Genomic DNA, 72,089 nt, shown 5'->3' on the forward strand with positions numbered 1-72,089 from the left:
GCATACAAAACGTCTACGTTTGTTCGTATTACAACCTTGAAGCTTCTTGTAACAGACGCAAGCATATTTTACGAGGTTGCTGCCGCTGGTGGAGGTGCGCTCCTTTCGAGTGATGATTCTCAGCTTTGAAAATGCCCATTGAATGTTGAAAATGAAAATTTGTTTCGGAATTATCCGAAAACACGGATCCACACGTGTATCCCATTGCTTAGATCATGATTCAATTCCGATTTCTTGTCCTGCCAATAGATGGCGCGAAATTCGCAGTCAGCGGAAGATCCAGCGTACCCGCTTTCTCCCGGAACGTGAACAGAACGGAGCGAACGGTTCAACCAACACCATGCAGGAGACGCTCGGAGGATTTCACGACAGACGGTCGCTTCGTCTGCGATGTTCTCTCGCTGACGACCACTAGACGATCGGGACTTTGTCTCGTCCGCCATGTCTCAGCGCTGAGGTGTCCCTCGCCGATCGGGGCCCCATACGCGAACTTCTCTAACCGCTACGTCATATTTCCTATCACTTCTCCTTCTGCCGCGCCTGTCGGCCTCCTACCACTTCCTTTTCTATTTCTTCCTACTCTTCTTTTTTCCATCCCCTACCCCTCAAGGCGCTGCGCTGTGCTCTCTATTGGGCTGCAGCAATTAGGCGTCATTTTCCTTTCTTTCGAACCACTACCGCTACCACACCAGGCGGCGTTCCTTCAACACGGCTCTCTGAGCGAGTGAGAACCGGCTGTCCCCTCTCCCCAAAAACCGTCGCTCACTTTTACTGAGCGCCAGACCACTTTTAGAAAGAGCTGCTCAAAACATCCGGCTCGCTCCTGAGCGACCCATCTCTACTCGCAATAGTACGCTGGCTTTCGTGCAGTAGACTTACTTGTAAAGGAAAATCTCTTTAACTCTGCCCCGTTAATTCGGAAGTCGGACAAAGGGAACGTGTTCTCTCGTCCAGTCGAGCACATGTATTGTTTAAAAGGACACTACAGGCAAATATTAAGTCCACGTTGATTGTTGACATAGCGGTCCAGAAACATCGTAATGCTACTTTTGTGCCAAGGAAGTGCTTATTTTGAAATAAGACCATGTTTTAGTGGTCCAAATCGCGTCAGCGCAGTTCAAATCACCCGCCTAAAAGCGGTCTTTCTGACGTCACTGCTGCCGTGCCCAACATTGCCCGCCTTTACTGCGCGGCGGCATGCACTGGCGGCGTGCCCCATTCCGGCATCCGGCAACATCACATGCATGCGGCATTTTGTCGAACTTCCTGACAGAGCGACTTTCACGAGCGTGCAAAACGCACGCGGCAGTACGCGATACCGAAACTATCGCCGAGACGCGACCGCGTGAGCGAAGCCAGGCGCCGAACGAAGCGCAGTGCGGCGAAAACGGAACCTTTGAACCACGCGCGCCGTTCCCCATCGCAACGCCGAAGAGGTTTTTCTTTCATGAATCAAGCAGAATTGAACAAGCAGCATTTTATTACGTATCTTGATGTAAGGGAGGTTCTTTTTTATTGCAGCTAGTTTGATTATTAGTGATAAGTTGCAGTCGGACGCTCTCACGTCATCCGGATCATTTCCAAAATGCCCCACTCGTGGCGCACGTCGTGTGATACATTTAGCTTAATTTCTCGCTAAGTGGGGCACTGCTGTTGGTAATATTGCTGTTTTCGACGTTGTCATACATTGAGCTTTCACTCGGGCATAAATTTTTATTTGCGTTTATTGTCCATTTATTGGCATCAAGCCCTATCATAGGCGTGCGCACGGGAGGGGGGGGGGGCAGGGGGTCTAGTCACCTTGGGCGAAATATCTGCCCCATACACTGAGCCCCCTAGTCACCTTAAAAAGGGGGCCGAAATCTCCCTCGTACATTGATTTAGTCGGAGGGGGGGTACTGCGATGAACCTCCGCAACCCCCTGATGGGGAGTCCTGCGCACGCCTATGAGCCCTATCGAGAAATCTCATATGACACATATCCAATATTCTCGTATGATTATGCGAGAAGGCCTATGATTCATATGTGTTTATAAGAGATTATTGGATACGAGGCATGTTTGCCATATCAGAATTTCCTATGGGGTAACTCTCATTAATTCGGTCATATTTGGCCGCAACGCGTTAAAGGGGCCCTGCAACACTTATTCAGCATGGTCAGAAAAGCTGTAGACCGGTAGTGGAGAGGCTCCTGAGTACGCGCGAGCCAAACATTATAGCGAAACACTCGGCCTGGAATTGACCATTATTCCTCAAAATCAGCTAGAAATCGTTCGCTCATCTTTCTACAAATGATGCCATATACTCAAATTAACGCGCCATATACCCATATTTACGACCATTGGCTGATTTGAGCATCGTGAGCTGCATAGGTTGGCCGCCGCTGGAGGCCGCCATGTGCCCGTGCGCTCGCTCGCTATGACGCTGAAGGTAAGCCACGCGATCGAAGAAAAATTGCCTGAGAAGAAATTACACCATCTTACACCATCTCCCACTAAAGGGAACCATGTGGGGATGCGCAGCAGTGCATGCGTCGACTTAAATTTCAGTTCATTCCGGGCACCTTGCCCAATGTTAACGCGTCCTTGCAAGTGCAGCACACCAAGAATTCATTTTAGTTGCTGTCAAGGAGGTTAAAAAAGCTGTTACTCATCCCAAACTCTTGATGGAGCGCGCCACCCGGGTTCATCGCGCGTCTGCAGAAACTCTTTCGCCGAAGCCATCACGTGATTGCTGAAAGAGTGTAAGGGGGAGAGGCCACATCGTCTTACCCAGCCGCTTACACAGGCCCGAGCACGCTAGCGCGTGCCAGCACTCATGGTTTTGTCTGCCCTAAAGTCCTCTGCGGTCGAAGAACATGAGGAAGAAGACTTCTCCTTGGCGGGAGCGATGGCTATGCTAGATGGTGGAAAGCGGACGGTCGCCAATGGAACTACGGACAAAGCCCAGCGCCAAAGCTGCTTCGCATCTAAATTATTATGAAATGTGCCCACGGTTATGACGCACGCGTGACGTAACTTCCTTCCCCCGTGCCATCCCTCCCTGCTTAGCTTCCAGCGCGCTCGTCGGGACGAGAGAGAGCAATTACAGCGTGCGACAAATATCTGCAACTCGGCCCGTACTTGACGGGTTCTAAACATTTTTGCGGTGGTCGATTCGTGAGGGCAATACACTCTTTTATTGAAGCCATTCGATGGCTACTTGGAAAAGTGTTGCAGGGCCCCTTTAATTTTGACGATCACCCGGGCGCGCCAAGCGCGAGGCGCCGCAGAAGTGTGAGACGAAGCAGCAAAAACGGCGTTTGCGAGCAAGTGAAACGGCTGCGGTCTTTCGGAGGAGTGGGGTTGCCATATATAATTCTGCCTTAGCGAGCCAGGTTAATCAGCTGCAGATGGGGTGCGTAGAAGTTTTGTTGCGAATCTGGACTTAGGCCGCTTGTGTGCCTTCATAACTGCGTGGACACTATGGTCGCGTCTTTAGCGGCGACCGTTTCGTCCTCAGCGGATGCCACACTGAGTCGCTTCGTTTTTACTTCGAGCAGTGCGCGCGCAAAGTCACAATGCGCAAACATAGCGGAAGCTGATGAAAGTGAAGGACCTCAACCGCGGTCCGCATGCTGGCACAAAACTCGTTTGCTACACTGCGATGGACGAACGATGAGCTGCCGGCCATTTTTCCGGCGAAAAAATTATCCGCACGTGCGCGTGGCGGTGTTAGTGGCGGCGGTGCGCAACAAGGGATTGGTTCAGAGCACGTTTCGGCGTAAGACACGGGGGTCTTGAGCCACGGACCACGGTCACATTGTGAACGAAGTCGTCGCGAATGACGAAAATTGCTGCTTTTACACCGCTTGTAGGCAAAATAGGAACTAGAATTACTTATTCATAAAAATGCAAGTGCATTGATGTCACAGACACGTGTTCATTGTTTTCTTGATATATTTGATAATTCGGCATTCACTGAAATCGGACACTTTGTTCCTATCCCGGGAAATCCGAATTAACAAGCTTATACTGTAGTACTTCAAATATTTCGTCTTTTCTTCGAAACACACGCTGATTTCAGTGGAGGCGGAGTGTTGAACCTTGCTCTCCACCCCATTTTTATAAGCGTGAACGAACATTTTATAGGCGCATTTTAGTGCTCTACCATAGCATTGTATTTACATAAAGATATATAAATCGTTCACCCTTTGTGATAACCAGAAATAACGCTCCAATTTTTTCAGGAAAATAAGGGGCACAAAGATCACCCTGGCGTTATCTTTTAAAGATTACGGTCGGATAAGCTGATTTGCCGGGCTGCATGAACACTAGCGTGTGAAGCAGGGCTTTCGTATCTACGGCAATAACGCAATCAGCAGCCATTTGCACTAGCACACTACAGGCCAGGGCCATGTGTTGTGAGGAGTCTTAAAACATAGCCATAAAGGGCGCCTTCGAACGCAACGTTCCCCACAAGTGTGCGTAAGTTCTTTTCGCTTGTCTCACGTACACTTTTCGCACGTTCATGAAGTAATGAAGTAGTTGCGCATCCCATGTCGCAGGCCTTTCAAACATCATTGGCTAATAAATAGGTACCGTCTATATGAACATCCCCTTCAAATCTTCAGAAGCTACGTCACAATCGGCAGCAGTTTTAGGCTTTGTTTATTTCTTCGCTGTCCAACCTCCTTCATAGAGTAGATTTTAAAAACATCTTTGGTGGCCTCAACCCTGAGGCCGGTCAGTGTTCCCAATATATTAAGTTAATAGTGGCACTCGAACAGGGGCGTAGCCAAGGGGGGGGTTGGGGGGGTTCAACCCCCCCCCCCCCCGAAATTTTTCAAGTTTGCTTGCGTATATAGGCACGCACACATACAAACGCATGCATGAACATACATAAAGTATGCTTGAACCCCCCCCCCCCCCCCGAAAAAAATTTCTGGCTACACCCCTGCACTCGAAGTAGTGATTGCCAACTGTGTGATAATTCGCCAGTGAGGAGTTAGTGATGCGTTTTCCTTGGCAGTCGTTTTGAGCTGACAGGTACGAAACCTTATTTCATCCCGGCCGCAGCGGTCGCATTTAGAGTGAGGCGAAGGTGTAGGGTACGATGTGTAGTGCACGTTCAAGAGCCCCGTTCCCGAAGGGCCCGAAATTGCGGAACCGTTATGTACCACGTGTTTGATAATGACACCGTGGTTTTCGCCAAGCAGGTTAATAAAAAATTCTTGGTTCTCGCACGTGAAGGCCCAGAAATTACCACCTCCTTACTTTGGTGCCGTGTTGTAGTTTTCATATTTACAGTATTTCGGTATCCGTGACAGCGGATAAGTCTTTTAAAGAAAAGGGAGCTCCTGAAGACACACTTGCCTTGCATTAGGAAATGTTATCTTAAACGATGCGATGCAATGAAATTAATACTTTATTCTCTACCACGTATATGGTGGATACACGTTATGTAAGCTAGACAGGTAGATACTAACTGCAAATTGCACCACAGCATGCACTGTGGCTTTCTAGTAGGCATACATCAGCCTAGCATATGAACAGTTCGCACCATGTGCGATCCATAGGTGCCAGATATGGTCAACATTCAGCTGTCCCATTGTGGAGTAATTAGCTACCACTGTTAAGGTGAAAGCCTTCAATTTCTCATACTCGCGGTACCCGTCCCTTCGTGCCCAGGCATGGTGCCAGCTGTGGCATCTCCCCCTGACACTCTCTCAGCAATCACGTGGTGGCACAGAGACGCATAGCAAAAGTTGCGCGTTGCTCCTTCCAAGGCGCTTTGCGCAACTGTTGCGCAACGCGGCGGCGGCGTCCAGCGGCGGCGTCCATACGTCAGCGCGCAACAGACAAGAATTGTGGATTCCCCTGATACCATGGCAAGTCAGTCGAATGGCCACAGGCTTTCGCCGCACACACTTAGGAATTTACGAAGCGTCGTTCCACTTTTTACCAATCCTATACTAAACAAACAAGCGGCTGAAGCTTACATATTTCGTGAATACCTTGACATTCGGTGTTCATAGACAGCCGCTTCAAGCTCTACCATAGCACGTCCATGTACTCATCTCTAAATCGTTCACCGTATTTTCTTGAACATAAGGACTTTTTACTTGCATCGTATAGAACATACAGTGTGCTCACCTACGCACACTGTAATCATTATAACTTCAGTGTTCGGGCTTCGGCTTCCGTCTGCTTAGCGCAATGTATGTATAGCGCGCGCTGCGCATGCGCGGTTGCCAAGCCTGCTCCTTCGGTTCATATCCGTTGTTCGGAGATTTAAGTGCATGACAAACAACGCGTGTTGTCATTCAAGTAAATTAAATGGTCGTTACAGGCAACAATCGTTGATGAACTGCAAGTCTTCAGCAGCTGTTGTGTAAGCGAATCGTAAGTACTTGGTATTTAAACAAGAAATAAAAAGGTTGAGAGCACGAGTCAAAAGGAGATGCACGACGGTGATATAAAATGTTCGTAGGTTGTGGGGAGTTGTATTTTTTCAACATATTATTCCTACCTTCATAAATCGACATTTGCTGACTCGCTCACGGTCACCTGAAAGAAATGCTGAACATAATTAGGGTAATCATACTAACGTAGAGAAATACAAAGCTTTCGCATCGAAAGTCGTAATAAGATGAATTTACAATAAAACAGTGTAAATAACACTCAACAGTCGACTCTTGATAGGGCATGGTGCGATCACTGTTCTAAAGAGACTCACAGGGTCTTTTATGAATTTGCCTAAGATGACTTGAAGTCGAAAGCCACCTTCTTTTTCTTCATTCGATGTACTGTTCGTTCCCCACCCCCCTCCGAATGCTTTCTGGGCGTAAAGTGGTTTTGCACTGCTTACGTGATCGGAGACATTGCAAGTTTTCTACAGAGCACCTGATTTTGCATTGCCTCCGTGATCAGCGTACCGATCGCGGAGGCTATGCAAAGTGACGATGTCATGTGGTGACGTCATCATGTGACGTGCGTTATGACGTACACATTTCGTCCGTCTCTGATGTCATGATGACGTCATAAGATGACGTCATCATGAGATAATTTTTGGCATCACTCGTGTTGGCGCCGCCGACGCGGGACGCCGACGGTGAATTTTTGCGTTCGATGAGGAATGTAAGGCTTTCACCTTAAAATATTCAATCTTGTTACAGCGCGGTAATGAATAGCAATAACCAGCCAAAGGGGCCAAAATAATGGTGCGAAAGAGCTCTCTCGCTCATCTTCCTGGACACATTCGCCGATTTTTGCTGCTCTTTAGCAAGCTGTACAATCGGTGCCAAGTAAAACACGAACAGCGGAACGCGTTACCCAAGCATTAGGAACTTTATAGTGAGCGCCGTCCTGTCAGCACGATTGACAGGCCTCCACACCCGATTAGGCAGACCTGCACGATCGAAAGCATGAATGAGGCTCACGAGCGGCAAACCGCGTGAGCGTATATATCTCTAATTGAAAGGGGGCGAACTGTACCACGCGCACATCTGCTGGCGTTTCATTGGGAACCGAGAGTACGCGTAACAAGTTTTAATGTGCATCCAACTCGCCCACTCTACGCTAGTTGTCCTCTATAACCCGCTTGTCCATGAAGTTATCAATGCCTTTTTGTCGGCAAACATTTTGTGTGCAAAGGTCCAGATGACTACAATTGGGAGTGGAGTGTGAATTTTCGTTCATCTCAAGTCAGTTTACACTAGGCTAACTTTTGCAAATAAGCCGTAAAATTGATGGCGCTTCGCTTCAAAATCAGCGTAGACTCTAACTCGCTTGGCGGGATGTTCGCGCTTTCATGTAAGTATATTTCAACGCCATCCAGCCTAGGGAATGAAGATACAATCTCGTGGGCACGATCCTGACCGCGGTGGTTGTGGGTATGCAGAAGATACGTTAAATGCTAACGTTTATCAACCTCCTGTAATGATAGAAGCCATTTAAAGAACTATCATTAGAAGAACATACGGCTAGTAGTCGAGGAACGCCGTGCGAGGCGAGCGAACTATAACGAATATGCTGCTGTTTTAACCGGAGCCTAGCAGTCGACAAAAGCCGACTCCCCGTCTTTGCATCAAAGGAACGCCGTTCGCAGCTCCGCCATCGGTGGTGCACAAAGCGACTCCCCTCCTTGGCTTCATTATCGGTTGGTTTTCATTAAGGACGGGAAGGCAGCGCGCAAGGGCGCGACACCTGCCAATATGGCGAGCATCGACAACTTCGTCGTTGAGCATGGGTCCTAATGTCGCAGCGCGTCTCTGTCACGTGGTAATATGGAATTTTACTCGAAATTACCGTGCCTAGTGTGCTGCCTTACCAGCACGCGTGGCGTGGAACTGCACGGCTGTAACCATTACGCCACGTACGCACGGGCACGACGAGACATAGACACGTGTCGGCCCCTCTCGCACCGAAGATTGACGCAGTGCCTCGCCCCACGATAATAACCCCGAATTTCGACCGCGTATTACTTCAAATGCGAAAGCATTATATGTTCCATAAGCCCTGCCATATGACCGACTGACGTCATGTGACCAACTGACAATGCCACGTATCAATGTCAATTAAAACCCAACTTACTCACCTCATTTCTATATCGGCCCAGCAAATCAACCTGTCCATCAAGTAAGACGAATAATCATAACTGTTCGGATTTTAGGATCCGAAACTACGATGTGGTTGTCAGATACCGTAGTGGAGGGCTCCGCAAATTGCGAGCATCTGGTGTTCTTTAACGTACATCAAAATCTAAGTACACGGGCCTCAAGATTGTCGACTCCATCTAAATGCGGCCGCGACGGTCGGGATTCGATGCCGCGACCTTCGGGTCAGCAGTCGAGTGCCATTACAACTAGACCACCGTGGCGAATACGTAAGACGAAAAACTGTAAAGAAAATGTCATTTCACACGAAATAAATTCGAATGAAAAAAAAGCACACCATCTCCCGCTAAAGGGGACCATGAGATTACTACGCTCGCACATACGTCGTGATATGCGATGTCGTAACCGTATGACCTCATCATGGCGTCATAGTCTGCAAAAGCACTTGATGTAACTATGACACCACATGATGACATTATCACATTAAATGGCCGTTTGATCAAAGGTGGGCCGATCACTGAGGCAGTATTGATCCGGCCTCGCCAGACTAAAAAAGCTTTCGGCCCAAAACGTGGTTTTCCTCCGCCTTCACGAAGACTGGCCCCTCACGTGGTTTTGCACTGCATCCGTGATCGCCCCATCTTTGACCGAGCTGCGCTGTTATTTAATGACGGCCTACTGTGACATTGCGTGACGTGATGCCCGAAATTTTGTTGATCTGTGACATCAGCACAAGATGATGATGTTCTACTTTCTGCACCCTCGTGTTGTCCCCGACGCCGCGGGACGCCGACGGTAGATTTTCGCGTTTGATGAGGCATTTATGGCTTTTGCCCTAAACAAAGATGGCTTTCGCGCTCGAGCCTCAAGGCTATCAGTTTGTAGCAACGTTTTTATTAAGTTTGCTGTCGCTCACCATGTGTACACGTGTGTTAAAACAAAGCTGATGACGATTTCAGAACACTTTGTGTGGTACCAGGAACGTGAGGCGCAGTTGCCACTGTCGATGGAGCCAGGTATACATCAAGGAGGTTTAAAAAAAATTCTGGAGTGGAAGCTCTCGCAACGCCTTGCCAGCAAAAGTGAAGCCAGCTTTTGCCCACCAAAGAGCTAAGAAACATGCTCTTTTCTGGTGGTGCCCACTCAGATATCAAATGGCTTTGATCTGTTAGTGTAAATACTACATTAATTATGAAATAAAAGAACGTTGTTGCCGACAAAAGTAACCCGCCGAGAGGAGTATTGGCGATTGATCTTCAATAAAATTTGCCATGACTTTGAGGCTTATTTGCAAAAACTAGTAACACAACGACACACTTGGAGCAGTATCTGACCCCTAAAAGTTGCCATATTAAACTCGGCTGGCGTGCGAGGAAAACGCTGGCTTTCGTTCGCCAAACGCCGATGGTTCATCGTGCCCCTACTAAGATGGCGGGTGCAGCCGCCATCTTGTGGTGGGTACGGCTTCACTCTTGCGCAATAGTCGCCACTCCAGCAATTTTTTGTTTAACCTCCTTGGTATACATCGGCGCACCTAGCCTAAGTCAACATGAATAGCCACCGTGCCTGATCTGGCTATATGGCACAATTCTTCTGCGGGTCCAAATAAAAATTACTCATTAAAGAGACAGCAAAAAGTACTTCGAAAAATAAATTAAGTTTCCATTTGATCATTTAATTAAACTACTGCTATGGCCACAATGCTACTAATAAAAAAATACCTGGAGTGGTCCCGTTGAAATATTTTCTACGAATTCTTCACCGAGCAAGCGGCGCACGTTCAACAAACACAAGCACTCTAAAAAAGCTGTTATTCATAGCAATGATTGATTGAATGAATGAATTGAAACCAGTTATAATGTATACACGTGCGGTGGCCGAAAATTGTGTTATATGCTCTCAAGCGTAGGTGTGCGCACGGCGGAGGTGGGAGGGGAGGGGAGGCGGCTGCACCCCCCCTCCCCTATTTATCGAAAGGCGGCCGCAAATTCTCCCGCTACTTGTACTCTCTCGGACATTTCACGTCATTTTTCATGTGCAAGGTTACGGCCACGCACGTTTTTACGATAAGAGCGGCCGACTACCCGTGATCTTGCCTTCAAACAGTTTACTTGTCACATTTATCTCAGAAAAGCTGGGAACCAATGCCAGGCCGTTATCAGAAGCACGTCATTGCTTCGTTTTCATTTCTATAAGCATCGGGCAGCTTGTATGCTATCGTACTCGACTAACCAAAAGGTGTGTGTGTGGTGGGGACGGGGGGGTCTCTTTGTGAGACTGGGCTTCTCCTAATGTAGAACACTGCACACGTGTATGCTCCCAAGTGAGTCGTGACAGGGGCAGACCAAGCCTAAAGTATGCTATGCCGCAATACGCTTCGGAAGCCGCATGTACATAAGAGTGGTGCCATCGATATTGTCCTCGAGGGCATAGCATAGCGCCATCTGCCGGAATGTCTCCGTGACGTAAAAATCAACGTCACGTGACACCGGCTGGTACATCTATGGCTGAACGGCTGAATATCTATGGTTCAGTCCGTTCATGTACTGCCGTGTTCTTGTTGCGATTTCCAAGCGTTGTGTTAGCGTGCCTTAGCTGTAAGATAACCTGATGTGCATGTCTGAAGGTTTTCTGTGAACCAAAGGGCGGCATCGCCGCGTTGTCCACTCTCGTTGGTGCTTGTGCACGTGGCAATGTGGACGACAGATTTGAAGCGGCCACTCGAGTAAAACGTGCCCTATCATGAGATTTACTTTGTCAACTATACCTTGAACTATTGACATATCTGTACAAGTACACCTTGGAAACTAAAGGAGTGGCGGAACAGACTTTGAGGGAGTTTTCGCTTGTCCCACATGGCACTGCTTTATCTAGGGTGAAATAAGAATCTCTAGACAGAGAGTTATCCAGTGCCTCCTCATGGAGTACAGTACTACTCCTGCGGTAGAGTGAAGACACTCCTCCGCGGGAGTAAAATTATCGTATTAAAACAGATTTGGTTTTAAATAATCGACCGCAAAAAAATGGCACCTTCCCATGCGCTTACATCCATGCATTCACACAAGCAAAACGCTGAGAGCGCTCGCGACTAAAATACGTACATTGAACGAGATCCTTACCATTCTCTCACGGAAAGATGTGTACGCAGGTGTGGTTTCTGGGAGCCCTGGTAGTGTTTCAGTACACTGCTAGTCGAATCCTCTTTAGAATCCACGCCATTAGGCAGGCATTCCGTTCAAATTACGGCCGCTCCAAGTCAATTCGTTATGCGGCCCCGTAGGCGGCTCCCAGAATAGATACAAAAAAAAAAACCTTGGCATAGCTTATTTAGGATTTTAGGTGAAATGTTTTGGATTTTAGGTCAAAGTTTATTTACACACAAATAGCACATCAACATACAAATTACACACGACACTAAAATCGAACTCATGACCACAAGTACCCGCAGCAGGCACTATAACTACCACACTACGAGCCACCGAATGCTTGATTAGGTTGCCACCGGCTTTTATCGTTACACAGCGGTTTGCGAACAGTCTACGGAGCTTGCAACTTCTGTTGTTGTATCATCGGTGGGTGTTTCCGCATACACCACGTCAGTAAATAGTTCGCCCCGCGTCATTAACTCCCAAAGACCTCCGTAGACACCTTCGCGTCCGACTTGGCTTCCTCGTGTGTCGCGCCGCTAGAAAAATGATAGACGTGTGTGCTTTTGAGTACTCCAACATACATTGAGGATGTTTCGCTCTCTTAAAATTCACAAACACCAGCGTGACACGTATCTTCAGGTGGCGAAACTTACGTATGTGTATTCGATGTGCTGTTAAACAATATTGTTTAATTTAACTCGAGCTGCACGTGTCTGCAGTGGCAGCAGCGCGTTCTCAGGTGTGCGAAGACCGTCTCGTCTGCATATTCACGTTATATACGTAGATGTCAGAGGTGCAGGAATATTTTAAAGTGCACCTACAGAAACACGTGAATTTATTACGCGCGTACGTACTGTAGCGAGCTGCACGCAGAGGCAGCGGCGCCATCTGTCCACTTAGGCCGTCATTTCCCCAATAAGCATTTATACGCACTCTGGCACGAGGTACAGTGCTTCTCAGCAAGTCATAGTCAGCATTTAGTTGCTTTTATACTCGTAGACGAGCTACTCTCTGAATGAATAAGCGTTACTAATACAGTATCACGCCGTCGTTAAAGACAATGTCGAAGACGTGCATCAAGGTTACACACAATGCCTAATACTTCGCGAGTGAGCTGCTCTAATTCCTATTTCTATGAATTAGGGCAGCTTGGCACCGGTGGTGCGAAACCTGAAGAAACAGCGGACTTGGGCGGCATTCCTTAGCCTGCCAGCCAAGCCTAAATTAAAGATAGGCACATAAGCCCACATAAAACCACATATGCATATACAGAGGCAGTGAAGCTAAGGAAAGCCATGTTCAGCATCTATCTCTATTTCGTTCTATCTTTATATATCTGTTTTCTTTTATCTCTCCGTCTTTCTCTATTTCTTTGTATCTGTTTCTTTTTGTCTGTTTCTCCCTCGTTCTTTCCGTAATTTTTTCTTTCTCTCTTTCTTTCTATTTTTCTCTGTCTCTTTTTTCGTTCTCTCGGCCATAGGAATGCAATCATATGGTTCCGTAAATCCTTCTTCTACTACCGTGCCTAGATAGCCGATTGATTACGTAGCTCGCCTTCTAACTTGGTTAGGTTCTAATTGGACCTCGCCAAGAAATGTTGATTCCATTTATTTATTACCATTCTTCCTCTGCACTTCGCCGAGCATATTTTTCCTTTAACGCTCACTTCACCCCTCCTTCCCGGATGCTTGTCTGAGCACTCATCGTTTTGAACTACGGGTAAACAGCGCTACAACTGCACAAAGAAAGAAAGAACAGGACCAAGCGCTGACTGACAAAAACGAATTTTTTTGTTATTTCGCCTCAGCGGAATATATACTCTCGGCAAAAGAATACAATGAACAAAAAATATATGATGACAGCTCTCTTACTAGTACATGCGCCAAGATTGCATTCAATGGTCTAGATAATCATGCTCTTTCTTGAGAAGGTCTATGGAAGCCATGCTAACAGGTGACTCATTGCCTTGTGGATCACGTGGGCTTCATACATTTCCCGGGAATAGTGTATGACATACCACTATCTTGTGAAAATTCGTACACTGGACAAACGCGCCGTTGCCTAAACGATCGGTTGCGAAAGAATGTACGCACATTGAAGACAGGGACGGCCACCAGCCTTGCTTTACAATGAGGAAAATGTAGGTGCAAGCCACGCTTCGACCAAACAAAACACTAAAAAGAAACAAGAACCACTGCACCAGGTTCAAGCGCTGACCAGCGATGTCAGTAACTGTGATAGCGAGCGCAGTCATACCGTGTACTTTTTTTATTGGCGTTAGTTCGAGTGACTTTAACGACAGTCATGAAAGCTGCGTAAAGAGAGTCTTATTTCTGCATCAGCGCGGACGCTTTTTGTTCCTGCACAAAATGATTGCTGAAGTCAAGAGTTTGCAATTGAATCATACCAATTTCGATAGGGAAGTGTTCCTGTTTTACATATTTATATTATCGCAGAAAGGCTTTCGCGTTTAGTCTTTTCAATAAAAACGTCGCAGTTGTTTTCACACGCGCATGGCTACCTTTCGCTGCTTTCACCGCCCTTGGTTCAAGTTGGCTACTTGTTGGCTAGTTTTTTTTTTTCAATTTTCGTGTTGCTTTTTGTTTTTTCGGCCTGGAAACCCTGTGCTTCATTTTTACCGATTATCTCTGTGGGCTAAGCTGTCAAAACGTAAGGCGTCACGGCGAATGGTGCGATAATACAGCGCTGCCTCCTGCATTTTCTTTTACAGCGAAGATGGCTAAGCGAAGCGAAAATCTGTCTGTCCTCATTTTGCAAGAAACTTCTCCATTGGCTGTGCCGTCAGTGACGTCATTCACTCTGTCGCAGCCGTGCCGCCGACCTCGTGCGCAGCACTTTCAACTTACACCTTCAACATAGGTAGGCTACGGACACAGATTGTACAAACTCCCGAATAGCAGACAACTTTCGAAGAACAGCGCCGACAGCAGAACCGTGAGAGAACTCGCGTGTTCGTTCTGCCGATGCTACAGTCCGTGCACAAATACAGACCAGGGTGGCCAAGCGCGAGCAGCAACTGCGCACCGAGGACCCGGCAGCTTGCGAAGCCACTCTAAATCGGTAAGGGGAACGCAAGCGCCGGACTGGCAAGTCGCGTGAGATTTCCGTCTTACGGCCTTCGCTATCGAGTTGAAAGCAATGGCAGCGTATCTCCGCGGTTAGCGCCACTGCTCACCGCGAGGGCCGCAGCGACTCTGCTCTAGTAACTAGCCGTTGTTAAAGGCGTTCTTGCTTGCTGCTTGCCGAGAACATGGAGGGAAAAAAACGCGAGCACACGCTCGTGTTTACATTTCCATGAACCGCAGTCGCGAACGCAACGACTAGGGAGCCTACATGAACGACCGTTCTCTCTGGCAACGGCAGGGTCGCAGCGACCACACGGGGGTGCGGCGGGAGGCGGAAACAGACGCATTGCGAAGGCCGTAAAGGCCGAGACAGACGGTACGATTTTCCATCCGATGCTGCTCGGCGATGCGGCAGCCGGAATGGTGACGTTTCGTGACGTTTCATCGCATCGGATCGCCGCATCGCATGTCCGGCGTGTATCCGACAGGGCAGATATTTTCGCCGCCGCATCGGACTGTCGGAAGGCCGCAGCCAATGACAGCTCGGGAGACGTGTGTCGTCACGCCGCTGGTGGCGCCCTCTCCATGTCGCCGCTCCGGTCACTGCGGCGCGTGTCACATCGCCGCTCGCGGTGGCGTGGCAAACGTCGAGTACATTTTGTTTGTGACGTGAAATAATTCCTGATTGAATAAAGCGATGTTTGAAGTGTGCCATTTCTGCAAGAGAGTGCCCGTTTCCAAACCACTAGCGAAATCGGGAGCAGCGATGCAAGGCCATTTCGCAGGTTAACACAGCGACACCGTCGTCTCGGCGAGCCGGCTCGCTTCGCTTCCACCTTTGCTCTTCCCATCGATGACGTCAAGAAAGTTAATAGCGTATGCTAACCCGTTACATGCGAGTACAAAGCTTAATCGTGTTGGCAAAAACAGGCGCTCTATGACGAGCTAAGGTGTGATCGCGAGCGGCGTAAGCGACGGCCGGCGTCCGCCATGCTAGGCCTACCTCTCGGGATCGTGAGTGACGGCGAGCTGTTACGATGGGCTTGTCGTTCGCGAAGGCGTAGTGGTTGTTTTCAAATAGAACGAAGCGGGGCTGTGCAAAGTTGTTTGTTTTGTGCTTCATTACGAGGATACGAAGTCCTCCGAGTGTGCATGACGAGACACCGTATGTGGGCGGAGCGTACGGCCGATCGCTCGTTCGCCCCGTATGTGCTGAATCGTCGTACGCCGCATGCCGGACATCCGACGCCGCACGCCGGATCGGAGGCAAAATCGTACCGTCTCTTTCGCGCTTAAGACGGAACTCTCGTGCGCCATTCCAGTCCGGCCGTGACCGAGCTAACTCGAGAGATCGAACGCAAGCGACAACGGCGAGCCGAAGAGGCAGCGGTGCGGGCGGAGCAGCGTCAACATGGCAATGGCGGGAACGCGTTCGCCGGGGGATTAACCCATTGATAAATACCGGCGCTGCACATTTCAGCTTCGCTGGTTAACCATCAGTACGGAGCGCTTAGGTGATCATTTTGGAAAGATTTCTCGCTCACCCATCATCGTCTTGCCGCAATATAGTTGTTCTTTTGGTATTCCGAAATAGTAATGTGCTCTAAATTTACTAATACCAGAAAATCGTTTTCCTGTCTAGTGTCCCTTAAACATGGGAGAAGGTCACTGTAATAAAATGATACAGTAGGGAATTGCTGCACGTTCTATGTGCACAGGTAACGCATTTAGGAAGACTGCAAAAACTATGGTGTGCTAACCTGTTTTGTACTGGGGTAAAAGAAGCAAAGAAAGTTTTTACCATTGTACGTCTTATAAAAATAAATTTAACGCTAACAATTCAGACATTATGCCCATGTCTTGTTCGTGTTCGATGTTCACACACATTAGTGACTCCACTGGAAGTCCGAAACACAGGCTCCATACTTGCAGGCACTCGTGTGTAACATATTCATGCTTATATTTATGCTGAACACACATGCAATAATGGCGAGAAAGTGTTTCCGATGTGCGAGCTGTGCTGCCGGTGAGCGTCGGAGCTAAATATTTCTCGACAACGCAGTGCAATGGAACTGCGTGGCGGCACATTTCTGGCTTCATTACTGCCGAGGTACCCAGCATGGTGGTCTAGTGGATACTGTGCTCGACTGCAGACCCGATGGTCGCGGGTTGAAATCCCGGCTGTGGCGGCTGCATTTCGATGGAGGCTAAAACGCTTGAGGCCCCCGTGCTTAGATTGAGGTGCACGTTTAAGAACACCAGTTGGCCAAAATTTACGGAGCACTCCGCTCTCATAATGATATCGGGGTTCTGGGAAGTAAAACTCAAATAAATATTCATACATACATACATACATACATACATGCATGCATACATACATACATACATACATACATACATACATACATACATACATACATACATACATATATATATACATGCATACATACATACATACATACATACATACATACATACATACTCTTAGCGAGGATGACGAAATCATCGCAATAATATCGAATACTTCGGCTAGAACGGCGGGGCAAATAATATATGCGACAGAAAAAAGATGACCGTGAATCATAGCGTTTAACTCTTGACTGATTTTGATCGGAAGAAAATCTCCGCTTATCAGGTTGGGACACTTATGCGTAACGCGGGAAAAACAAACGAAGGAGCGAAGGAGACAGAGCGAAATAAAACTTGATTACATCAAGCCTCGATCATGCTCAATAACTTGAATTTGCTGTCGAGAAGGCTGATTGACGGATCGTGGGTCTTATGAGCACTGCCGTATAATAAAGAGCTCAATGCAAAGTTGCAAGGGCTCTTAGGGAGATAATAGGAAATAAAAGTAAACACGAACGAAATTACGGCAATGGTATACCAAATCGCCTGATCCGCAGAAAAAAAGCATCGCACATTCTACAAGTGAAGTGATAGACGAAGCTATTAAAAAAAATCCAGGGTAGGTAAATGGGGGCAAGCGAAATAAGGTGTGGGCGTGCTGGACGTGCTCCGATTTGTCCGACGTGGGATGCAAAATTCCTTTCAGGGAGAGGTCGAGTACAGAGAGAGAAACAAATTGAAAGAGAAATAGAGAGAGAGAAATGTATGAAAGACAGAAAAAGAAACACGGACAGAGAGAGAAAGATATAGAATGAAACAGCCAAATGAAAGAGGTGGAAAGAGAGGGAAGAAATAGATAGAGAAGTATGGAAAGAACTGGGAAGCGAGAAATAGAGAGAAGTATATAAAAAGGGAACAAAGAGAAAGAAAGAAAGAGCGAGAAAGAGAAATAAATGGATAGAGAAAGATAGAAATAGAAAGAAACAGAGACAAAGAGGAGGTAGAAGAAAGAGAGAGAAGGAGAAAAAGAGAAACAAAGAGGGGAAGAGAGAAAGGGAAAAAATAAAGAGAAGCAATTCAAGCCGTACAGCTCCGCACTTCCTTCAGGCCTAGCACCACGAATGAGAAGCTGGCTTGCTTTCTTTCTTTCTTTCTTTCTTTCTTTCTTTCTTTCTTTCTTTCTTTCTTTCTTTCTTTCCTTCTTCCTTTCTTTCTTTCTTTCTTTCCTTCTTTCTTTCTTTCTCTCTTTCTTTCTTTCTTTCTTTCCTTCTTCCTTTCTTTCTTTCTTTCTTTCTTTCCTTCTTCCTTTCTTTCCTTCTTTCCTTCCTTTTTCCTTTCTTTCTTTCTTTCCTTTTTTCTTTCCTTCTTTTTTTCTTTCTTTCCTTCTTTCTTTCTTTCCTTCTTCCTTTCTTTCTTTCTTTCTTTCTTTCTTTCCTTCTTTCTTTCTTTCTCTCTTTCTTTCTTTCTTTCTTTCCTTCTTCCTTCCTTTCTTTCTTTCTTTCTTTATTTCTTTCTTTCTTTCTTTCTTTCTTTCTTTCTTTCTTTCTTTCTTTCTTTCTTTCTCTCTTCTTTCTTTCTTTCTTCTTCTTCTTTCTTCTTTCTTTCTTTCTTTCCTTCTTCCTTTCTTTCCTTCTTTCCTTCCTTTTTCCTTTCTTTCTTTCTTTCCTTTTTTCGTTGCTTCTTTCTTTCCTTCTTTTTTTCTTTCTTTCTTTCTTTCGCGGTGCGTAATGCTCCTTGCTAACGTAGGCGTTCCATTTTATTGTTGGTAGCGGACGTCGCCGTAATGCTATTTTCAAGCTGAATCGTCATGGCGTCTATCATGTTCTTTCCAGTGTTGGTCAGCCTCTGAAACGCCCCGACGAAAGGACCATCACGTACTCGTAGAAACGCGACATAGGAGTTCAATTTTTATCCGCGCAGGTTTGGCGTTTTTTGTTTATTTGCGCGTCCTAGTTTAACCTCCTTGGGCAGAACGCATTCCCATGTTTCACTTCAATTCACATTGGGTAAGCACGGGCGCGTGGCCTAGTGTTCAAAGCACTCGCTTTCAGACGTGGGAAACCTGGGTTTAGAACTCAAACCGGGAGAGAGAGAGAGAGAGAAATAAACGTTTATTTGTGAAACAGTGTTCCGAGCGATGCCGAGGTGCCAGCTGTGGATATGCACATATTTTTGGGTGAGGATGGTTTTTGGGAACACCGCGAGCTGCACATGTCCGTCACAACAAAAAAACGCTCCTTGCGGATTAACACCAGAACTGAGTGCCAGCTTCGGACACTAATGTACATGATTTTGCGTTAGCATAATTATTTTAACTAAATTAATTGGCCCTTTTCTGTGGTATATTTGTTGTAAATTTAAGGACGACCCTATTCGGTAGTGAACGTGCAGGGAATATAATATTGCCTTACCCCGTTTCACACATCAGGTGCAACGCTGTGGAAGCTATGCAAGAAGTTCGGTCAACGAGATGAATAACTCCGCATGTCTCCTGGTCGGTTTTGTCGTTGGAAACGCTCTCAAGAGCCCAGGCCGAGCCTGCGCGAGATGTGCCGTGACGGGCTGCAAATGAAATGCCAACAATCGAAAGCAACTACACTCTATGCCATTCAGCAGCACAGTAAGAAACGTAAAGCGCCGTTTGTTTATTTTTAAGCCAAAAAACATCAATTACTTTACTATACTCACCGTAAAAACGAAGAATAAGTAAGTATTCTGGGTAATAAATGCATGGAACTATTTCTTAACGCGTACGCATCTCCTGAAAGAAGCCTCGCTAGCATCCGAAGCGTTCGCTGATGTGTGGAACAGAGTATAGGGCTACAACGCCATAATTCGTTAACGGTCATTAATAGGCCACAACGTTGCCTCGCTGCAGATCGCCGGGCTTGCTCTGCTTTGGCGTTGTCGGGGCTTCGGCGTCGTCTGATAAATTGTCGACCAACGTTCGGTATTCGAACACTCGCATTCCGAACAACCACGTGGACGCCCTCGAAGATGACGTAATCAATGTTCCACTTTTCAGACAAGGCTTATTGCCGACAGCATACAGTAAGCACAAGGATGCGTTTCACGCATAAAATTTAAATGACATTTGAGAGGGCCACATCCTTGCCGAGTACTATACTGTCTGTGGCTTAACGTAGACGACTCTTCGAAAGAGTCACGAAGTGACAGATCTCCCCACACACTGGGACTGCCAATGAAGCCGAATATCTAAGGGGCCGCCAAGCTTAACTCATCCTTAAAAGCCGCCGTGCTTGATCTGGTTATTGTGCAAAATTCTGACGCCTTTCCAAATAACTTTACTCATAACCTACACTTTAAGAATGACTGCAAAAAATAACTTCAAATTTCCGTTTGATCACTTATCCAAACGACTTCAAGGTAGTGAAAATCTTTCGAATCCTGCCCTTTAAATCGCTGCCACGAGTGCATCACTAATCAATGGCCAGGTGCACCTAAAATATCCACTCAAAGGAATAATATAGCCAAAACAATGAATGAATGAATGAATGAATGAATGAATGAATGAATGAATGAATGAATGAATGAATGAATGAATGAATGGAAATCCAGCAAAGCAGACTCAATGTGGGAATCAGTTTCATGAGATCCAGTCAGGCGGTAGCCGCCTTTACCGGATTCCACCTTGAGCCAAGCATTACGAGGTGTTTCAACGTCTTCAAAAGTATCTTTACGGATATTGTTGGACTTACCAGGCACGCCGTGTACACTGGCTGCAAAGTGTAGGTCATGCTTCAAGAGAACGTCGACACTCACCTTAGAGCAGACACGTCTGTTCCATCGCCACGAACTGCACTCTGTGGGGCGATGACGTGCACATCATACGTATCAGTCGTAGGCGTATTGACGCTACGCTTCACTGTAGCTTGCGAAGTCAGATAAGTAATATTAGTTACATTGGTATAAAAGCAGATACCCGACACTGCCAGCCCAGTTGGAGTCGTCCTAACTTGGTGCTTGTATACTGTCTTTTCCCGCAACAGTTTCAAGCAATGGTGTGACTTCGTGCTAGAATATTTGAGTGCCATGAAGAATGCCTAGATTCGATTCCAGCTGCAGCTATGATGTTGATTATTTGCTTCCATCGTGATATTTAACCCATCGAGAACACCGCCGACCCGGGCATCGCATTTTTTGTGACACGGGCTCCATCACACTGTCGGGTTCACGTTTTCAAACTTTGGCTTTATATAGACTGAGAATCCCCTGTGGAGCCTACCCTTGCACCATGGGCCTCGATGAGCGAGTGTGTGTGACGCGTGACTAGTGTAAATTATTTCGCATTCAAAATCAAAGCCAGTTCTACCCCAGGTAAAGCAGTACAAGCTACGGATCATAGGTTCTCCCGTGTTTATCTCGTGTTTATCAGCTGTTTCCTGCTCTTTTCTGTTCTTTTCGTGACGTTATATGACAATTTATATCTTTTAGGATTCATTCCTCAAGATCATCTGATATGTGTTGCGATTATCACTTTTGTAGTCGATGCTCTCCTTTTTTTCCTTCTACTATTTACAGCGCTGTGCATCTAACTCCCGGCGCTGGCTTTCCCCCTCCGCTACTCTCTTCCGTACCCATGTGGCTGTTGCTTCGCTGCCACTTCGCTGTCACTTCGCTTAATCGGCAGGCGAATTAGCCTTTCGTCGACGCTGGCGTTCATGGGCAATCGCGCCCTGGCATTCCAAACGTGCAGCCTGCTCGGCTTATGTGTATCAATCGTGGTACCTGCGTGACGCAACCGAGACATGAGACTGCGTGACACCAACGTGAAACATGCGACAACGAGAAGGCGGTCCCTTAAAACAGTTCTCATGCATATACATGCGGTGGACGAGTCGTATGTTGTGCACCCCCAAATTACAAGGACAGACCATTGAAGGCTCAAAAATGTTGTATCGCTATGATGTTTCACTGCCCCAAGTGCTTGTAAATAGACCTTCTTAAAGCAATGCCAGGGCGCCCTGCAGCCGCGCAGAGCACTATGGGAAAACTGTGTACGTCTAGCGAGCCGGTAGTTCAGTCAACTGCTCGTTGGCGCCGTGGGAGCATGAATAGAAAAGAACACGCAGCCGCTTCTTTTACGGTTCTTAAATCGTAAATACTACACATATCCAAATGCACCTCCAGGTATGTATATCTACGCACGAAATGTCAAGAGATAACGCAGAGAATGTAGGTGATACCAAGCGGATGTATGTAGCAGTTAAGCGGCATGCGCGTCATCGCGTACCGATATCGTCAAGGCAGATTATCGTAGGGAATATGAGCTCGAACGCCGAATTCACATTCATTCAACGATTACTTGCTGTGTATGGATATGAATGTGACTGATGAAATGACAAGTGATACCGTTCCTCTTGACCCTTATGGGAATACCGCTAGAGGGACGTTGCAGAGAAAGAATACACAACGACGAAGTGCTAGTCTAGTGCGTGCCGTGGACAGTGCTCGCGCTGGACTCAGGGGTGTACGCTGCCGGCCATGGCAGGCGCGGTGATCTCCCACATTTGCGCCTGCAACGTGGGGCCCCGGCGCCGTTCCGGGTAGGACAGCGTTCGTGGGGGATACCGCGTCTCGTCAGCTGTTGCGTTGCCCGCGAATGCCCGCCGTCCGGACTGCAGCCATGAGAGCAGCCGTGAGAGCTGGTGAGCTCTGCCGGAGACCAAACGAACAAACTCCAGTGGCTGTGTCGGCTGTCCCACAGTTCGCACAGAAAATCCAGGACTTTTACCGACAAGCAAGCCAACGTCGCCACGCAGCAGAAGGCCGACGTAGTCATCTCGGCCAAGGAGAAGGGGGCCGGCGACACCAAGACTGAAAGGTATCCGCAGGAACGGAATTGAGCCGAGGTGAGCGAAGGCGATTACATGAAGGAGTTCAAAAGGCGGATCACAAAGACAAGGAGAACGCGTAATCCCAAGACAACGCGGAGAAGGAGAAGAAGATGAAGAATAAGCTAGAGGAAAGGGAGGAAGCCGAGAGCCAGAAGGAGGACTACGCTAAGAACAAAGACGAGTTAGAAGATGACGAGGTAGCTGCGCAGGGCGCATGTGAGGGGGAAGACACAAATGAAGGCGGAAGATGATGCTGCAGATCCCGCGTTCTTGTGCAGAGGACTATGACGAGGAAGAGGACGATCCCAAGGAAGAAGAAGACGAGAAGGACGAGACGATCGGCTAGGAGGAGAACGGCGCATCGATGGAAATGGTGTGGTCTACGACGAAGAACAAGACGGAGGAGGAGGATTCGAACGTGGGCTGTCGGGCGACGGGCTTCTGCTTCACCCTCCCATACCCTGCAACCCTGAGGCGGCTGGCTGGCCTTCCTGCTGGTTGGCGGCTGCACCTCACCGGCGACTTACTCAGTGCTCTTTCTGAGCGAAGACAGGGACCGCGACCGAGTGGTTGTCTAAGCCCACGTATGGTTTAGGACCTGCGGGATATTCTGGAAGACATCGAAAGGTTTAGGACCCGCAGGTGCCTGGAAGACCTCGATCCCGGAGCTGCGCTGCCTGGTCTGCTGCGCCTCTTCGCTTGGTGCACCAGCTCTCCAGGTTTTACCGCCGGTGGGGGCGTCGTCCTAGTCGGCTGCCGCGGACCGTCGCCATCGCTCCCTGGGGGGGCAGTATGGTAATACCGCTAGAGGGGCGTTGCAGAGAATGGATTCTTGACTACGCGACGAACGAGGCTGTGGATGGGCGGAGCTCAGCTATGAAGCTGTGCTGTAAAAAGGTGCAGACGATTTCAGGGCACTTCGTGCTCTTGTACGAATGCAGGAAATTTTAGTGGGTACTATTAAGAGCGCTTCACATGGTCTTAAATGTATGCGGTAAGGAACATTAAACGAAGATCGTCCACTACGTCTTTGGAAAAAAACGTGAACAGTATGGATTACCATATGTACTCTACTGTAGGAGAGCAGTATACCGCCCCTGTAGACGGGCTGGATAAGGCTAGGGGAGAGTTGTCTATGGAGCCAATATACAAAGGTACACATAGCTTGTCAACGCGAAAAGCCATCGTGGTCGATCTGATTGCATAGGTGGAAATCTGCTGCCTATTCAAAACGTTTTACTCATACCTAAACAATAAAAAGTACAACAAAAATATATTAAGGTCCAATTTTATCATTTAACCAAACTGTGGTGTCATGCGAAGCCAGTGTGACGTCACGCTGATAGCGCCGGTGCTTCATGGCTATATAAGCGCTGTGAACCGGGCGCTCAGGTTCTTTTGGTGCTCAGTATTCATGTAGTAATAAACCATCTTACTGTTCTCGTTCACGGCCACTCTGGCTCTGCTCGTCCCTCGAGGCTACAACAGACTGGCGACGAAGATGAGATCCGAATTCCACTGGGCTACAAGACACCATTAGCGGCGGTTCCGAAGCGCTGCGAAGATACAGGCAGGATGGCGACGTTGGGAAGGTTTGATCAGTTCATCGAGGACGGTGACGAAGATTTTCAGTCCTACGTGGAGCGGTTCGACCACTTCCTGAAGGCCTCCCAGGTGAGCGACGACCTGAAGGTGTCAGTGTTCATAACGGCAATAGGAAAGAAGGCCTATAAAACTCTGAAAACGTTGCTGGAGCCAGAAAAGCCAGAAAACAAGACGTACGCACAGTTAGTACAGACACTGAAAGAGCAGTACGTTCCCAAAACTTCCGTGATTGCCGAGCGTTTCAAATTCAATCGTTGTTTCCAACAAGATGGGCAAGCGGTGACAGCCTTCGCTGTAGAGCTGAAGCGGTTGGCGACATCCTGTGATTTCGGAACGTTTCTGGACGACGCTCTGCGCGACCGGTTTGTGGCAGGACTTTGTGACAAAGAAACACAAGCAGAGCTGCTAAAGACAAGCAAGCTGGCTTTTAAAGAGGCCTGCGATATCGCTAGGAGTATCGAGTTGGCCCGGAAAGAAAGCCAGGATTTTCAGCCCAAGTCGGCGCAAGGAATGATCAGCGCCCTTAACCGCAAAACAGATAGCGGGAAACGCCCACCACGCTGGAGAGAAGAAACTTCGGGGATGCCTGCTGGCACCAGGGGGGCGGAACCACTGCACTGTTTCCGATGCGGCTCAGAGCATGAAGCATCTATCTGCAAATTTCGCAAGTACCGTTGTCGGGTGTGTAAACGGGTTGGACACTTAGCGAAGATGTGTAGGGACAGAGGTAGAGACGCTGCGAACGTGATAGACGAGGAAAGTGACGCGGGTGAACATGTGCTGTACAATATCTATTCCTGTGAGGGGCGCACCAGACTCTACGAAATTTGCCTGAAGCTAGATCAGAAAAGTGTGCGCATGCAGATTGACACAGGGGCGTCTGTGTCAATTGTACCAGAGTCACTGTGCAAGAAATACTGGCCCAGCCTACCTTTAGAGCCATGCAGTCTTAAGCTAAAAACCTACGGAGGCACTCCGCTGACGGTAAAAGGGAAGCTAAACGTTTCCGTAGAGCACAATGGTCAGCACAAGCAACTTCCGCTAATTGTCGTGAAAACAAACGAGAGTACTAACACTATGCTGTTGGGGCGAGACTGGCTGTCAGCACTGAAGTTAGACTGGGCTAGTGTGCATGGGGTTTGCTTGGACAAAGTGGCGTTGTTGCTTGAAAAATATGCTAAGATTTTTGAGCCTACCTTGGGTCTAATTAAGAACAGGGCCATTAAGTTAGTGCTTAAAGAGAATAGCACACCCGTTTTTTGTAAAGCGCGGTCGGTACCTTTTGCAGTTAAAGAAGCAGTGTCTTCGGAACTGCAGAACCTCGTGAAAACCGGAGTGTTAGTACCTGTTCAGCAGAGTGAATGGGCGACGCCACTAGTAGTGGTGCCTAAACCAAACAACCAGGTCAGGGTGTGTGGGGATTTCAAGGTGACACTAAACCCATGCCTAAGAACTGATCATTACCCCCTTCCCGTGATTGAGGATCTGTTTGTAAAGCTGGCCGGTTGCAAATATTTCACGGTGTTGGATTTGTCCACTGCATACCAGCAGCTGGAATTGCATCCCCAAGCGCAGTCGCTAGTCGTGATCAACACGCATTTGGGTTTATTCAAGTATACGCGCTTACCCTATGGCATAACGAGTGCACCTTCGATTTTCCAGGCAGTTATGGATGAGGAGTTGAAAGGACTTGATCGGGTAGCGTGCTATCTAGACGACGTGCTGATAGCAGGAGCTACCTTTGAGGAATGTTTCCACAAAGTGGAAATTGTGCTGTCCCGGTTTCTAGAAAGAGGCATTCGACTGAAAAAAGAGAAATGTAAGTTCTTTCAAACTTCTGTCTTGTATTTGGGGCACGTTCTGGACGAAAAGGGCATACGCCCGTCAGAGGAAAAAGTAAAAGCTATAACGGAGGCTCCTGCACCTGCGAATGAGGCACAGTTAAGAGCTTACTTAGGGTTGATAAACTATTATGCAAAGTTCGTTCCCCACGTGGCCACGAGACTCAGACCACTGTATGACGTGTTGAACCAAGAAAAAGGCTTCGAGTGGTCCCGTGAGGCAGAGCAAGTGTTCCAGCAAAGTAAAACGTGGTTGACGGAAGGAAACGTTTTGACATACTACGACCCAACGAAAGAGATAGGGCTGGTGTGTGACGCATCCATGTATGGCGTGGGCGCCATTCTGTTTCATAAGATCGATAAGGTGGAAAAACCTATTGCTTATGCGTCTAGGGCACTGAGCAAAGCAGAGAAAGGTTATGCTCACATTGAAAAAGAGGCTCTCGCCGTGGTCTTTGGGCTGAAGAAGTTCCACAAATACCTATTTGGGCGTAGTTTTGTCATTTATTCGGACCACCAGCCATTAGCCAGCCTTCTGGGGCACGGCAGACCAGTTCCAGTAATGTCTGCAGCGCGCATGCAACGATGGGCTTTGTTACTGGCGGCGTACAATTACAGATGGGTGTACCGTAAAGGCAGCAACATGGGAAACGCTGACGCGCTTTCGCGGTTGCCGTTGGCGAATGAGCGAGATGTCTCAGATTACGTACAATTTTTCTCTGTGGTCAATGAACTTCCACTGTCTGCTGACATAATCAGCAAGAAAACGAGTACTGATAGAGTGCTATCGAAAGTGTTGTGGTACACGAGAAATGGCTGGCCTGCGCATGTCACTGATAGTGAATTGGAACCGTACTTTGTTCGCCGGTATGAACTATCGGTAGATCAGCAGTGTGTTACGTGGGGAAATCGGGTAATTGTTCCGCACTGTTTGCGTAACCAAGTATTGGCACTTTGTCATGAAGGTCACCCCGGAGTTACGCGCATGAAAATGCTCGCGCGCAGCTATGTCTGGTGGCCTCAGTTAACCCAAGATATTGAAAATGTTGTTAAAAGTTGCTGTACTTGTCAGTTGACGCAGAACGCTTCACCTAAGGCCCCACTACAAACTTGGGGTTGGCCGAGCCGCAGATGGCAGCGAATCCACCTGGATTTTGCATTCGCAGACAACAAGTGGCTCCTCGTGCTGGTGGATGCCCACTCCAAGTGGGTGGAGGTGTTTGTGATGAATTCAACAACGACCGAGAAGACCGTCGAGAGGCTGCGTGGGGTGTTCGCATCGTATGGCCTTCCAGAGGAGGTTGTTACGGACAGCGGGCCTCAGTTCACGGCAAAGAGTTTCACAGAGTTCCTGCTTAAGAACGGAGTGCGGCACACCAGAACACCTCCCTACCACCCCGCATCCAATGGAAGCGCCGAGAGATGCGTCCAGACGGTGAAACGGGATCTTACGCGACAGCTTCTCGACGAAAGGTCATCGGGCCAGAGTAAGACCCTACAGCACCGCATAGATCTCTTTCTGTTCAGGTACCGGAACACGCAGACCACAACCACGGGGCAGACACCAGCAGAACTGTTTTTGTCGTGGTCGCCCCGCACTCGCCTGACTATGCTACAGCCAGACCTGGAGAGACGGATGGAAGAACGGTTCTCCAAAGTAAAGGCCCAAGTTGACGAAAGAAGAGGGTCGGAAAGAGCTTACAAAGAGGGGGAAAGCGTTCTGGTCCAAGGCCTTCGTCCAGGTGATCCCAAGTGGCTGATAGGTGTCATCGAAAGAAGGTGCAGTGCCGTTACGTACCTTGTGCGCGTAGGATCCGAAAACAGGTTCACGCATGTAGACAATTTACGTCCGCGCTACTTTGAGAGTGTCGAAGAAGGCCCCAGTGAGCGTCCCTGTTTCGTGCCCAGCTCAATTCCAGACCCTGGGTCCGAAGCCCCTCCTACGAGCCCCCGTCCCCTTCCGGTTCGTGAGCCTCCCAGGTCTGCTACCGCACCGCCAGAGCCACCCGGAGACTCAGCTCCCTCGGAACAACCAAATGCAAGTCCACATCAAGGCTCTGCCCCGGCAGCGTCCCCTCTGCGAATACCTGCGTCTCCTCTGGGTGCTCAGACTCTTCGACGCAGTGCTCGTACAAGAAAACCTCCCGATTGGTATAGGCCATAAACATTGTAGGAAGGAGTGTGGTGTCATGCGAAGCCAGTGTGACGTCACGCTGATAGCGCCGGTGCTTCATGGCTATATAAGCGCTGTGAACCGGGCGCTCAGGTTCTTTTGGTGCTCAGTATTCATGTAGTAATAAACCATCTTACTGTTTTCGTTCACGGCCACTCTGGCTCTGCTCGTCCCTCGAGGCTACAACACAAACGACTGCAAGATGAAGAGGATACTTAGAATGGCGCCGCTGAAATGTCTGCTAAGAATTCCGAGCAAGGGCCAGGCTCAACTCAAAGAAGCACTGAGAGGCCCGCTCGATCGAAAATGATGCGGTCTCTTGCGTCGCGCTGAAACACATTGGTACAAGTGGGAACGCTGCGTTGAGACTTTCGTCCACTCGGGCGCTAGGAAACGTACAGCCACGTGCTCATAGAACGAAAAAGGACACAAAGCGAGGATTGAGGCGTGCGCGATACGCTGAATCCCACCAAATGCTGCAGTTTTGTTTACCTACTGTTCTAAATCAATTATACAAAGAAAATGGTCTCAGTGTATCAAGTCTGTCGTTAAAAAAGCTACGCGACGTATTTATGTGGTTGCTTGTGCTGCCATGGGTTCATTTGTTTGTCTTTCTCTATGGCTTTAGCACTTCGCCTAATTTCTTCCCCTTGTTTTGATATGTTTTCACGATGACCTTGTTTGTTTATTCCGACCGTGGATGTTTACTGTTTTTCTGTTTTAGTTAGTCCATTCATTATGTATACCGTGGATTTGACCGCTGTGAAGCTGCCCAGTGTATGAGGTGGCCAGGTTCCCCTCAAGCTGGCTCAATACAGCTTTTTTGCCTGGTGATCCTCGCAACCTTGTTGTGAATAAACACAATTTAATTCAATATATGACCATGTTGAAGAGCCGCTGCGTTTCCTGGTATCCTTTACCGAAAAGAAAGGATGTGAACGTCGGTTACGACAAAATCTTGTATGGCACGGAATAGTATTAAAGGTGCAAATTATGAACTAAGAGATATTCGTTTTCGAAGAAAAGAACTCACAGGGCCTCTTATGCAAGACGACTGGAAGGCGCGACCGATCTTTTTTTTTCTTCTCAGTCGACGTATTGATCCTACCCTGCCACCCTCCGAAAGCTTTCTGCACCGAACGGGCTTTTTCACCGTACTGCTTCTGTGACCGGCCCAGAGTTGACCAAGCTACGATGTCATGTGATGACGCCATCATGTGACGTCACATCACGCGACGTCCTAATGAAGTCACGTTTTTTTATCTGTGACGTTATAATGACGTCATATGGTAACATCATCACGTGATGACTTTTTCATCACTTGGCCCCGACGCCGCGAGACACCGACGGTTAATTTCCGCGGTCGATGAGGCATCTCAGGCTTTCGCCTTAATACTGCTTGCAGGGTCGTATTCATCTCCTGGTCACCAATAATATTTTCGAACAGTACGAGGCTCCTCAAGCGAACCGGCAACACAATGGCACTCGTGTTTTCTTTAAACAAACTTGGTGCGATCCGTGAAGTGGCGCCATAGCAGCAAAAAACTCAACTAGGCAACTCCCGCCACTCTCGCGGCACGCCACAGGCCGCACGCTTTCTTGATTTTATCGAGGGGCCGTGGCACTTACTCGAAACAACACTGCCGCTTACTGAGTGGCCGTGGCTATGAACGAATGACTGAATGCGAAACAGTTTCGGTGTAAGCATGTGCATTGGCCGAAGAGTATGTTACGTGCGCCCAACTGACACAGGCAGACCACTCAAGCCTACAGTAATCTGCGTCGCCGTATGGTTCAGATGCCGCACGTGTACGGTATGCGCCGCCAGTGTAGCACAGTTGTTAAAGAGTGCCCAAGGCCACAGTGTCGCCTAAATTATCCAACACTGGCGGAAGTTTCCGCCATTTAGCTGAAACAAGCGAATAATAGTCCTCATTTAGCAAACAGCAGCCTGCAATAGCCGTCATTTATGGTACACTAGAGCTTGTATAGAAGGCTACCAGTAACGGCAAATGTACACCCCGATTTTTTCTTCTAAATACGGTATTGTACCAAATAATACCCAACGTAACCCGGTGCGTCCCTACGGACTACTCATAATGAAGACTAAAACTGCGCTAAAAGCCAATAACAAAGACGAGGAAAACAGGACTCGCGCAGTCTTAGTCTTCATTATGAATCTAAACCAACTAGCCCGACTTGGTGACCTACGGACTGCACCTAGTTGCTTTGGGAGAGAGAATGTAGCCCTAGAATGCTTACACATTCAAAAAATAGTAGGCGATGAAACCGCTACTTTCATATGGCATACAAGTGGGGACGCATTACAAGCGCAGCTGTATTCGCATTTGTATTCGCGTTGTTGCTCGTTTCGTCGGAGTTAAGGCTGAGTCACATCCGCGACTAACACCGGTTGCGTGACCATTTCCGACTGGCGAACAAAAGGCGACTCTACGCGACCGACGTTGCCATCTGCGTTCACACATGCGTTCATACACTCTAAGCGCGGTAACGTTTACAGAAGGTGCACATTTTCACAAATTTGTGTACCTTTGAAATGGAAGTTATCTAGTAGCCTTTGCAAAATTAACCTTTTTTTTTAAATTTACAAATTTACGTCTCAGTCGCTCTGTTGAACCATGAGTGACACCAGGAAAAACGTGCGCGGAATTTCACTGCTGTTGGCTCTGCATGCTCGCTCCGCACACGGACAGACACACAACGTACTGGAAGTTCGAGTGCTAGCGCGCAAAAATCTTGACGCTGCGCCGTAGCCACATCAGAATGTATGGCTAGCGGAACTACACAAGACAGGGCACCGACGGAACGCATTTAACATTACCATTGGCGTGAGCAGTCATCCCTGTTAGGTGGGGGCACCTACTTAGGTGGGGAACCCCACCAACCCTGTGCGCAGGCCTGTGAACATTACATTGAGGTCGCCAGAAAGTGGTGAGAATGGACGCGCACTAAATCAATCAATAGTAAATCACAGTGCATTAAAGCGAACCATCAGTTAGTCAACGTACATTAAACTGCTTGCATGGATAAAAGCTTACATCTAGGACGCTGCGTGTTCTATGAGATAAAAGTAAGCAGTTCCTACGTTCAAGAAGGCACGGTAATGTATAAAGTGCGTTTAGAGAAACGATTTATAGTATAGTACATGCATGTGCTATGGGTGAACTGCAACCGGTTCTCTATTAACATGGAATGTCAAAGTGTTCACGAAAGATGTATAGCCTCACGTTGGCTTCTCTAATATGTTTGTTCAGGACAAAATGGGTACAATTACGGCACAAATTTGGGAGAGCTGCACGGCGTCCCTGCGACGGACACACTTGACGAAACCCACTGCCAATGGAGCCACTTGATGAGTGCTCGACTCCTGTATGCTAACGTGAAGAGCCACTGTGCATGCTCTGACGAAATCTGCAGCTTCTATATACCAGGCTAGTCTCAATAAAGTGTGTACACCAAATAAATGTATGGACGCGAGGTAGGCTGGCAACCGTAGTGGCCAGCCCCTCGAAAGGGAACAACGAAGTTGATCAGTGTGCGCGCGCTTTTGGGTGTCCGCCTTGTTCTAGAGTAAACGTTCCTATTTTGTATCTTTGCCCTGTGTCTTCTCCCATCAATCAGCTAGCCTGGTGACATTTTCTGGTAGAGGTGCTGGGTACGGTAGATGATACGGTCTCCAGAGCGCACCTCAGACGCAAGCCCGCCGAATAGTCCGACCGAGCTTACCTCTGTGCACGTACGTACCAGTCATCGTCTCCAGGGCCTCCACCGCAGCACGGTTTGCTACCTCAACGCACGCGAACTATGAATCAAACACTTCCTAACGCTACCGTGTAAACCACCTGCGCAGCTCGTCGTCAACCAAACCAGGACGCCGAAGACATTTCATGGAGCTGCATTCGAGGATGCCGACGACTGGCTTGAGTACTTCGACCGGGTTGCCATCATCCATGACTAGACCCAAGAGCGTAAGCTACGCTATGTGTACTGTGTTCTCGAAGATTCAGCAAAAACGTGGTTTTAAAATCATGAGGCAACGCTAACGTCGTGGGATCAGTTTCGTCGGCAGTTCCTCAGCGCCTTTGCCAGAGCGGACAGGAAGGAGAGAGCTGAGTGTGCGATGGCGGCCAGAGTTAAAGGCCCAAACGAAAGGGTAACAACATACATAGAGGACGTGGATCGGCTGTTCAGGCGTGCGGACACCTCTATGACTGAAGCCAAGAAAGTTCGTCACCTGATGCGGGGTGTAAAGGAAGAAATTTTTGCCGGCCTCATTCGAAACCCGCCTGCAACACTTGCGGAGTTCCACGATGAAGCCACCGCAATGGAGAGGGCCCTTCAACAGCGTGCCAGGCAGTATAACAGCGATGTCGTGCAACCAAGCCAGGTAACTTCTGTCACTCTCGGCAATGACATCGGCGCCTTGCGAGAGCTCATCAGGGCTGTCTTTAAGGAGGAGCTGCAAAAGATGCAGATGACTGCTCCACCTGTAGGGCAGCTCTCCGTTGCGGAGATGGTTCGCGCCGAGGTACATCATGCTGTCCACGCTCCCCAACACTACGAGGTGCCACAACAACGGCAGTGCGTCGAGATGAGTTACGCGCAAGCAGTGCGACGTCCTCCACCGTGCAGTACTCCCGGCGTGGTGCACCCCATTCAGCAAATGGAAGTCGGCTTCAGTCCTCGCAACCCACCGCTCATCGCCGAAGCAAGACCAAGGAAGAGCGATGTCTGGCGCACGCCGGACCACAGGCCCCTTTGTTTTCATGGTGGGGAAGCCGGGCACATCTACGGAACGTGCCCTTACCACCGTGTCGGTCTCCGTGAATTTTCGCCGAATGCCCCTCGTCCGCGACCTGGTGAGGGACCACTGGAAGTAGAGAACTTCATCTCGAATCGTCGTAATGTCGAGCATCGATGACAAGAGCCTCGTTCATCGTCTCCTGCTCGTTATAGGTCCCCAAGCCCAGCTTTTTCACGCGGCGCTTCGAGACGCCGCTCGCCCAGTCCTGCAGGTCGGGAAAACTGAGTTCAGCGACCTCCGGATGTGAGGCCGCTGACGCTGACTCCACTGAAGATCCTCCAATACGACGACATCGACGACAAAAAAGAGACACGCAGACGCAGCGAAAAGTGGCAACATCCAACATTACTGTAACCGTGGACGACGAAGAAGTAACGGCGCTAATAGAAACTGGAGCAGACACTTCAGTTATGAGCATGGACCTTGCCTGCAAGCTGAAGAAGGTGTCTACACAGTGGACTGGCTCGCAGATTCGGACGGCAGGGGGCCATCTTCCTTCTCTGGCGGGAAGATGCACAGAACGAGTAAGCATTCGTGGGTTTACGTATCTCGGATATTTCATGATACTGCCGAATTGCTCGAAGGACCTAATTCTCGGAATGGACATCCTGCAGGTTAATGTAGCCGTGATTAACTTGCAAGAATCGCAGGTAACATTTTGCACGGCGTACACCTTAAAGGGCATCACTGACGACAGTTATGTCAACGCCTTGAGGGTTGTCGACGACAACGTCACGTTACCGCCGAAGAGTTAGCGTATTGACCCTGGTAACCTGCGACGTATTCGACAAATTTGACGACTATGAAGACATTGCCGAGGCAAACATTCCCTTGTTGCTCAAACGGAACATCTGCATAGTCCGATGCCTTGTTCGGCTGCAGAATAAATGCTCTCAAGTTCTGCTTACAAACTTCAGTAATGAATTTCAGCACGTCCCTCAAGGCACCGCTGTCGCCTTCCTCAGCGATATCGCCGACTTCTCCGACATCGGTATGTTAGAGTTGACTTCATCGGATGCAGTAACTTGTGCTGACATAGGCAGCCGCATTCACGTTAATGCTGACTTGTCAGATGCGCAAACGGAGCGCCTGCTAAACCTTGTTACAGAATTCTCGGGTTGCTTCTCCTCATCATCGAAAGTTCAGCGCACTTCCTTGACCAAGCACCGTATTGTTACGGAGGAGTCGGCGCGGCCTCGTCGCCAGCATCCATACAGCATGTACCCAAAGGAAAGGGAGGCGATTGAGAGTCATGTTCAGGAAATGCAGAATGATGACGTCATTCAACCGTCGACAAGTCCGTGGGCGTCGCCTGTTGTACTAGTAAAGAAAAACGACAACACACTTCGCTTCTGCGTTGACTACCGACGACTTAACAGAGCCACCAAACGCGATGTTTATCCCCTGCCGCGGATTGATGACGCCTTCGACCGTCTACGCCATGCTCAGTTCTTTACATCATTAGACCTCAAGTCAGGGTACTGGCAAATTGAGGTTGACGAGGGCGACCGTGACAAAACTGCGTTCGTGACTGCCGACGGGCTATACGAATTTAGAGTACTTCCTATTGGTCTCTGTTCCGCTCCCGCCACATTTCAAAGAATGATGGACACTGTGCTCGCTGGTCTAAAGTGGTAGACGTGTCTTGTATACTTGGACGACGTCGTTGTGTTGTCAAGCACGTTCGACGAACACCTCACACGGCTAAAAAGCCTACTCACAGCAATACGCAAGGCAAACCTGACTGTCAAGCCCGAGAAGTGCTACTTTGGCTACCAGGAACTCAAGTTTCTAGGACACGTGGTGTGCCCTGACGGTGTTCGACGAGACCCAGACAAGCTGACTGCCGTTGCTGAGTTTCCTCGTCCTGAAGACAAGAAGGCTGTTCAGCGATTCCTTGGCCTCTGCGCCTACTGCCGTCGTTTCGTTGAAGGATTCTCCAAAATTGCGGAACCTCTTACGTGACTAACGCGACAAGATGTACCCTTCGTGTGGACGGAAGAGCAACAACAGGCCTTCGTACAGTTACGCAAGCGACTTCAAACAGCTCCAGTGCTGGCACATTTTCACGATACTGCGGAAACTGAGGTTCACACGGACGCCAGCAACGTAGGACTCGGAGCCATTCTAGTTCAATGGCAGGACGGCGCAGAACGTGTGATCGCTTACGCGAGCCGCAGTCTCATAAACAATGAGGTTAACTACTCTACCACCGAAAAAGAGTGCTTGGCAGTCGTTTGGGCCATCTGCAAGTTTCGACCTTATCTGTACGGTCGGCCATTTCGAGCGGTCAGTGACCACCATTCGCTTTGTTGGCTTGCCAATATCCGCGATCAACCAGGCCGCCTCGCTCGTTGGAGCCTTCGTCTTCAAGAGTACGGCATAACTGTCGTCTGCCGATCCGGATATAAGCATACCGATGCTGACTGCCTATCGCGTGCCCCTATTCCCGTGACATCATCTGACATGGAAGAAAGGTTGCCGTTTCTTGCTTCGTCGACGTGGTGTGGATGGCTGAACATCAACGTGAGGACACTGAGCTGCTTCGTCATCCGCTATCTTCAGGGAGCTGACGTTGTCCCACGCCCGCTATCACGAGGACTGACGTCGTATTGCCTACGGAACAATGTTCTCTACAAAAAAATGTCGAGAACAGCCAGGAAACTTTTCTCCTCGTCGTTCCGACGGCACTGAGTGGGGAAGTTTTACAGGCGTGCCACGACGACCCCTCTTCCGGTCACTTAGGCTTTGCGAGGACATTAGCGCGCATACGCCAAAAATACTTCTGGCCAGGACAATATTCGTCAGTTCAGCGCTATGTCAGGATCTGCCGTGACTGTCAGTAAAGGTCCACCCGTCAAGCCTGCCGGCTTCCTCCAGCCTTTGGATCCGCCTCCAGCGCCGTTCCAGCAAGTTGGAATGGATCTTCTTGGTCTTTGCAAACATCCCACTACGATCCATCACCGATCCATTACTTCACCGACCATAAAGCCGTTATAATGAAGGGGGAACGGAAGCCACCTTTGCAAACTGCCCACTACTTCGTCTTTGCAAACATCCCACTACGACCCATCACCGATCCATCAATTCACCGACCATAAGGCCGTCATAATGAAGGGGGAACGGAACTCACGTCTAGCTACCACTTAGGATTTTAGGATTAATAAAATTTCTTGTTTAAATATATACATTGTCACGTCTTTGATGACGTACTGGGATATCGCTTTGATTACTGCTGGGCGAAACCACTGAAGATTTCACGGTGTAACCATGATTGCTTCAGGAGCTTCGCCCAAGCTCTTCATCATTCACCCGTGGATATGCTGTAAATCTTTTTTGCTGTGTGTGCAGAGGGGGGTGGGAGGAGTTGGCCTTGCAGTGAAATTTTTCTTTCCCTAATGAAAACTATGCGCTCCGGTGCAGACGTGCGCTGGGTAGTGGGCTTCTGTAACTCTTTTCTAAGTCAACGTGGAATAGCTTCATTCAAACAGCACATTGCCTCACCAGTCGACTGCCGCAAAACTATTTTAGAATTATTCAAGGACAATAGGAGCTACAGGAATTTGCCGCAAGCTTCAAGCGCTTTCTCTCTATTTTCGTACAGCGAGCGCGCTCAAAGCTACACAGGGAGGGGGATGAAGATACGTCACTTTGTCAGCGTGCCTCACGACCTTGAGCTCTTTCTTTTTTTTTTCTACCAACGCACGGCTTAATTGCAGCGACTAGACATCGGCAACGTTTTTGACCAAAACGTTTTGCAGGCCCCCTTTAAATTGTACGAAATAATGATTATACAGTTGTATAAGTGTTGTATGATGTCAGCGACTGTTTTCAGAGCAATGGTAATAATGCTGGGTAATGTCGGTGAGTGCTGCCAATATGTCAAGTGAATAGCGGCACTCGCAGTAATGATTGCCAACTGTCTGATAATTCGCCAGTAAGGAGTTAGTGGTTCGTTGTTATTGGCAGTCGTTTTGAGCTGACAAGCAGACAACCTTATTTCATCCTAGCCGCAGCAGTCGCATTTAGACTGAGGCGAAGGTGCAGTGTACTATGTCAGTGCACGTTAAAGAGCCCCGTTCCCCAGGTGCCTAAAATTATGGAATCGTTATGTAACGCGTGGTTCATAGTGATATCGTGGATCTGACCAAGCAGGTTAATAAAAAAAATATTGGTTCTCGCACGTAAAGGCCGAGAAATTACCACTTCTTTATTTTGGTATCGTGTTGTAATTTTCTGATTCGCAGTATTTCGGTATCCGTGACAGCGGATAAGTATTTTAAAGAAAAAGTAGCTCATGAAGACATGTTTGCCTTGCATTCGCAGATGTTAACTTAAACGATACGGTGTATGGAAAGAAATACTTTAATATTTACCATGTGTTTGGTGGATACACGTGATGTAAGCTAGTCACTCAGATAGAAGCTTCAGATTGCACCAGAGCATGCACGGTGGCTCTTCAAGTAGGCATACATCAGTCTAGCATACAACAGTTGGCTCCATTGGTGGTCTGTTGACGCCTGTGGTCATCAGCACTCAGCTGTCTCAATGTGGAGTAATTAGCTGGCATTATTAAGGTCGACGCCTTTAACCCTTTCAGTCACGAATTACGAAGCACTGTCTGCAAATGCATCAAACGTCCATGGCATGATTTCAAGGCGCTCAGTATTACATTTCAAGAAATAAAATGAAGGAATGTGTTGTTTTGTGTGAGTTACAGTAATTATTGCTAATTAGCGTGTAATTAAATATCTAATTATTCTGCAATCGGTCAGCTTCAATCCTTGCATAAAAGAAATCAGCTATTAGGCCCAAAATGCATGCACAGTTTGTTTTTTGGTTGTATGCTTTTCGAGCGAAGAAAAAAAAATACTCTTGACGTTGGTCTTGGAACGTCACACGTCGAACGATTGTCGAACATGGTAGTGTCTCTAGCAAAGTGATCATCCGCAGAAATATACAGCATAATGAAGTTAAATAAGCGCTAGTTGTCCACTCAGGAAGCCTTCACGAATGTGCACACCAAGTTTCAGGTCATTTGAAGAAACACGCGGTGCGTGATGCGACTTCGAAGTTGATGTGTACATATGTACACACCGTGACTGAAAGGGTTAATGTGTCATACTCGCGGCGTCCATCCGTCCTTTCCTTGGCACGATGCCAGCTATGGCATCTCCCCCTCACACTGTCCCAGCAATCACGGGACGGCACAGAGACGCATAGCTACAGTTTGCGTGTTGCTCCTTCGAACGCGCATTGTGTTAAGGCTCTGTTATACTCCGACGTCCGACGCGAGCGCTCGCGAGGACGTTGCGTTTGGTCACGCCGAGCTGGCGACGCTACGCCAGGCGCAAATCAGTCTCCGCTACAGTCGAGCTAGAGTGACTCTAGTCGAGCCGGCTCCAACGCGCCGGTGCGATCGCATCTAGAGGAGCGCATGCGCAGTAAAGCGAAGAACGCCCGCGCCACCTGTCGCGAACCGACAAAACCGCCCGCGAAGCAGGTTCCTGTGCTTGCGAGTCCGGCGCGACCGGGGCGAAATGCAGCACGATCTATTCGGCGCCGAGCGACGCCCGAGCGCGCCAGCAGCCGTCGGCCGCGTCGAGGGCTGTTTTTTGCTGACTTAACGTCGCCGTGACGCGCGCGCTCGCTCGTCGACGTTACGCTGGAGTAGAGTGTACTAGAATAATTTCCTAGCGACGCTTCTGACAAGGGGCGCGCGTGCCCGTTTGTGTAGACGCCACCAGGCGCCGCCACTGCGCCTTTTTCTAGTAGACCGGTCGCTCTCTCCCCCGCTGCGTTTAACGCTCTCCTTCTCCGCGTTTGTAGGCGTTCCTTAAAGGAGTCATGAAGCACCCTTTGGGCTGATTGAAAAAACACATCCTGCGGAAAGCTGACACGGCTATGAACTGCTCTGCCAAATATTACAGTCGTGCGCGCCGGGTAATGGCCACAAGCGGTGCGCGAAGTTGCCGTTTCCCCAGGCACCCTCTTTTCAAACAGAGGCCGGTTCTCACTCTCGTCGGTGGGCGGGGCGTCTGTCCGCTGTACGTCGCAAGGGACATAGCATGCTTATTGGCCGATAGCCGACGTAAATCGAGAGCGGCGTTAGGATCAGATGCGCTTCTTGCCGCGGGGTGCCGCCACTTGCCGGCGCCGCACTCCTCAGTACACGGTAGCCGCACTCGCGCAAGCGAATCACAGCGGGAGAGCGATCGCGTTTCATGACGCGCGCTGGCGTAACTTCTTTCCCCCATGCCATCCCTCCCTGTCTAGCTTCCAGTGCGCTCGTCGGCACGAGAAAAGAGAGAAAGCGCTGGGAGCGTGCGCCAAACCCCCGTAACTCCGCTGATTCTTGACGGATTCGAGAAATTTTTGCGGCAATCGATTCGGGAGGCAGTACACTCCGATACTGAGGCCATTAGATCATTACTTGGAAAAGTGGTTCATGACCCCTTTAAGCACCGGACTCTTTGATTGCTGCGCAAAAAGACTGAATTTACTATAGTATAGTGTAAAGAAATTTTGTGAAAACCACAGCAACATACTAGTATCGACAACGTCGTCTGCTAGCGTAAATGCCGCAGACCGGCGGATTCATTGCAGTTCGGGACATCGCCTGCAGCAGTATCTATTCGCATTTTTTATCATACATTTGCACAAACCCATCATATGAGTAACTATGCGTGTTTTGCTTCTATTGCGCAATATCTAGCACAACATTTAAATCGCATGCTCATCGCAAACTACACAAAAGTGCTTAGCAACGTCTACGCTGCGTTGCTATGCCAGAAGGCGTACGATGAAATAACGGCCTCGACGGACGCATATTGATGGTGGTAAACTTTTTGTGATTTATTCTCGGTTGCAGAAACGCAGCTAAACAAGATTATTCCGGCGTTTCCTTACCTCATTTTACGGCGTGCAATGAGACGTGCTACATGGAAGCATCCTACAAGTAAGCGTCCGGAGAAAAAAAAGTCATCCACCATTTTTTTTACAAGAACTACGACGTTGAACGTAGCGTCGCAGGGGACGCGCACGAGGCAAGCAGCTGCAAAGCGCGTCTGAACCGGCCCAAACCGGCGCGAACTGGCTCCGCGACTAGAAAAAAGCGCAGCAACGCCACTAGTGGCGTCTACTGGCGTTTGCTTCAACCGGCCTATTGTTCCTGCCTCCTGGACGCGTCACTAGGAAATTATTCTAGTACACTATACGCTGGAGTATATCAGAGCCTTAACTGTTGCGCAACGCGGCGGCGTCCGTCCGTCAGCGCGCAACAGCCAAGAATGGGGATTCCCCCGACACCATGGAAAGTCAGTCGAATTGACACAACCTTTCGCCGAAAACACTTCGAAATTTACAGTGTCCTTCAATTATTTTGTACCAATCCTATACTAAACAAAGAGGTGGCTGAAGCTCTACATCTTTCGTGAATACCTTGACATTCCATGTTTACAGACAGCAGCTTGAAGCTCTACCATAGCACCTCTGTGTACTATGCTCTAAAGCGTTCACCGTAGTTTCTTGAGCACAGGGACTGTACTTCTACCGTATAGAGCATACAGTGTGCTAGATCTACGCTTTTATCCCAGGAGCCAGTTTAATCTGGGGTAGCCCACTGTTAATTCACTTTATTACGCTTTGATATACTATTGAACTTATTAGTGTATGGCGATTCACACCGCTTTTTGCCCATCTCGCGGTAATGTTCATGGTGAGCGCATAGGGTTGGCAAAAAGAGAACGCCCCCCCCCCCCCTACCCCTTAACATATCATGGGGCCGATATCTTTACTCAGTCGTACTTGACACTTCATTGTTTCATGTGCAGGATTGTGGAAATGAAGGTTTTTACTTTAGTGACATCGATGACTGCTGATGTGGCATTCAAAGAATAATTTACTTCTCACCTTTATCTTTGGAAAGCCCCAGACCAAATATACGCCATTGGGAGTAGGCTGTCATTGCTTCATTTTTATTTTTGCATGATTTGCAAAGATTGTTTTCTGTGGAACCCATAAAAAGGTGTGTCTGACGGGGGGGGGTCTGCGGTAAGATTGAACTCCCACCTAATGGACAGGCCTACGCACGCCTATGATAATCTTAACTGTGTTGTGTGGGTCTGCTGATTTGTGTAGTTACACTGGGCATCCTTTCTGATGTCTCCCTACGGCGCAGCGTCAAGGTTTTCGTGCGCTAGCGCTAGGACTTCCAATCCGTCGAGCAGCTATTGTGTGTCTGTCCGCGCGCGGCGCGAGCATGAAGAGCCAACAGCAGGGAAATGCTGCGAGCCTTTTAAGAACTTAGTGCTTAAGGGGCCCGGCTCTCCTCCATCCACGTGGATCTCATGCGGCGTGATCACGTTCAAAATCAAGTGGTCAATACAGGCCAAAAATAAGGCCAGCAATGTTCAAAACCGTGACGAAATAAACCAGCAAGGTCTAAATCATATAATTGACATAAATAACCAAAAGGTAATTGCAATAATTAACCTAAGATTGCTAAAATGCTTCGGAAGTATGCGGCTGACACCAGCGCTGCGCAAGAGAGGGCGCCACCGCCTCGCCATGCGCACCATTGCTCCTCCCACGGGCGCTTCTCTGGCGCCGGCCTTACAAACTCCTTACGAACTCCTGCAAACTCGTCCGATCGCAGCGTTCTAGACTGTAGTTAAATAAAAGAGGTTGGAAGCAGACAGGATCAGAAATTTTCGTCAACGGGCAAATGAAAATCCTGAACAAAGGAAACACGATCTCGAACCTGCCGCAAAGGCGACAAGAAACGCGCGGGCTAACTAAACCCCCGAACAGCTTGACAAGGCAGCGTGGACGCCGACGTTGAAGACCACTGGCGAAGGCATGGAGCTAGTGCACAATTGTTCGTGCTTATAATCGGAGCTGAAAGGCCATTCAGTTTAAAAATTTACATTTAGTACGCGTGTTCATTTACTTGATTCACTTAACTGTACATTGATTCACTAGAATGCACCTTAAATTATTCCTGAGTGAAAATATCATTGGCTGGTTCGCCTTAGTTTCACTTAGAATTGACTTTAATTTCTACTACATCTCCTTTGCAAGCATTATACCTTATGGGGGCGCTCGGCGGCTGTGAGCGCGTGGAACACGACGACGATCGCATGTGCACTCGTGTCACGAGGCAGCCGCTAGCAGCGGGCAGTTGCGGCCGAGGCTTGGACCAGTAAACACGTGTCTCTTTCGGTCTCGGCCTCATCTCTAAAGGATTCAGGGCTGGCTGCAGCCGCAAAACCCTACATCTCGCGCCCAACGGGAAGGACCCCGCCCCGCCATGGTCTGCCCGATCGTCGCCCGCCGGGTCCCAGAAGCTCCTGACTTCGGCCCCTGCACGGGCGCTAAAATCGATGGAGCAATGGGCGCTAAAACGGGCGTTTCTGCATATGGCCGCCTATGGGGTCTACGACCTGGTCCTCCTACATCAGCCGGTCGAGACCCTCATGCGCCTCTGCCTATCTGGGACAATGACCCCCGACGAGCGAAGGCGTGTCCTCATCGCCCTTGAGCACCTCGGTGCTTCCTTCGGCGTCCCGCTGCCCGCGCAGGTCAGGTAGGCCGTGGCGCGCTCGTGCGGTGGCGTTGCACTAAAGCCGACGACGAAAGCGCCGACAACGTGTGTGCTGACGAGGTCGGCGTGGAAGCTCGTGCGGCGGGCCAGCACCGCGGGATAACAAGCGACGCGGTGGCGACGCATCGTCCGCCAACGACGGTGCAGACACCAGGAACGGTGAGTCGAACACGGCGTTGGACGACGAGACTGTTGGGGACACGGCCGGTGACTGCGACGACCTTAAAGCACAGGTCAGAAAGTCCCGGGATAACGACGATGCGGTGGCCGTGAAGAAAAGGAAAAAGACGAGGAATGCGAGGAGAAAACGGAAGATAACGGACCACAGAGACACGAGACTACCACCAGAGGTATCAGAGTCCGGCACCGAGGCGGTCCGCGCTCGTGACCTTGAGAGGGACACGGCTGCCCTTGAAGCTGAGGTAGATCGTCTCCAGCAGGACACATCGCAGCATGTTGCCCGCATCAGCCAGATGGAACGTGAGTTGGGAAACCTGATTGATGCACATGATGGTCTCAAGCACGAGCACGACGTCGACAAAGCCAAGGCAACCACCATAATTAAAGAAAAGGACCGCCACTATTCTGACCTGAAGGACAAGGTCTGTACTCTCGAGAAACAGCTCGAACAGCAGCTGGACGAGTCGCGCCAACATTTCTTCGAGGCCAAGACATCCTGGAGTGACAAAAATTACACCATCTCCCACTAAAGGGGACCATGAGGCGATGCGAAGCCGGAGCACTTGCACGATCGCGTTCCGTTGGCGTTCGTTGGGCATGCTACCGACCTCGCGTCGTGGAACGCGAAGAGGGACGCTACGCGCGTCGTATCTTCCATCTAGCCTGGCCGTTAATTCTCACAGGGCAAGCGGGGAACGCGGTCGACAGGCGGGCTAGAGGGGGGCAGCGTAGGAGAGGAGGGAGAAGGGGAGGGGACGCGCATGCGCTCGAGCTCATCGCGGCGTTGCTCAGGAGAGAATTTCGGCATGTCTAGCCCGCGTTTCAGAGGAAGAGTGGAAAGGGGGAGGGGAGAGGGGTATGGGAGAGGGAAAGTGGAGAGGGAAAGTGAGAGGGGGAGGGGATAGGGTGAGTGGAGAGTATGTGTGTGGAGAGGGTATGCGCATGCGCAGTAAGGGTGGTCACGCCGCACACCACCACCACCGCCACCACCACCACCGGATTGAGCTCCGCCTTAAGATACTTCGCATCTAAAATCCAGACCCTTGACGCTAAGATCTTCAACCTGAACCGAAAGGCGGCCGAGGACTCGCGGGAGTAAAGTTGCATGGAAAGGCTGCTTGCAGATGCTCCGCAGCGCCTCAAGGATCAACAAGAGCAGTGTGCCAAGATTGAGGAGGAATTGCTGGAGCGAGAGACCCAACTGGCAAACATGCGCCACAGCCACGAAGAGCAGCAGCGGCAACGCGCACTTCAGGACTCCCAGCTGGACGAGCTACGGATGCAAGTGGCTGATCTCCGTGCGCAGCTCACCCAAGCCCAGCAGGACCGGGACCGAGAGGCAAGTGAAGCGCAGACATTAATTGTGGAACTGAACCGAAAGGAGGCACAGTGCAAGAAGATCCAGGAGCAGATCCATAGGCTCGAGGAGGGCTAGAAGACTCTGTTGGCAAAGGTCTCCGAGCTAGAGAAGCAGCTCAGTCGGGTGTCGCACTCTGAGATAATCCTCAAGCACAGTCTGAAGAACAGTGAGGCTGAACTTGAGACCATGAGTATGGGGGCGCTCGGCGGCTGTGAGCGCGTAGAAGACAACGACGATCGCATGTGCGCTCGTGTCACGCGGCAGCCACTGGCAGCGGGCAGTTGCGGCCGAGGCTTGGACCAGTAAAGACGTGTCTCTTTTGGGCCTCGGCCTCATTTCTAAAGGGTTCAGTGCTGGCGGCAGCCGCAAAACCCTGCAACCTGTATTTGAGGCCACGAGAATGTTCGCGTCATTCGCGTTCACAACGCCACGCAGCACCGGATTTTCCCGATAATGAGCGGCGTATTTATAATATATTTCGTTTAAAGAGCAGGAAGAAATCGAAAGGTGAACAGTGACTCATTATGATATCTATAAATAACCTAAATAATGATCAGATACTCGGGTCTAAACGGCGGAATTCACCGGAACTAGCATGATGCCTTTTCAAGGTGACGTACCTAGCAGCGCAACGTTACGTTCGGCTCCATTGGCAGTGACCGTCAGAGCATATCGTTCCGAAGGGTGGCCATGAAGACCACTAGGACATCTCACCCAGTGCGGGACATGTAGTACCCCGAACCCTCAACCAATTTTTTTTAAAGTCGAGTGAACAGTTTATCAGGATATGTTAGTGCTCTGCCATAGTTTTCTCCGCACAGTGCTGTAAATGTTTGTTTTGCGCTAAACGCAAATAACGCTTCACTTTTTAGAGGGAATCTGTACAGTTCTACCTTCCAATAAGTCTTTCGTGCTTTTGGGACCTTAAACCGCAAATATTATTATTATTATTATTATTATTATTATTATTATTATTATTATTATTATTATTATTATTATTATTATTATTATTATTATTATTGTTGTTGTTGTATTATTATTATTATTATTGTTTGTGAGGTATGCAATGCGTGTTCCAGGTAAGGTCAGGTTAATATTGGGCAGTTCACCCTACATATTGGGTAGTTGAGAGCGAATTGTGGCGTTGTATGACAACGCGAAATTTTCAAAAGGAAAGCGGCACTCTACAGTTGCCGCTACTAGTCACCATAACACACAATCTACAGTGCAGTTTAAACGATGGCTAATCTCGCCTCTATACCGTTAGATAAACGACTATTGTTGGCTTCTCTCGACTGAATGAGGATAATGTCGGCTAGTTTTCGATAATCTAGACTACAGTGCTACCATGGACACTCACTACAGCGAGGGCCCGTCCCTTTAACCACTTTACAATAGTGACGGTGCGCCCCGCCACGGTGGTCTAGTGGTTATGGCGCTCGGCTTCTGACCCGAAGGTCGCGGGATCGAATCCCGGCCGCGGCGGCTGCATTTTCGTTGGAGGCGAAAATATTTGAGGCCCGTGTGCTTAGATTTAGGTGCACGTTAAAGAACCCCAGGTGGTCGAAATTTCCGGAGCCCTCCACTACGGCGTCTTTCATAATCATATCGTGGTTTTGGGACGTTAAACCCCAGATGTCATCAATAGTGACGGTGCTTTATTCAAGCACGCGAGCGCCAACAACGGGCGCGAAAACGCTCATGGGAATAGTATATACGCTGCCGCAGCCGCCGCGAAGAGCGCGCGGGCTACGCGCTTCAGCTTTGCACTTGTGTTGCGCGAGCACTTCTCAGGTGAAGTGGATTTGGCAAGCTGCAAGTTATGACTTCGTAATTCAATCATGAATTTTGTGTTTAGCTACGATTGTCTCTATTATTTTCATTTGTCTAGCGTTTCTGCGTGTCACTGTTGGACGAGCTGAACGGTTCCGAAGCATCATTGTTTTTAGATGCGAAGTAACTTATGGCGGAGTTCAATCCGGTGGTGGTGGTGGCGGTGGTGTGCGGCGTGACCACCCTTACTGCGCATGCGCATACCCTCGCCACTCCTCCTCTCCTCGCCACTCCTCCTCTGGGGACTCTTGCTACTAGCAGTGTGTGCTCCGAGGACCCTAATTTGTCCGTTGGTAAATGTAATGTTGCTTTCGCCAATGTGTAACATGATCTGCTTGCTTGCATTGTTCGCTAATGAAATACCAAAAAGCGAAATAATTAGACTCTATGCGATCCAGCAGCATAATAACAAAAGTATAACGGCGATTGTGAATCTTTAAGGCACGAAATATCAATTACTAAAGACCCACCGCGAAAACGAAGGAGAAATTAGAATTCTGGCTAATAATCACATCGTACTAATTCTTAAAGTGTACGCATATTCTGAAAGAAGTCTCGCTAGCCCCCAAAGCGTTGGGTGATCTGTGGAGCGGAGTATAGGTGCTACAGCGCCACAAAAGTTAATCGTCCATTCCTAGGCCACAACGTCGTGGGGGCCAGGCCCGTAGCCAGGGGGGCAGGGGGACCCCCCCCCCCCTTGTCATTTTGAGGACACATGGTGTTTTATCGATAATAAATAATGAAAACAGGCGTTTTTCTCAAATACTCAAGGTCTTCTGCAAGTGCCCCCCCCCCCGAAAAATATTCCTGGCTACGGGTCTGTAGGGAGCGCAAACTCCCAATACGTCCCATGGGTCGCGCTCGCGCATGCTGATACGCTGCGACAGCGCCGCTTCCACCACTAGCAGCTGACGGATATCTGCTATTTATAACTCACACACAAAACATTTCTTTCATGACGTCACTGGTGAGGTCAGTAAATAGAGGGAAAGGGCGGGAAACCGAGAGGAGGAGGGTTTCCGCGGAAGCCCTCCTTCGCCACTTTGCATGCAAGCGGAATGTGTTCGTGCTATCTTGCAGGTCCGCTCAGGCGACGCGGCCATTAATTAAATTTAGTTAACGATCTCTTTAGTTTTGTTCGTGTGCTTTGAAGGGGACAATCTAAAGTTGACCGATTTCTAATAAGACAAAACTCGATCAATAAAAGTAAAACTTCAATTACCTTTTTTTTAATCACATGTTTTGTACTAAAAAATCACACCATCTCCCGCTAAAGGGGACCATGAGGCGATGCGAAGCAGTGTTTCGGCATGTAGAGCCCGCGTTTCAGAGGAGGAGTGGTGATGGTGAAGGACGAGAAGGGAAGTGGAGAGGGGAAATGAGAAGGGGAGGGGAGAGTGGAAGGGGAAAGGGGAGGGAAAGTGGAGAGGGTTCGCGCATGCGCAGTAAGGGTGGTCACGCCGCACACCACCACCACAGGATTGAACTCCGCCATAAGATGCTTCACATCTAAAACAGAGATACACGTAGTGTGAAAGTGTGAATCTGCAAAAGAAGCTTTAATTCACAAGCCAACAATCCAACAAGTTGATTTGTCTTCGTCAGGGCAGCATCATTGCCGGACGAAGAAAAGACCGCTTCTGGAAACATTGACTCCAGCGACATTCTCGGTTAAAAGAGTGCTCAAAACATCAGTGAGTCCATTAAAGGTATTTCAGTGACAGCATTACAAGTAAAGGCCAAAAAAGTTTCAGACTGGCTACATGCACTTTTATGAACAGGAATGAGCCTACAATTGAATCCCACCATTTGATCTACACGCCAAGTGTAAAAGATGAACAAACTGTGTAGCTGAACCAACACGCATTCAAGCCTTCCATTAAACGAATTTTGTATGCAGCAGGTAAGCTGTCGTCATGATGAATTAGTCTAGCGACAGTGCGCAGGCAGGCTTGCAGAGAATTGGATTTACTTATGTAGTCATGCAAAATGAATACCTGCTAGATAATGGACTCAAATACTTGTGCTCACCCGTTGTCACTAGGAAACCTTGAAAACATTCGCGGAACTCGAAATCTCTGGATTAATACACCACAGAGCCGCGCAAAACATGTGATGCCTTGTTTTCGCCATCTTCGTCTAATACTCGGTTGGCCTCCTCGACGTGGCTCCCTGCGGCTTCCACTCGCTGCACGCGCCATGAAATGGAGCGTGCAGCGAATGAAATGGAGCGTGGAGTGTGCAGCGAATCTTTCCCGCATTCATACTTGGTACGGCTCTGCTTGGTAAGTCAACTGAGCAAGATGACCGAGCGCGATCCAACTTGTGATATCGCCGAGTGAGTGGCAAGGGTGAGCGGAGGCAAGCGCCACGAGCACAAGTGAACCAGTTCCCGCGCTTCGCCCGATTTAAAATTCACATTAAAAGAAATAAAAAAGAGAAATAAACAAAAAAGGATTTCTTTACAGAACAGTGAAACTTCATTATTTCGAAAAGCTTGTGAAAGACAATAACTGCGAACATCCACATCAGCCTCACTTCGTTCAACCATATCTTAGGATGCCAGGCAACCGCTACGAGCGCACATGTTCCTTGAAAGCGAAACTGGCGCTCAGTTTCCGGAGCCTGAGAACGTTGCGTCGCTGCAGATCGCCGGGCCTGTTCTGCCTTTGGCGTTGTCGGGCGCTTGGGCGTCGTCTGAGCAATCGTCGGCGAACGTTCGGTAGTCGAACACTCGTATTCTCAACAACCACGGGCACGCCATCGAAGATGACGTAATCTATGTTCCACTTTTCAGGCAAGGCTAATTGCGGCCAGCGCACCATGAGCCTATGGATGCTGTTCATGCATTAAATTTTAAAGGGCCCCTAAACGACCCAGAGATCGAAATTTAGTTGTGGCGTCGCAGTTGTACACGAGACTACAGCGAACGCTGGAGATGTTGCACGCGCTTTCTCGCATCGCTCTTTCCTTCGCTAGGCTGCGTTCGTCGGCTCGTCTATTCACCTCTCCGAGTGCCCTTCATCAGCGTCCGAGGTGGAAACGCGAGAAGCGCGCGCATCTGCTAGCAGAAAACAGGCTCTTGTTTGCCCACCGACAACATCTCTTGCTCGCGACGTTACCTAATCATACAGGTGACGTCACGGCGGCTGTTGTCGACAGAGCAAAAGCACGGAGGAGCAGGCGAGTGTCTGTTGGTGGTCTTGTGGCCCTTTAAGAACATTTTAGAGCACTACTTCCTCGCTGAGAACTATCGTGTTTGTGGCTTAACCTAGACGACTCTTAAAAAGTGCTACAAGGGCTCTTCGAGCTCCATCAATAATGGAATCGAATGTGCAAGGGGCCACCTAGCTTAAATCACCCTTGAAAGCCACTGTGCTTGATCTGGTTATTGTGCAGAATTCGGATGCCTTTCCAAATAACTTTGCTCATAACCTACACGATCAAAATTATTGCGAAAAAGAACCTTCAATTTCCGCATAATCACTTATACAAACGGCTTCAAGACAATGAAAATAATTGGGATGTTGCCGTTTAAATGTGTGCCGCTAGTGCCTCACTAATCAATAGGCAGGTTCACACAAAAGAGCCACTTAAAAAATAATATTGCCATAACAATGAATGAATGAATGAATGAATGAATGAATGAATGAATGAATGAATGAATGAATGAATGAATGAATGAATGAATGGAAATCTGGGAGATCCCACTCAATGTGGGAATCCCTTTCATGCGATGCAGTCAGGCAGTAGCTGCCATTAACGGATTACAACTTGAGCCAAGCGTTACAAGGTCTTTCAACGTCTTCGGGAGAGAGCATCTTTAGGGATATTGTGGGAATTATCAGGCACGCTGTGTGCTCTGGCTGCAAAGTGTCGGCCATGCTTCAAGAGAACTTCGACACTCACGTTAGAGGAGATACGTCAGTTCCATCACCACGAAGTGCTATCTTTGGGGCGATGACGTGCATCTTATACGTAGCAGACTAGCAGTCGCAGGCGTATTGACGATACGCGTCACTGTAGCTTTGCGAGGTCAGATATGTAATGCTTGTAACTCTAATGCTTGTTGTAAAGATTGTTGTTGTAATTCTTGTTAAATATGTAATGCTTGTTATGTAAAGCCGACACTGCCACCCCAGTTGGCGTTGTTCTATCCTGGTGCTAGTATATTGTCTTTTCCCGCAACAATTAGAAGCACTGGTGTGGCTGCATGGTAGAATACTTGAGTGCGATGAATAATGCCTAGATTCGATTCCAGCTCGAGCCATGATGTTCATTATTTGCTTCCATCGTAATGTTTAACCCATCGAGAACAACGCCAACGCCGTCCCCGCATTTTGTGTGACAAGGGCGCCTTCCCACTGTCGGGTTGAGATTTTCAAACGCGGGATTTATATAGACTGATAATACCCCGTGGAGCCTACCCGTGCACCATGAGCATCGATGTGCGAGTTAGTGTCGCGCGTGACTAGTGGAAAGTATTTCGAACTCAAGATCAAAATCTGTTCTACCACAAGTAAAGCAGTACAAGCTGAATATGATTGGTTCGCCCGTGTTTATCTCGTGTTTATCAGCTGTTTCCTGCTCTTCTGCGTTATTTTCGTGTTATTATTTGACTATGTATCTATTTTAGTGTTCCTTTATAAAGATTATCTGATTTCTGTTCCGATTGTCAATTTTGTATTCGGTGCTCTCCTTTTTATCCTTCTACTGTTTATAGAGCGGTGCGTCTAACTCGCGGCATTGACGTTTCACTCCGCTACACTCTTCCATGCCGATCTGGCTGTCGCTTCGCTGCGATTTCGCTGTCACTTCGCTGGAATGCACAGGAGAATGAGCCTTTCGTCGACGCTGGCGTTCACAGGCAAGCGCGCCCTGGCATTCCAAACATGCAAGCTCGGCTTATGTGTATCAAGCGTGGCACCTGCGAGACGCATTCGTGACATGAGATTGCGTGACACCACTGCGAAACATGAGACGACGAGAAGGCGGTCTCTTAAGACAGTTCTCATGCATATACATGCGGTGGACGAGTCGTATGTTCCGTGCCCTTAAATTACATGGACAGACGATCCAAGCCACAAAAATGTGAAGAAGGTGAAGGAAGCCTTGCTGCAGAGGTTCCAATTTGCGCCGCAGGGTTACTAAGGCACGTTTCGCAAGGCAAGAGCTGCGGATGGCGAAACTGGAAGGCACTTAGCCGTGAGAATTGCGAGTTATTTTGATCACAGGATTGACATGGCCAACGTGTCGAAACCGTACGACGGGTTATGTGATCATATAATCTCCAAGCAATTCCTACGCTGTTGCCAACCGAAACTAGTTATTTTCTTGAAGGAGCGAGAGTGCAAATCATTGGACGAGCTCGCTAAGCTAACTCATCACATCCTCGAAGCACATAATTTGGAAAACATAGGAAAAGATACCGATACCGGGAAGGATTTTGTTGGGAGACCTAATGAAGCACCCCAGAAGACGCAATTGCAGTGTATGCTCTGCAATCGATTCGGCCATTCGGCTCCCGACTGTCGCAGCCCACCTAAACAAATGGTAAAATGGAAATTGTGCGGCAAAACGGGATACATAGCTGAAGATTGCAGCAATCAGCGCGCAGACAACAAACCGACTTCGTCCTGTGCATTTACGGAAGCACAACCGATTGGACCTTGTCAGGGCAAAACATCAAAGTGCCCAGGAAAGCAAACTAGCCGCTCAAGTAACGACGACGAGAGCAGGAAAAACGCTGTATCTTTCTTAAGCGATGGGATTCCAGTAGTTGAAGGGCGAATTCTAGGACGAAAGGTTCGCGTGCTTCGGGACACAGGCTGCAATACAGCAATTGTTAGGCGAGAACTAATTCCTGAGTAGTGCTTGACGGGCAAAACAAGCAATGTCGTTTTGCTTGATGGTTCAAGTGGTTACTTCCCCGAAGCCATCGTGCAAGTGAGAACGCCTTACTTCTCAGGCAAGAAGAAAGTGGCTTGTAAGAACCACCTACTGTAGGGCGTGGTTTAAGGAATCCTTCCAGGCGTCAGAGGACTATATGATCCTGCTTCTGACTGGGAGCGAGCAGTTGCAAACTGAGGAAGGGGAGGAGTTGAGGAAGGAAACGAACGTGATCAGGAACACTTCACAGGCTTCAAGCATGGCTAAAGCCAAACCTAAGCAACAACAACAAAGCAAGACGCGTCTCTTGTGCGTCCCAGAAGTTGTGTGCGGTGACATTACGAAAGCGCAACTCATTGAAGGACAGCAGAAGGACCAGAAGTTGAAATCGCTTTTTACTAAAGTGAAGAAAGAATTTAAATCTGGAAAAGATCACAGCTATGAATTCGTGGAAGAAAATGGATTGCTCTACCGTAGTTGTCGCCTTGCGACAGGTAGAACATTTAAGCAGGTGGTAGTTCCGAAGGCCTTTCGATCAAATATTTCAGAAGTTGCCCATGAAAACATCATGGTTGGGCATCAAGGAATCAAAAGAACAAGCGATCGTATATTGCACGAATTCTACTGGCCTGATTTACACGGAGACGTAAAGCGCTTCGTAAAATCATGTGACATATGCCAACGAACAACACCTAAAAGAAAAAAAATTACACCATCTCCCGCTAAAGGGGACCATGAGGCGATGCGAAGCCGGAGCACTTGCGCGATCGCGTTCCGTTGGTGTTCGTTGGGCATGCTACCGACCTCGCGTCGTGGAACGCGAAGAGGGACGCTACGCGCGTCATATCTTCCATCTAGCCTGGCCGTTAATTCTCACAGGGCGAGCGGGGAACGTGGTCGACAGGCGGGCGAGAGGGGGGCAGCGTAGAAGAGGAGAGAGAAGGGGATGGGACGCGCATGCGCTCGAGCTCATCGCGGCGTTGCGCAGGAGAGAATTTCGGCATGTCTAGCCCGCGTTTCAGAGGAAGAGTGGAAAGGGGGAGGGGAGAGGGAAAGTGGAGAGGAGGGGTGTGGAGAGGGTATGCGCATGCGTAGTAAGGGTGGTCACGCCGCACACCACCACCACCACCACCACCACCGGATTGAGCTCCGCCTTAAGATACTTCGCATTTAAAATAGGAGTCGATATATTGGGCAACATACCTCTGATCCGCATACCGCTTGAAAGAGTTGCAGTGCCTCGAGACAGCGTGAGCAATCCGCGGGCCGTGCGCGATGTCGGATTCGAAGGCTGGGCTCTTCTTTGCTGGGCGTCCGGTCCATGGGAGAAACCACAGCCCTACCTCATGTTGCCTTGACGTAACAGAGCGCTCCCGCCTGTTCCGTTACGGGAAGATCGGGCCAGGCATTGTGCACGAGGCCGCGCCAAGCCATGACGCTGTATGCAGACGGGCACAATCAGGGTTCGGCCCCACGAGCAAGCATAGGCCGAGGGCGTCAACCGTGGAGCGGGTTCCTTGAGCGCAGAGTCCCGGAATCAAAGTCCACGGAGTAGCCATCCGTGACTTCACGCGGTCAGACCAAGCAGCGAACTCAGGCATCGACAGACGGTCTACAGACGACGCCTTCAACTTGGTAATCACATCGGCTTCGACAGCAAACTGTACGCCACTGCTCGACTATTTTGCGCAGCAGCCATCATGTCGCATGTAACTGTTTTCACTATTCGTTTAGTCCTTTCATGTGTGTAAAGACGTCTTACGTGTGCTTGGCCCCCTGCGTGCTGCGTCATTCTTTCCGGAGCGAATCCTGAACCCAAACAAAACAACAGAATCGTCAAGGCGGATTATCGAGGCAACAAGAGCTGGAACGCCGAATTCATGTTCATTCAACAATTACTTGTAGTGTATAGTGATACCTTTCCGCTTCACGCTTTAGTGTCAGGTACACTATTTCGCTTTTCAACTGCACTTTCAGTGCTCTATTGCAGTGTTCCATTTCATATTACTCAGAAATATACACACCTACGGTATGTATGGTCACCTCTCAGCCTACACGCGGAAATGCAACCGGCATTTCTAAATACAACACCTGCAGTCAGTGTCAACGAAGGGTGATATGCGCTTATCGTTTGTCATCTATGGTGCGTGTGACGCGTATGCTGTCAAGTTAATCTATCTTATTTTATTAAATGCCGCGCGTACTCCCTCGCGTACTTTTAAGATATCAGAAACTGCCCTTGTGCTCGTCGACAGTGCCGGTGAATGTTGATTTCAAACCAATCCGCCAATTTCCAATGCCGCTCCTAGACATCATCTAGGAATCCAAGTTGTATATCTTTTATTTAATTGATGCCGCAGGTTCGCGCGGTGGTGAAGCGGTTACAGTGTTCTGCTGTTGACCCGAAGGTCGGGTTTCGATCCCGGTCGTAGCGGTCGCATTTCAATGGAGCCGAAACGCTGGAGGCCCGTGTACTGTGCGATGTCCGTACACGTAAAGAACACCAGATGGCCAAAATTCTCGGAGCCCTCCACTATGCCCTGCGTCATATTATCGTGGTTTCCGCACGTAAAACCCCAGATAATATTAGTAATCTATGCCGTATGGCATACCGGCACAAAAAAAGGAAAGCAATGGCGCCTCGGAACCGCTCAGCTCGTCCAACAGTGGCACGTGGAATCACTAGACAAATGAGAGCGTCGTGGCCATCACCTCCCATTATCCATGATCTCACGGACCCCTCTCCCCTCACATTCCTTTATCGTTATTTCCATCTCATGGGGTTCCTTGCTTATAGAGGATCTCTGTAGAATGAGCCCAACCACATGTGACTCCTTTTTATGTTGCGCTACAGGCGACATCGTGGCCAGCTTCAAACACTGATTCAGCTTTTATGAGTTTTGGGGTTTCACGTCCCAAAACCACGATATGATTATGAAGGACACCCTATTGGAGGGCTCCGGAAATTTCCACCGCCTCCATGGGTTCTTTAACGACCACCTAAATCTACGCACACGGGCCTCTAGCATTGATTCACCGTCTAACAACAGCCGCAATGTGTCATACTGGTTATCACTATGAAATTGTAAACGCTGAGCCTGGTGTTTTCACGGAAACATAAAATTGCCAACGCGAGGTATCTGACCTAGTTGGAAGCGGTTCATGCTTATGACGCGCGAGCAAACAAAAGAAAAAAGAAACACGGGGATGAAGCAGATATACATATAGGACAAGCGCTTGTCATGCGTCTATCTCTGCTTCGTGCCCGTGTTGTTCGCACTTCATAAGCATCAAATTACCATCTTGACCATTGTAAGCCACCCCTTTCCATCATGCTTGTGCAATCAAACTCGCAAGGTGATATGCCCGGCTGGCACACGGTCCATTTACTATCGCAATCGAGGCCTATCGGGACCGTACTTTTCGATCGCGATTGGTCCCTGTGTGCAAACTACAGAACGGAGTAAATCGTCGAAACTTTTCATCCCGATGTGGCTGGATGGCGAGCGAAAATGCACCGTGTGACTACCGTAGATAATTCGCGCAACCAAGAGCAACATATAAATATTAAAATCGTGCCGCAGGCTAACTTACTCTCATGTAAAATGTTATCTAGCAACAACTCTGACTAAGGCACGAACCTGCATATAGCTCTTGCGCGTTTCCCTCAAATATTTTGAGGAGGGTTCAGGCTGCATCCAGCTCTAAGCATGTTGGGCTGCTTCTAACAAAGCGGAGAAACCGCTTGCATCGTCCTTTATAAGACTATGCGCACCAAGAAGGAATGCAAATTTGCTCATGCCATTTCCTTCTCGTGTTAACCGCGACCGTTTTGATGCAAACCTATACGAAATAAGTTACACGGTGGTCACGTTGCTCGCGTTTCTTGCAGCAAAAATATTTTTGTTTGTTTTTTTGCCTCGAGCATACGATTATTGCCCATTAGATGCTTAGTTTGAACTCGACACAAAATGGTACTTCACCTTTTACAAATACAGCGCTTCTATATGGCTTCCATATCTGTGGCCTTAGCAGACGACGCCGGCATTGAAGGTGGTGTGTAAGTCATTTTGAGGAACGTGTAATTTTTTCGGAGAAATTCATTAGCATTTAGTACAGTCAGCAACTAATCTGGAGTTGGCATCCTTAGCCTCGCTGCGTAACCAGGGGCGGCTGCCTCTTTTCCATAGGATATATGATCACCCTCTTTTACGACACGAACTCTTTTGGGCACCATAATATAGAGAGTGTTTTAAAAAAATGCGTCCAAAGTCCTCAAAAATTAGGCAACGGCGATATTTGTCCATTGCCTTCACAAGTGTTTCTTCTGTAGCCTCAGGCGTATAATGATGACTAAAAGATCATGTGGGGCAGTAATAAAAAAATAATTATTTCTTTAATTGTGGAGTTAGGCGGTTATGACAAATCGGAGAAGTGAAGTCCTTGTTACGAAGTTCCCGTTGATTTAAAAAAGAGCCCGTAGTAATAATTGCGAAGTAATGAAATTCACCGAAGATCAGCGGCGAAACCGAAATGCGAAAGAGCGCTACCGTCATTTTCTGCTGAAAGGTCCCGAGTAAGTGAGAGTCTTGCACCTCTGTATTCGCTGTCTTGAAGAGTTACGTCATTCCGGTCGCCTGTTGCGCTCATCGGTGCTTCGGTTTCTGTTTGGCCGTTGAATTTCAGTACGCCGCAATAACTACAAGAGGTAGCCTTTTCTATATCTCAAAGCTGCGATGGGTTCTTCGCATAAAAAACTTCAATTCTCGCTTTTTACCTAACTCGACTAATTAAAAATCCATGAATTTACCTTCCAAAATTATTGTCCCAAATGATGTCTTTAACCATATTAAAATGCTTCCATGTAGAATGCTGGTCGCTTCTGCTTGTAATTGTGCTTGTACAAGTACTCGTACAATGCTGGTCACTGCCGCGCAGAAATTGTTATCACCAATAGACCCATCAGCGGGAAGAAGGTTGTTACACTCAATTGATTCGCACGGTGGCAAATGTAAGGGAAATGCCTTCGTTTTACAAAATTGAATGTAGTACATGCTTATAGCGATGGTCATTGCGATGGCACATACATCGCGGTGATAAACACACGTGCCATGAAGAACGCTACGCTGTTTCATTTTGTAAACGAAGTTCAAGCGGAAAGAATTTATATCCACTGTCAAAAACGGAAGGGAGATGCTGGATATCATGGCTGCATTCTAGCAGTGCAACTGTGGTTAGAAAAAATAAAACGAGCCGAGGTATTCTGATGAAGTTTTAGGACATCGACTACATTGACATGCATAGGATCACACCCTCGAGCAACGTACGTATTGCGTCGCATTCAAGTTTTGCAATGCATTACTTTAACTAAGGCACTAACGGGGGAAAAATTGAGACGTATGTGCCTACGGATATGGTTGCCATAGTTAATAACCTTTAAGGCAAACACCTTCGATGCCTCATCGAACGCGAAAGTTGCCCGTCTTAGAACACCAGCTTCGACAACGACGGCGATACTCCCCGCCCCACTTTCGGCTAGGTGTTAAAGAAGCGCATGAGTGGCGTCACCTGCAGACAAATACATATCCGCACCTGCGTTTAAAACATGCCCCCACCCAACCGCATACGGGGGTGCTTGCCCGTGAAGTGGAGGGCAGTCAACTCTTTTTCACATTACGTGGGAATGTGAATTAAGGCCCCCCGATATTAACTCGCCTCAGATTCGGGCGCGAAAATTCAGGACGCAGCTGTGGGAGACCTTGCTTGCCAGCGAGGAAAAGGAGGCCCAAGTGGCTCTCCTGGACCAGGCGCGGCGGGATACTAAGGCCAGCGCAGCAAAACAATTTTACATAACATAAAGATTGATTGATTAATCCATCTGCAACAAATTTTGTGAAGTTGCATTTTATTGAAGCATAGGTGAACATTCAATATCTTCATGTACTCACTTGCACGCGGTGAGGTATATTGTGCCTGCATTGCACTAACTGCGTCTGTATTGCTTAAAGCTGCTGTAGTTTCACAGCGCTAGGTATACGGCCTGACTCTTTTAAGCTTACTCTTAAAACAAGCATCACAAATGCATGCAAGGATCGTAAATATGCTATTTCAGAGCAGCCATCTATGTTTATGCATCCTTTCATTACTTCTGAATTAAATGCCTCCTCTTTGGTATTTCGAGTTCTTTCATTCACCTAGTTTACATGTAATGTTCAAATTAATTTATTTCAGAGCTGTGCATCAAAAGAATTTTTTTTCAGAGCTGTGAATCAAGGTTATGCACAGCCATGGCAGATTTGGCCACTGGCTAGCACGCGCAAAAATTCCCCGTGCATGTGGGAACGATGGCTTGTTTACAGAAATAGTGAAATACTAAAATTACCTGCGAAGTTCGATTGCGTAGGAGGAAAATAACGGTTTTCATTGAGAAACCCTTACACAAAACGTTTTGCTCCATACAGTCTTAAGCCGTTGACAGGAGCAATATTCCTTTGCACGACCGTGTAAAATAGCAGCACTTCTTAGAAGCACCGAAGCGTTCTGCGACAACGTGCCTGTTACCTGCATGCACGCGCAAGCACTGCTACGAGAACAAACCTTTTCGACAGTATGACCATGAAAGCAAAGGCGAGCAGCTTACAGCGAAACACGACCACGTCATGTGCGATCACATAATGCGCATATGAGCGAGAAATCCCCACTGAAATGACCGCGAAGGCTTACGGCATTGCGCTCACGATGTTGAAAATGCAAACCTTCATGTTCTGGAGAGTACATTATGTTAGCTCTGTGCGCTAACCAAAAAATCCTTCACCGGCATATATCAAGGCCGCCGACCCGCAATTGAGAATTAAAATGGCGTCCCGCCAAATTTAGCGGCGACTAAAGATGACAACTGGGTTGCCTGCAAAATCTGGCGGTTACCTCCTTGGCGGTTACTAGCGGCCGCCCTTTTGTAGATGTCACCACCCTAAAACCTGGCGGGAGAGGTGTGTGTATGAAGGCTCCCTAGCAGCGGCAGGGTAACAGCGACACCAAGGTGGTGCGAATGGAGGTGGAAACAGCTGCATTGCGAAGGCCGGGAGATGGAACTCCCGCGTGCATCTCTAGTCCGACCGGGGTGACGATACCCCAGGAGGAAGCGGAACGCATTGCCGCGTTGACGGCTCCAGTACGCGCACTGCCTCTCGCGTTCCCGGGTGTTGTGGGGTATATGCATAAGAACAGACGTAGGTTATCCTATTACTGGGAAGCGCACAACTTGGCATTCCTCTCGTCAAATGACGACGCTTTCAAAGTGTGCATATTGAGTGTAAGCGTTCATTATGTGCTCGTTGATGACATGTTTGCGCAGCATTCACCATATATTCTGCCCAGGTGTATGCCTACTTCAGCTACTAGATCAGTAATCATCATGGACGTTAGTCGTCGGGCTGGAAACGCGCCACCATGCGTCAACGTTGGTTCAACCACGTCAAACGGTGCTATAGCTGCCATATACCAATCGACATTATGCAAGCTCTGCCTTCGGGCGTTCTCAGAAACGCGGGCGGCACCTGATCGCCTGCCAACGTTTGGTATTCGAACGATGGCTTTCCGAACAACCACGTACACACTCTCGAATATGATGTAATTTATGTTCCGCTTTTCTGCCATGTCTTGTTGGGGAGAGGGGGTAGCCTGAGAGCCAAATAATGCTTTCGAATTACTATACAAAGACTATTACAATACTGTTTGCCACCTCATTCTAGTACTATCATGTTCCGTGCTACTTCGTAGACGATTGCGGGAGACTTATTAGGGCGAAAGCCTTAGACGCCTCGGAGATGCTTCGGAGGTATCAACACGAGTGATGCAAGAAGTCATCGCGTGATGACGTCACCATATGACCTCATCATGACGTCACAGTTTTCAAAAGTATAGCATGTCAATATGACACCACTTGATGACATCGTCACAGTCAATCGGCGCTTGACAAAGGTGGGCCGATCACTCGGGCAATGGTGGTCTGGCGTCGCGCCGCTACGAAAGCTTTCTGCCCCAAATATGGTTCTGCGCGGCCTCCAGGATCACAGGCCCGTCGCCTGGTTTTGCACCGGGTGCGCGGTCGGCCCGCCTTTGACAAAGCTACGATGTTATATAATAACGGCATTCTGTGACTATAGGTCTCTTCGATTTGGCTTGCACTGCCTGCACTTGTTCTGGAAAGTGCCGTGGCGGTGCGAAGCGGTGCTGTGAGCGCGCAGCGCTGGTTCAGCAAGTGCCGGTGCAGCCGCGACACCGGCACGCCATCCAGGAACTACCACGCGGCGACTACCACCAAAACGAAGATGCAAGTGCAGGCCGCGTTGGTCGAACAGCCGACGCGGCGTGTATCGCCGGTGTTGTTCACTAAAACACTGCCGCGGTGGCAGTCTTCGTAGCTGCCGTACGGAGCTGCTTGACTCTGCAGCGACGACGATTCCGACAACGGCGACCCTCACAGTGTCTCCGTGGAGGAGTTTGACGGTGTATGTGTTTTGGTCGCCTGCATGTTGGTACGTGAAGCTGTAACTCCTGTTCCCGGGTATGAGAACGTCGTCGACAGGTTCCATCAGTGTGATTTCAAGAGACTGTTCAGACTATCTAGAGAGACGTTTTACTGGTTCAACGGAAAATGGCGCTGATTTCAAGCTTCAATGAAAGTGTGTGTGAGGCCATACAACAAGAAAAAAGAACGAAAATACCTGGGGTCCGTTCAACGACGCTAAGACGACTTAACGCGAAAGTCCGGTTATCCAGGAAAGCGTGTGCTCGCAAGTTTGTGTTCTAAGGGTTTTACTTACGTCGCCACTTTTCTTCACGCTAAACTAGAGAACGAATGTGACAGTTTTTGTAAACCATTAAGACGCATGTATACGCACGCTCGCATTTTCAATACCTTTTTGAACTCAGAAGTTTTAAATGCCAAGCATTTCTTAGCGAACCTCTGGCACTTTGAGCGTTTCTATCTACGTATCTATCTATCTATCTATCTATCTAGCCGCCTACGTCTGGGTGCTCTCATGATCGCCTCCATAACTTGGTGTAGACCAAAATTTGCATGGAAGGGTAAGAGGATTTGACGAATATGACTGCCGGGTCATGACATGAATAACGTTAAAATCCTGTCGCGTACGTCGGCAAACCCCTTCCACTAGACACGTGTGGCACATACCCGTTTACAACGGGCCGCGGTGTACGGGTATGCACCACAGGTGATTGACATTTTATATCTACCCAGGAGCGGCGACAACAGACATTGGTAGCTTAAATGCTAGAGCATTAAGAAAAACCAACATCGGCAGCGTTGACTCAACGAATAGAAAGAATGAAAATTAGGATCCCAGCAGGAATCGAACCCAAGCATTCTGCGTGGCAATCAGGTATTCTACCACTGAGCCACACCAGGTCTATAAACTGGTTTGGAAAAACAGCCTACACAGGCGCAATAACGGTGCAACGTCATTGTGGTTGTGTGCTGGCTATCTAATTTTACAATAAAGCAATAAACACTACATGATACCCCTACGACGCGTACTCCTACGATACAGGCGTCATATCAGATTAATGTCTGTAGTTCCAGTGTTGGCTTCGCTTTTAGAGCGGTCTAATGAATATTATGTTTGTATTTCTATGATTCAGCAAGCTATATTGAAGCATTGCTCGCCCCCGGAGGAATACATTAACGAAAGTTACATATGATATCCACATCACCGCCGCGTAAGGTGCACTTCGTCCACCAGAACGCCCCAGAAGCCTTCATTTCTTACGAGGCTGGGCGATGGCCTCATGCTGACCGAGGAAGATGCCAGATTGATTGACAGCGCTTTGTAGACTAGGCTACGTAAGCCACATACGCCCAGGTAGTCTACGAATACGATAAACACCATACACTGATGTTGGTCTACGTAGCACTATCCAGGCCTACCAGCCTCGACGGCCTATACCTCACCAACGCGAAGGGTGGCTTCAGGTTCCGACATGTCGCCGGCTCTGTCGACAGACAATTTGTCGACGAAATGACCGAGGCATCCACGAATTCCAACAACTCTACTATGCCACATATTTCACTACACATGGACCCCTCGTCACCACGATCACGACGGGATCCTATAACAAGTCATGACCAGCTGCTGGTGCTCACTGATGACGGTGATGATGCCCTTGTTCAAGAACTGTCAAGAACTTCTTGCACACATGCACACGGGTTCGTGAAACGTGCATGCGCTGTCGGGACACGTATAAGCACTACATATCAGCTTACCGCTTCTGGTGTTGGTAATACCCACGTTGCCATTGGCAGCGTTACCCAACCGTAAACTTGTTATATATATATATATATATATATATATATATATATATATATATATATATATATATATATATATATATGTGTGTGTGTGTGTGTGACGTTAGGAATGAGAGACGTCCAGCGGCACAGACGCCATACTTTTATTCTACTGCACGCGCACTTCTTCCTCGTCGGCTTCTCCTGCCATGGCTTCATACGTCACATGATTCCCCCTCCCCCCGAAAGAAGGCGTGAGTTACAAACAACAACGAAAAGCAAACAAACAGAATTAGAAGTGACAAATATCAAAATGCACAGATCGTTCCATGTCCCAGTGGAGTTCGGTAAACTCGCAAAAACTTGAGGGGGGAGTGCAGCAGTCCGGTGATATCGAGAACAGCTCTGGTGGGCGAGGCTGGCTGTTGCGTCCTGGACAACATACCCATGCCCTGCGCATGCACACTGATGAAGACACGTGTCGCAGATATGTCACGGCTGAATAATACTGGATCACCTTGTTGGATCGAATGTCAGCATGCCGTACGCGTCGGGTTGTTTGTCGTGACTGATACACACTGTGTGCCTTCCGTTTGCGTGTTCTTTGACCGAAACTGACAGGACGACGTCGACGTTCTTGTGGAGTACAATTGATGGCTTTGTGCCTTTTTTGTCGCTTTCTGTGGTGCAGAAGATGTCTCTGGCGGTGTACGGGCAGATGCCTTACATCTTGAATTTTCCTTTGGCATAATGATCTTGTCTTCGGACGTCCTTCAATCCGTGAGTGAGCTTCCGATGAAGTTCTTATTCGTCGTTGCCTTTGTTGTAGTTTTTGTTGTGTTGGATGATATTCCTGTTGTTGCCTTTGTTGGAATTCCTGATGTTGCGGAAGTTGCTTGTGTGGACTCCTATTAGGAACACGAGTTAGATTTTCTTCGTAAGCTGATGTGGTGTCCACTAGGTAGGCGGCGCACTGTGGCCTGTTGTGATGATTGTCGGGCACTGTACATAGAGCGCCATCATTGCTAGAAAGCTCTTCAGAGGCTTCTGCGATGTCGCTCATTACGGACGCTTCTGACTCACAGCTGCGTGTGAGGTTTGATACATCCGTGCCTTCTGCATCGATTCGACTCACGGGTGCATTAGCACTGGGTGGCGATACCGCAGCGGAGATGACTTGATCAGGTTCCAGTTGCGAATTTCGGCAAGACTGCGGAACTATTGAAATAGTACCTTGCTGCGAAAGGCACCTCTTGGGCTCATCCTGAGGTCGTTGGGTATTCTCCCAATGCTTGAGCTCGCTTACCGTGAACGCAGCGACCTTATCAGGCAGTTGGTAGGCGTTAGGAGCAACTGAAGAGCCGCGTGAAGGATAACCAGGCGGTGGTCTACGTATACGAGGCGAAGAATCAAAGGCATCGGGTGCTTCAGTAACGCCTCGTGTCATACGGTGGAGTGAAGACGTAAATGACGAGTTTCGTGCAGAATGGAAATCTGATGGATGTCTAGATCTTTTGGGAAAAGAGCTTGGACTGCGATGGCATAGTTGAAATTTCTCCAGATGGTGGATTACAGGCGAATCTTCACTGTAGTCTCTAAATCGGGTGATCATTTCTTCCCTGATTTTGTTCCATGATTCATTGTTTTGGAAGATGTGCGTGAGGTAAAAGCGGAAGGCCTCACCGGTGACGTAGTCGTTGAAGTTTTTGACCATGTCCCGTTCTGACCATGATGCAGCGGTAGCGTGGACCTCGAAAAGGTGGAACCAGTCCTGGACGGGTCCATCGTCCGCCGATCCTGCGTACTTCGGGATGTCGAGGTCTGCTGATGATGCTGCCATGAAGCTGGTCACTGTATGCAGCGATGATGTGCGCAGATGGTCCGTATGTGGTCAGGGTGTCTTGTTGAGAACGTTGATGATGCGTGGCTGATGAAGTGGCTGCCAGGTCTTCATCCTGTCGACTTGTGTGACGCTAGGAATGAGAGACGTCCAGCGGCACAGACGCCATACTTTTATTCTACTGCACGCGCACTTCTTCCTCGTCGGCTTCTCCTGCCATGGCTTCATACGTCACATATATATATATATATATATATATATATATATATATATATATATATATGTGTGTGTGTGTGTGTGTGTGTGTGTGTGTGTGTGTACGTATAAAATTTATACAAATCTTTAGCGTCAATTTGTCACGTGTCGCTAAGTAACAAAAATTACGCCACAGTCACCTACCCGCCGCATACTTCGCATAACATCGACTCCCACGGTACGTGGGATCTGCCGAATTTTTTCTAGACTCCCTATCGCCTCGGCTTCACGATTTCGCAAAGGCGAACTGAGAGCGCAGCTCGCGAGTCGCGCCTTATTTTTGTTACTTTTTTTAACACGAAAGTGTTTTATGCCGGGATCCACTAAGACTTTCATGACATATTTCCGTCACGGAAGTACGTCAGTAAAATGAACGCCATCATATGGAAAAGAAAAAAAAATATAAGAAAAAGTTCCGTCGATGGGAATCGAAACCATGACCTGTCGGTCCGTGACGATGGTTGACGGGCGTTTAGCCAACGCCACCTAGACAAACTTCGTCAAGGCCTGGAAGCTGTTCGAGTGACGTGTCACTAGTGGGCTGACGCTCGACCTGCGTGAGCTACGGTATGCGTGCTTTAGCGGCCGTTTAGTTCATTTAATATACACCGAAATCGGTATGGCGGAACAGGAGTGTATTGCAAACAGGACTCATAGGCTGTAACATGTAAATTATGACATGCATGTCATGTAAGGCTTGATTTACATGACACACTCTTGGAGCGCTCGCTGCCGTTTCATTAAATGTATGTATACTAAAATTGGCATAGCGTTACATGGTTATATGACGAATATAAATGACAGGTTGTAACGTAAAATCATGACATTCATGCCACGTGTGGCATGACTTGCATGCCACGCTCATGGTGGGCTCGCAACCGTTTGGCTAGCAAGATGTGTATCAAAACTGGTATGCCGTGACGTGGCTGTATGAGCAGCATAAGTGACAGGTCTTAGCATGCAAATCATGACATGTTTGCCAATTAAGGCGTGAATTATATGACATTGTCAAAGTAAACTTCCGGCTGTTTCGCTAACCGGATTTATACCAAAAGCGGTAGGACGTGAAATAAGTGCGTGACGAATATAAATGAGCAGCCATGTATTGTATACACGAGAATGTAAGTTCTATAGCATGGTATTTAACGAAATGTACATGCATGAATGCACGACAAACATTCAATAGTGAACCCGTTGTTATGACATGAAGGCCTTCATTTGCCTCACAGACAAATAATGCGATATATGCAGATCCTTGCTGACTGCTACGCATTACATCAACTTCCAGAGTGCGTGACATGTGGCGACTTTTATATTCGATTGGAACCCCCGTTATTTGCGTGCCAAATGTTCTAATAATGAAAAACAACGCATGCTTCAAAGTACATAAATAAGCATACACATCTCGTTCCGCTTTTGTGCCTTGTTTATTGCAAACTTCTCGTAGAATATCGTCCGGACTGAAGTGTTTTTCGCACACCTGCAAGTGACAAGAGAGCGACAACTTTACGATTCGCGTTTCTGCAGTTCACCCTAACATACTGCGAAACGCACGCACGTGACAAAAACGAAACGTAATACCATCATACTACATGAAACGGAATACAAAAAAATCAAAAGAGAAGGTGTGTATTTACCTTTGAATGCTTTGTCGAACTGAACTTATCCTTTGGGTTAACACGTATCCATGCCTTTCGCGTGTCTTCATCGGTTGGAAATCCAAATACGTGTACCTTGGGCCTCGAGTCGTAGTTGCCACAACAATGTAGAACACAACACTTCACTGGCATCACAGCCTAGTCACTCAACGACCAACACGCGCACAAACACAAGCAGCACATATCACAGCTTCCAAGGAACCGACGGCACTCAAAGCAACGCAGCATTAGCGTTTCTTGCACTGCTTTCAACTTAACTCGGCAACGGATGGCAGCCAGCGCGTGAGAGATTCGATACACGTCCAGCTTCGAAAACTAGTAATGCTGAAGTGACCAAAACGCCGATGCGAACGCGCCGCCGAACGCGGGCGCAGGCGATGATCCGCCACCAAGCACAGCGCACAACGCAACCAGCGTTGCAGCCCTGTAGTGAGGCATGGGTGCTAGCGTCCGCCGAGCAAGAGCGGCCCACTGAAAAAAGTCAGCCCACTACCTCTGACGTCACGCGACAAATGGAGTTTAGCTTCCCGGCCTTGACGAAGTTTGTCTAGGTGGCGTTGGTTTAGCCCACTCAGCTACCGTCAAACACATCACGGAGTCGACATGAACGCGCCTTTTATCTTTCACACTTGCCTCGCACAGTGCTCTTGGAGGAATGGATACTATGAGCGTCCGTTTCATAACGGGGCGGTGACATCTGTGCCACCAGGCTCAAAAAAAGAAAAACAAAACGGGCCGTGCAACGACCGTCCTATTCGGTGCGTTTCCAATACAAGTTTAATTTCGTGAACGCTTTAAAGGACCGTGATGTGGCGACTTTAGCACAAGCCTCGCTCATAGCATCCATCCATATGGACAAATAGCTCTGCGACGCTCGCCTGGCTGTCGCTCAGCGTTCCCCGCTCGCCCTGTAAGAAGTAACGGCCAGGCTAGAGGGCAGACACGACGCGCGCAGCGTTTCTCATCGCATTTCACGACGGCTTTAAGGAGTGCATATCGAGCGTTAGTGTTAATAGTGAGTAAGAGCTAAGCGGCTCAGCGAACCAGCGGGCCCAGCGGAAGAGCGGAGAGATCAGCGGAGCGCGAGAAGAAAGGAAGAGTAATAGCTAAGCGGCCTAGCGTCGCTCCGCTCGTTGAACGTAGCACGCACCTCGCGTTCCGCTGTGGAGTCAGTTGAGCGTAGCGTGAAGGTGCGTCCACTAGGTTTCGCAGTCGTTTTGCAGCCAAGCTGACCGCGTCTCGACAAGACGCGCTTGCGAAAAACGCGAAATGTGTGCAGTTCTCTGCACGTCTGTGAACACGCGATCAAATGTAATCTGTACGAAAAAGATGTCAAAGTAGAACCTATACATTCTCAAGTTTCTTGTGTCTTCTTGTCTCCAATTTCGAAATACAAGATCAACACGAGCTTTAGGTCATCTCCACTTTAGGTCATCTCCAAATGCCCTCGTCTTCAGAGGTCTTCTTATGTTGAAAATCAGCGCCGGGACTTTTTCGCCTGGAGCAGAGCGAGCGCTATGTTGGCGGGTATCGCCGACAACATGCCGCTGCCGCTTGTGTTGGGGGTAGCCCTCTTGTCTCGCGAAAACGCTGGTCCGCTGGCCACGCTCCGCTGAGCAGAGGATACCAGCGGCTGAGCGGTCCGCTCCGTAAAAACGCTGATGGCCCCAGCGTGCTGCGCATGCGCAGTTGGCATCTCCGCTCGTGCGCTGGGCCCGCTGGCCCGCTGAGGCGCTTAGCTATTACTCTCTAATTATGTGCTTGTTGGTGCCATCTTTGCGCGGGATTCACCCCCCCCCCCCATATGCGGTGTCCACGTATCTTTCAAGAACTTCAGCTACCGCAAGGGTTAAATCATGATCATGGGCGTTTGTTGTCGGTACGGAGATGTGCCACTAGGCGTCAACGTGAGTGCGATGCGTCCGCGTCAAGCGATGCTATATCTGCCTAACAGTAGACATTGAACAAGCTCTCATACACCAATGTACTATAAACAATAATCCACTTCTGTGACGACACGTTTCACTTTCGTTTTATACCGATTCCTATGAAGGAGGGATCAACCATCTTTTTGTACCATTCGTATTGCCGTCAACTACGGTGAATTTTTCTGCTCACGAGACATGTAAAGAGATTCACCTTAATAGCTGCCGAAAAGACGTGGCTAAAATTACCCGTCGGAGTCAGGTTTAACTTGCGTTTGCACGCCCTGAACAACAACACGCAGCGTCGTCTGCTCTAAGCTTGGGAGGATGAAGGAGCGCACGCCATGCTGCACTTCTTTGCACCTCGTCTTGAGCGAGTGCAGGCCGGCAGAGAACTCGTGCAGAACTACGCTTGCACCTTGACAAAAAGAGGGAACTGGTGCAGAGGGCGCGCGCGGCACCAGCAAAACGAGGGCGACGGTGCTGCACCCGTTGAACTGGTGCCGCCGGTTCAGCCTAATCGAAGAGACCTTATGCGTCACCTGATGCCTGAACTGTTCTTGATCTGTGACGTCATCACGTGATGATGACTTCCTATTTCATGGAACGCTCGTATTCTCCCCGATACCCGGGACGCCAACAGTCAATTTTCGCGTTTGATGAGGCATTTAAGCCTTTTCACTTAAGCGAAATTTCGCGTACGAGCCGCTACCCTTTCAGTTTCTAATAAGTTGGCTATCCCTCACCGTTTGTACACCTGTGTAGTAAAAAAAGCTGACGACTGCTCTCGATAACCCTGGAGAACTGTCAATAGAGTCAGGTATACAACGGCGCACCTAGCCTATGTCAACCTGAAGAGCCACCGTGCTAGATCTGGTTGTGCGGCCGAATTCTGCTGCCTTTCCAAATAACATTACTGATAGATGCACAGGAAACAGTTACATGAAAAAACTTAATATGATTCAATTTCATCGTTTAACCAAACTACTGCAACAGCCACAATAATATACTAAAAATGCCTGGAGTAGTGCCGTTCAAACGTCGTCTACGAATGCTTCACCCAGCAAGCGCCGCAAGTTCAACCAAGACGAGCACTGTCAAGGAACTGCTATTCATAGCAATGAATGAATGAATGAATGAATGAATGAATGAATGAATGAATGAATGAATGAATGAATGCAAAGCAGCTATATTGTATACACGTGCGGTGGCCGAAAAATGTGTTATATGCTGTGTGGGCACACTATTTGAGCAACGCATCTAAAGGTTTCTCGGCATCCTTAGCACCTAAGTGGGAAGGTCCATTTAGCGTTTCACAAAAGCTTGGTAACTTATCGTACCGTTGAAACACACCACAACCGGAAAACTCATGCGACTAATACATGTCTGCGAGCTTAAACCTTATATCGCCTAACTCCCCACTCGCTGGCATATTCAACATTGGAAGCTGCAAGATAGCAAGTTCACGTTCTCCTCGTAGCATTGCACGCCAGCTCTTTCAAGCAATGCTCCGCGCGCTCTCCAGATGCATTGTACCCGGCGTCGGCGGCCTTCGCCGATGTCCTCCCGGAGGTCCCGTTCACGTTCAGCCCCCTGGGACAGGTCTCCCGCTGTTCGTGGGCATCGTTACCCGCCATCGAGAGGCCGTGTCCGCACGGTCGCAACATGGACCGTCCTCGACTCTACCGACCGTCCTGTGGCCTGGACGTCGCGCCTCCCTTGGGAGATCGAGCTCCGCCCTTTACTTGGCGACCCACCCCTCGATGCTCCGGAGCCGTTCCGTGGACTCCTTCTCTCGGATCGGTACCCGATTGAGCCACCACAGCCCTACACGGCCGAGGAGACCAGGATCCTTTGCCCGCTTTGCCGGGTCCCAGAAATTTCCCGCCGCGCCCACCAGGATGGCTCCCTCCAGCGCAGCCGCCTCCTTGCGGCAACAATCCGGGACACCATCCCTCGACCACCGCAACCACCGCCAGCTCCAACAACCGTCGAGGCCGCCGTCGCTCTCCTTCGCTCGGCCCGTCCGGACCTCCTGGCACAGGGTGCCCTTCCAGCCTCCACCTCGGTGCCACCCCCTACCCTGCCACCACAGCCACCACAGCTCGACTTCGACGAATGAGCCTCTGCTCATTGAGGGGGAGGGGGTATTGTGGGTATTGCCCTTCGCTCTGGATAAGGAAGACGCTACGTAGCTCGAGCTCACGCGCTCGCGCGCTCATGGCGGAGCGGCGCCCGGCAGTCGAGCCCGGGACTCCGCCCAGTAAAGGTGTATTTTCTCGCTCTGCCTCGGTGTACTTTCTGAGGGCTTCAGCCGACCCTTGGCCCTGAGCCTACAGCTGCCCAGCGTTGGCGTGCGCACGGGGGGCTGGGGGGAGGGGCGGTCGGGACGGCCGCCCTTTCCCCCTTGTTTATTGAACGGCGGTCGCGACTTCTCCCGATAATTTTACTCTCTCGGACAATTCACGTCATTTTTAATGTGCAGGGTTACGGCCACGCATCTTTTTATGATAATAGCGGCCGACTACCCGTGATCCTGCCTTCAAACTGTTTACTTCTCACATTTACCCCAGAAAAGCCAAGAATCAATACCAGGCCGTTATGAGAAGCCCGTCATTGCTTCGTTTGGATTTTTGCAACCATCGGGCAGCTTGTATGCTTTAGTACTCAACTAACCAAAGGGTGGGTGTAGGGGGGGGCGGCTTTGCGGTGAGGCTCCGCCTCTCGTAATGTAGAACACTGCGCACGCGTATGCTCCCAAGTGAGTCGTGACGGGGGAGGCCAAGCCTAAAATATGCTACGCCGCAATACGCTTCGGAAACCGCATGTGGATAAGTGCTGTGCCGTCGCTATTGTCTTCGAGGACATACCATGGCGTCATCTGCCCGAATGTCTCCGTGACGTAAAACTCAACATCACGTGACACCGGTTGCTATGTTTTCAACATTTCCTATGGTTCAGTCCGCTCATGTACGGTCGTATTCGTGTTGCGAGTTCCAAACATTGTGTTCGTGTGCCTTACCTGTAAAACAACCTGATGTGCATGTCTGAATGTTTTCTGTGAACCAATGGCGGCATCGCCGCGTCGTCCACTCTCGTTAGCAATTGCTCAAGCGGCACTGTGGACGACAGATGTGAATAGGCAACTCGAGTAAAAGGTGCCCTATCATGAGGTTTACTCAGTCAGCTATAAGTGGAAGTATTGTTATATCTGTAGACATACACCTTGAAAACTAAAGGAGTGCCCGGAACAGACTTTGAGGGAGTTTTCGCTTGTCCCACATGGCACTTCTTTTTCCAGGGTGAAAGAACTATCTCTAGACAGTCAGTTACCCAATGCCTCCTCATGGAATAGAGTGGTACTCGTGCGGTAGAGTGAAGACACTCCTCCGCTGTAGAAACCTATGCACTGAATAAGTTTCGCTTCCAAATAATCGACCGCAAAAAATGTTACATTCCCATGCGCTCACATCCACGTATTCACACAAACAAAACACGCAGAGTTCTCGCAACTAAAATACGCACCGTGAAACAGATCATTCCCACTGTCTAACGAAGAGTTGTGTATGCAGGTGTGCTTTTTGGGAGCGCTGAGAGTGTTTCAGTACACTGTTAGTTGAATCCTGTCTAGAATCCACGCCATTGGGCAGGCAATCCGTTCAAAATACGGCCGCTCCAAGTCAATTCGTTATGCGGCTCCGTAGGCGGCTCCCAGAATAGATAGCAGAATAGCCTCGGCATAGCTTATTTATGAT

General features: G+C 48.8%; 1 protein-coding gene across 1 annotated transcript; it reads left to right on the forward strand.

The window, feature by feature from the left end:
- The first annotated feature begins 24,592 nt into the window (after positions 1–24,592).
- Positions 24,593–28,188, forward strand: LOC125759309 (uncharacterized). Its single transcript, XM_049417745.1, has 2 exons — positions 24,593–25,306; positions 28,011–28,188. Exons 1-2 carry the CDS (start codon positions 24,613–24,615, stop codon positions 28,088–28,090), a joined length of 774 nt encoding a protein of 257 aa, XP_049273702.1. The 5' UTR covers positions 24,593–24,612; the 3' UTR covers positions 28,091–28,188.
- The last annotated feature ends 43,901 nt before the right edge of the window (positions 28,189–72,089 follow it).

Source organism: Rhipicephalus sanguineus, chromosome 7 (assembly GCF_013339695.2).
Source record: "Rhipicephalus sanguineus isolate Rsan-2018 chromosome 7, BIME_Rsan_1.4, whole genome shotgun sequence".
Lineage (NCBI taxonomy): Eukaryota > Metazoa > Arthropoda > Arachnida > Ixodida > Ixodidae > Rhipicephalus > Rhipicephalus sanguineus.

Bases quoted from the DNA above. Each gene is read 5' to 3' on its own strand.
- LOC125759309 (XM_049417745.1), top strand. From the start codon at position 24,613: ATGGCGACGTTGGGAAGGTTTGATCAGTTCATCGAGGACGGTGACGAA. The intron at 25,307-28,010 runs GCAAGTACCGTT...CTTTCTGTTCAG, and splicing joins AGCATCTATCTGCAAATTTC to GTACCGGAACACGCAGACCA.